We start from the raw sequence: 72,089 nt of genomic DNA on the forward strand, positions 1-72,089 counted from the left end.
CCCTTACCACCCATGTTATCCACCTTGTAGTCTAGTTATACAGATGGTGCTCAGGTAGGTGGGGAGGTACGTGTGGAAGCTTAGCTTACCTTCCTCATTCCCCTGCCTGGCGTCTGTATCAGATCCCTGTAACTGTGTAATTGAGTCCTACATGGTTGGTGTTCTGCATGTGACATGTCCATGCATGGGGGATTGGGGGAGATAGATAGATAGATAGATAGATAGATAGATAGATAGATAGATAGATAGATAGATCCAACAAAGAATTACTGCAGCACTCGAATATCACTTCGAACATGTTTATTTCGCTCAGATATTCGGGAGTGCTGTGGTAATTCTATGTTGGATATATATTGCACCTTTGGTCATGTAGGTACTTACCGCTTGGCACCAACACACTATTTTGGGGTCATCTTTAAATTATAGATAGGGGATAGATAGATTCAGTCAAGGAAAATTGAATAAAAATCTTTATTTTGACGTTACTCTGTACATAACAATGCGGATAACTTATACAGATTATGTGGTTGTAATATCAGACCCATAACAGTTAAACCAATGTTCCTGTAGATCTCCAGCTGTTGCAAAACTATAGCTCCCATCATGAACTGACCGCCACAGGCAGTGCATGCTGGGAGTTGTAGTTTTGCAATAGCTATAGAGCAGGGATGGGGAACCTTCGGCCCTCCAGCAGTTGCAAAACTACATTTCCCATCATGCCTGGACAGCCAAAGCCTTATGGGAATTGTAGTTTTGCACCAGCTGGAGGGCACAGGTTCCCCATCCCTGGTGTAGAGCCACAAGTTGGAGTAAGGTTAAAGGGGTTATCCAGTGCTACAAAAACATGGCCACTTTCTTTCAGAGACAGCACGACTCTTGTCTCCAGTTCAGGTGACGTTTGCCATTCACTTCAATGGATCTGAGCAGCAAAACTCCACCCAAGCTGGAGACAAGAGTGGGGCTGTCTCTGGAAGAAAGTGGCCATGTTTTTGTAGCACTGGATAACCCCTTTAAAGGGGTTATAAAGCGCTACAAAAACATGGCCACTCTCCCCCTACTGTTGTCTCCAGTTTGGGTGGGGGTTTGAAACTCCGTTCCATTAAAGTAAATGGAGCTTAATTGCAAACCACACCTGAACTGGAGACAACAGTAGGGGGAAAAGTGGCCATGTTTTTGTAGCGCTGGATAACCCCGGCTACCCATTATATGTGGATGGTGTGAAGGACCAGGGGACGTTATTCTGCACTGGTCACCATGTTGCTCTGTAGGATGTGTGTCACAAATGATCCCATTATTTCAGCAATATAAATGTCAGAATCTGGATATCCATATAGCTTATTTCTTGGTCATCTGGGTTCATATTTTTTTGCTAGTGTTGTATACATTGTGGATGTATCTTCAGGGTTTTACTTCTAATGAAATGTATATGTCAAGTGCAACATTGGGAGCATACACAATATACACTGTACCAACAACAGCCAACATAGATAGACAAATATTCTGAACATGGTAACATATATATTCTACAACCTTACAAATAATGCAGACCCATTAATAAATATATACAACCTCTAACCTCTTCACGGCCCAAGGCCTCCTGAGCCCTGTGCGGCCGTAATAAGCAGCCATCATGACCCCAATAATTAGAATATCTATACAAAAGTAACAATACAGGTTAATACGTGAATCCAACCTCAGGGCTAGAGCTAAACCAAAGTCTGGCATCAAAAGTATTGGAAATTGTGCTGTATGATCATGTGACTGCGTCTCGATGAAGCACAGCAATCGCCTTTACTGTAAATGTGTTTCCCAACAACCAATCAGATTGCAGCATTTATTTTTCCATCATAGGTTAAAAGCTGGAATTTGCTTGGTTGCTATGGAAAATTCTTGGCCCTGATGATCTAAACTAGGCTGGCCTTGTTGCCCATAGCAACAAATCAGGGCTGCAAACAAAGGAAAACTGCATCATTATCTGTTGCCAAGGGCAACAAGGTCAAATGACCACTGCGCCATGGTCTAGCTCTAGCCGTAGAAAATACTATACAATAAACATACAGCTTTTACATAGTAAAAATAAATAAATTAAAAACATTGATTTTTTTTTTTTACAGATTTGTATAATCTAATAGAATTTTGTGCCCAAGGAGGCCCGGGAGGCTAAATAGAGGGTAAATGAAGGGTGTATACATGGGAGGTGAATGCTAAGCCCCCTATTAGTATTAGGGGGCTATGTCCAGGCAGGAGGTGCCTATATATATATATATATATATATATATATATATATATATAGTGATGTAGACTGGAGGGTACACATATACATATAGTTATAAATCAACCTCAGTGAGTGGGTGAGCTGGTGCTTATACACAGCAGCTTATCTGAAGGAGCCGAGCTGCAGTGTAAAGCATAGAGGAGAAGACACAGCAGCAATCTCAGCCTCCCAATACAAAGCAGGGGGATTACAGAAAATAAATAGGTAGGTGTTATACAAAGGACTGGAATGGTGTATTTTTTTTTTTAGATCTGAACATTCACTACAGTATAATGCATTCAGTATGTAACTCTGATATAAGTGCTCCTATAGATTAGGTAGCCCCATTGCAACAGGTGCTGTGTCATGCATTACATGCGCCTTGCCACTTCTAGAGGGCTTTTTTTCCATCTCCTTTTTGTTGTGTTGTGTTGTCAAGGTCCACAGAAGTCTACACCGTCTGTAAGGCTGGGTTTTTGCAATCTGTTTTTGCAATTCGTTTTTTATATGTTATATGACCACCTAAAGTCCCTTTAATTTTTATACCATAATAACATATGAGAGAGTGAATGCCATGATGACTATTGTTCCGTGTATCTTGGGCTTGATGAGGTATTCGTCATTTGCTACAATATATACTATGGATAGTTGACAAGACACCGTCCGGCACATTCAGATGCTGCTTTATGGTATACACATACAATGCGGTCCTAATACGATATATGACTGCTGCAAATGACCGTCAAGTCTTATGATATGTAAAAGTGATTACTGTAGGTTGGATTGAGAGGTTTACATTCAGGTTGGTTATGTAGCTTAATAGAAAAAACACCTAATAACTGGAAGTGTCCATGCTCCACCTTTGGTTTGGGTTATCAGACCAGTCCCGATGGAGGCGTCCATGTTTTTTTTTGTTTTTTTTATGTGAAAAACTTGATAGAAACCGTCTATTAGTTTTCCCATTGGAGTGTCTTTGTTACCCGTCACATTATAGAGTTCATGTCCGTTATGGATGTTGTTCACCTATTGTTCTTTGGCGGATAATAGAGACATACAGATCTATGGGTAGAGAGAAGACCCTCACATTAAAGTCACAGCTTTATAATCGGATGGGGCCCTGTCCTCTGTGTCTCCTGTATGGCGGGGATCCGTAGGCTCTCCATGGTTATGCTCGGCTGCTGGTGCTGCAGGGGGTACTCTGTGTGCTGTCAATACTGTGGTTTGTGCTGCTGCTCTCGGACCCTCCCGGAATTGTTGGCACTGGCTGCATCTTAAAAGAGGAGCCTACATGGGAAAAATGGAAGGTGTTTTCAGGATCAGCTGTCATTACAAGTTATATTATATGTGACCATTACATAACTTGCATATGGCATTTTCATCAGTTTTCCCCACTATCTCTAATTTTCAGTTGTCTCTCAGCTAGTAGGTAAAGCCTAGATCAGGAGCTCTGGCTGTCCAGTCATGATGGGAATTGTAGTTTTGCAACAGCTGGAGGGCTGAAGGTTCCCCATCCCTGGCCTAGATGCTATGATGTCTCTTATATGCTGCACACACAAAGAAGAGGATATGCTGCTCCTCTATAGCACATACACAGAAGAGGCAGCAGCATAGAGGACATTATAGAGCAGTCCCAAGAGGTGTAAGCTGCTTTTCACTAGTGTTTCCTGACCAACATTCTACAGGTAACTCCAGCCTTATAATCCAATATTGTGTGTTATATATTGCCCAGTATCCCATCCTAGAACCAATGAGGATGTTCCTCTGGGGATGAATATGAAAAGGAAAACATGACCTCATATTCAGCAAATATGGTTGTGTTCTCCTTTACTGACAGCTAGCAGAGATATGGTAGAATGCATTACATTGGGAACAGTTACTTTTGCAGTTTGTTGGTGCAGAACTGGGCTTTGGACATGACCTAGTCATTGCACTGAAATATCATGGGTATTCACATGTGTGGATAAATAACATGGGTAGTCTCTTGTTTGGGTATATTACATGGATACACACATGTGCAATATTTTTAACATTGATACTCACGTTTAAGTTTATACAACATAGTTACACGTGTGCGGTATATAACATGGCTATACTTGTGTGCGGGTACATAAAATGGGTATATAACATGGGTACTTTGGGTACATGTGTGGGTATTTAACATGGGTACTCACACATGTGGGTATATAACATGGGTACTCACGCATGTGGGTATATAAAATAGGTGAACAAGTGTGCGGGTATATAACATGGGTACACAATGTGCGGGTATATAACATGGGTACTCACATGTGCAGGTATATAACATGGGTACTCACGTGTGTGAGTATATAACATGGGTACACAAGTGTGCGAGTATATACATGGGTACACAAGTAAGAGGGTATATAACATGGGTACTCACGTGTGCGGGTATAGATGTACCACAAAGCGGCTGTAAGCAATGCTCCAATCAGAAATGCTCCGAATGTGATTCCCAGGACAGACTCCATGCCGAGGCCTTGCCCTGGAGAGACACAACATTAAGAGGATGTAGATTTTGTTCCAGTGCAGGTGTTGTATGAGTTGTATGTATTTGGCGTCTTGCCCATGTTACACGCTGCCAGTCAGCTTATCGGGCCAGCACTATGGCGCTCTCGCTCCCCCTCCCTGTAGAGGCTGATGAGCACTCCATGTCTCTTTCTCTTTCCAATAGGCTTGTGTTTGTTTTGGCTTCTGGTGGCTTCCTTCCTGCCCTCACATCTCCCCATTCCCCATGTGCTGGGGTCAGTGCACACTGTTTCCTGAGGGCAGCCGGAGCCCTCGCGCTGACTTCTCCCTGCCGCTGACATCACCCATCCCTGGGGAGGAGGAATCCCGGCTTCTCCCTCAGGATAAAGTCAGTAATTCTGCACTTTTCTCCGTCACGGTAGTAGACAATCAAATCCTAAACGCTCCATAGCTCATGTCCATGTTCCCGTATTGCGTATAAATATAAAGGGATCGAAATGCGTCGGATTTAATACATTCATACATTTATACATGGGAAAGTTTTCTGGAGCCAAATCCTTACTCTATACAAGTTATGGATCTCGCTGACTTGGGGCGCCCTACAGCAGGTAATCACTATGTATCCATACATTATATAACACACAGTAAAAAAAAAAAATTATATAATTTGTTGATATGAAATCTACACTGATTCGTGTGTGTTTTTTTTTTGGGTGTACCTGTCTTTGTATTGCTTTCTTTTGGCCTCGGCATTGTGCTTATCAATCCTTATCCTTAGATACTGAACTTAGATACTTAAAGGCACATGTCAGGTAAACTAGATGCCCTCTATTGTGCCCAGTGTGGGGTCTGCAGGGGCGGAGCTTGACACAGTGATTGAAAGAATAAAGGGTCAGTCTGTGTGTCATGCTCCTCCTCTCCATCATCCTCTGGCTGTATCTTTTACATTGGTTCCGCCATCATATCATGTCACCCGAGCTCATCCATCCTAATAACGTAGCCTCAGATTGTCTACAACATAACATCATAGAATTGTTCACTTACTTTGTGACCTGTTGACAATGGTGACATCCAATGACTCGGACAAACAGTAGTCCTAGGATAGAAGAGAATGGATATGTTTGAGAAGGGTATAATGGGGGTTGGTTCTCCGTATACAGTAAGTACATGACTATGGAATATTCTAATGTCCACGCTGAGAGTCAGGTTGTGCCCTATGTAGCTTCTGGCTTTAGCCCATCCTCCTGTGCCACTGATGGTCTCAGGAGGATTCCCCCTGTCACAGCCTTTTAAAGCTAGCTGTTTTTCATGTGGTCAGAACATAAAGTTACCCTGTGGCTATGCAGGTCTTCATGACCACTTGTCTACTGTCAAGTTGCATTCACCAAATTCTCTTTGCAACAAACGCCCACACCACCAATTGGCCATCGATCTTATTCCAAGTCCTTACCAGCAAAGGATGCCGCCTCTAAAAGTACCTCTCACCTTTCACCAATAACATGTGGCTTCTGCCTCACACTGACACTACTTCCTCCTAGCAGCTCCTTATATAATCTCCCCCTAATATCTGCAGCAATAGAGACATCTAGTGGTAACAGCTAATATTACAGTGTACACTTATACTGTATGTATCTCAGGACTCACCAGTGAGGTATCATATCCATAACAAAATTTACAGCTGAGTTTAGCCGAACTTGTTTCCGGAAGTGCTAATCCTTGTGTAGTAAATTTCCAGGATAATTGTTCCGAAATGGCGTCCGTTCGGCTTCTGTTCAGCATTAATGTCTTGTCGCCAGCCGATAAATCACACTTGATGTTTGATTGGTATATTAGAGGAGTGTCCACCTAGCAGAAGGACAGAGGGACAAGAAGGTGTTACAGATCTCATATACATATACACACTATACAAGAGGACAAGAGACGTCCACACAATGTACCTGCACATAGATGACCTGGTCAGCATCGAATAGCTTGGTAGGCAGTGTGTAATTGGAGTTTTGGAAGACTTCCATTTTGATGGTGGGAATCAGGCAAAAAGATATTTGCTAAAAATACATAATAGTAATTTTATAGAGATATATATGTATTCTGTAGTACACAGAAGTAGAGCAGCACATGGACTCTATATAACACTCTAATATAATAAGAAATAATACACTCACTGACAAAAAAATAATGCAGATAGAAAGATTGGATAACTGCAAAAATGGGCAGCTACAGTATGTAATGATCACAGGTGCGGCCTCTTCAGATGCCCGGCCCGGCCACTAGAGGGTGTAATAGTGCCTCCTCCATTGCCCCATAAAAATACACTAAGAGGCTACTTTTGTGTAGTGTACCTCTTGGTGGTAGATCGGTAGATGTATCACTATTACATCACGTATGTATCACCATTACATCACACATGTATCACTTTTACAACACACATATATCACCATTACATCACACATGTATTACTATTACATCACGTATGTATCACTATTACATCACACATGTATCAGTATTACATCACACATATATCACCATTACATCACACATGTATCACTATTACATCACACATATCACCATTACATCACACATGTATCACTATTACATCACACATATCACCATTACATCACACATGTATCACTATTACATCACGTATGTATCACTATTACATCACACATGTATCTCTATTACATCACAAATATATCACCATTACATCACGTATGTATCGCTATGACATCACACATATATCACCATTACATCACACATGTATCACTATCACATCACGTATGTATCACCATTACATCACACATGTATCACCATTACATCACACATCTATCACTATTACATCACACACGTATCACCATTCCATCACACATAGAGGGGGTCATTTCATTCCTTCTTCTAGGTGCAGTAATTTTTTAAGTCAATAGGAGAGATTTATCAAAGGGTGTTAAATTTAGACTGGTGCAAACTACCCACAGCGACCAATCACAGCTTCTCTTTCCTTTCACCAAAGCTAGAAGCTGAGCTGTGATTGGTTGCTGGGGGCAGTTTGCACCAGTCTAAATTTTTCACCCTTTGATAAATCTCCCCCATTGAGTGTATGTTATAACATATAGTTTTACTTACTGTGTAGATGATGTCTTCTCCCCTTCTCACAAATATCTAGAAAAAGAAGCACAAAACAATTATAGAAGGAGGTTGTATATATAAGGTCGCTGGCCAAATGTGAAATCTTCACCTCTGTGGCTGACATCAGTGGCGTAGCTACCAGGGTCGCAGCGGTCGTCGCTGCGACCCGGCCCGCTATGAGGGGGGGCCCGCCAATGCACTGCTCACCCCTTAAATTACTCTTGTGACCACAAGCATTGATTTGCGTGCTCGTCAGGGCCCCCGGCTGATGCGCGGCTGCCGGGGGTGTCCCGACCTATCCCCGGCAGCGCGGCGCATCAGTGAGCTGCCTGGGGCCCTGACTTCCGGCACAGGAAGCGCACGTCAGAGACGCTTCCTGTGTCAGAAGTCACAGCCCCGGCGTACAGGGAGCTCACTGATGCGCCGCGCTGCCGGGGATAGGATGGGACACCCCCGACAGCCACGCATCAGCCGGGGACAGCGCCTGAAGAAGAAGAGGAGGATCGCCGGGGGAGCGGGTTGTCAGGTGAGTTTGTGTGTGGTTTTTTTTTTTTTAAATACTGCTTAGCATAGAGGAGAGGGGGGGGGGGCATTTATAATGGGGGAGAAGAGAAGGGGGGCATCTATAATGGGGGAGAGGGGGGGCATCTATAATGGGGGGAGAGGGGGGACATCTATAATGGGGGAAAGAGAACAGGGGGGCATCTATAATGGGGGGAGAGGGGGGCATCTATAATGGGGGGAAGAGAAGGGGAGGCATCTATAATGGGGGGAGAGGGGGGGCATCTATAATGGGGGGAAGAGAAGGGGAGGCATCTATAATGGGGGGAGAGGGGGGGCATCTATAATGGGGGGAAGAGAAGGGGAGGCATCTATAATGGGGGGAAGAGAAGGGGGGCATCTATAATGGGAGGAAGAGAACAGGGGGGCATCTATAATGGGGGGAGAGGGGGGCATCTATAAGGGGGGAAAGAGAACAGGGGGCATCTATAATGGGGGGAGAGGGGGGGCATCTATAATGGGGGAGAGGAGGGCATCTATAAGGGGGGAAAGAGAACAGGGGGGCATCTATAATGGGGGGAGAGGGGGGGCATCTATAATGGGGGGAGAGGGGGGGCATCTATAATGGGGGAGAGAGGGGCATCTATAAGGGGGGAAGAGAAGAGGGGGCATCTTCAAGGGGGGGGGAGAGGGTGGCATCTATAAGGGGGGGAGAAGAGGGGCCATCTTCAAGGGGGGGGAGAGGGGGCCATCTATAATGGGGGGAGAGGGGCATCTATAATGGGAGAGGGGGGGGCATCTATAATGGGGGGAGAGGGGGGCATCTATAATGGGGGGAGAGGGGGGCATCTATAATGGGGGGAGAGGGGGGCATCTATAATGGGGGAGAGGAGGGCATCTATAAGGGGGGAGAAGAGGGGCCATCTTCAAGGGGGGGGACAGGGGGCCATCTATAAGGGGAGGGGGTATCTATAAGGGGGGGAGAAGAGGGGGCCATCTTCAAGGGGGGGGAGTGGGGGCCATCTATAAGGGCAGGGGGGCATCCATAATGGGGGTAGACGGGGTCATCTATAAGGGGAGGGGGGCATCTATAATGGGGGGGGGAGAGGGGGCCATCTATAATGGGAGGGGGGGCATCTATGATGGGGGTAGAGGGGGTCATCTATAAGGGGAGGGGGTCATCTATAAGGGGAGGGGGAGAGGGGGCCATCTATAAGGGAAGGGGGGTGCAACATGCAGTGGGGGCCATCTATATATACTATACCTACTGTGCTGTTCTCCTCACTTATCTGTATGTTATTCAGATGTTTTATAACTGCATTGTTTACATTCATTCCTTGTTGTATTCATTACATGTATTCTTGTTGTGCTGCCATCTGCTGGCCAAGAGTTTAGACTCCCCTCCATTTTCACATTTTTTGGTTCGTCCCTTAGTAGGTGTGTCTTATAGCCCAGTCTCCACGTCACTTCCTGTAGCAGGCATTCTTCATCCTGCTTCTGACTGGAGAAGTAGTGCTTGCTTGGGTTTATCAGAGTCATAATCTTCTGACCAGAAATTACAAGTGTCAGCAAGGTATCTTCTAGGAAAGCAGCAACAGCACAATATAACTACTATACCGCATCCGTGACTAAGCTGTATGTGACGTTATTAAACTACGTTCTGCTCAACTTTCTACTCTACCTGACGCTTATTCTGGTTCCTGTCTGCCTCATATGCTGGAATACAAGGTAGGAAATCTCCAGTCAGGCCCACTAGTCAGATAAACCTTCACTCGCCGCATGTGGGGACAGAACAGTCAGAAGATTCACTTAAAAAGCCCAAAATCACAGCTAGAAATTGCCTGTAACCCAGATCAGTCAGAGGTCTCCATAGCAACAAGCACATGGTCAGCTAATCTGAGACAGCACGTCTGGACAGGCCTCAGGACAAGCACAGTGTGTGTCTGCTATATTCTACACCTGCATAAAGTCTTCCACAGAGCACCCCAAGCTGTTTCTCATATCTTACATGAACCTTTCATCCCTTAGTAGAAGGACAGTTTTGTGTGTGAAGCTCCCTCAGACCATACCCCTCCTAAGAGACTTGCTGCATACTACCTCCCGTTGGTCTGGCCACCCAGACTTGAAAACCCCACAAATCACTCAAATAACGCTGGGAATCATATCGGGGTGTCCTAAAGAAGCTGTGCTGCGATTTTCAGACCCCAATTCCAAAGTTAATTTTCTTAAAGAGACAGTACGCTTAAAATCAAAATGGCCGAAAAGCATCCCGAGCAACTCCCCAGTGATAAAACACAGCAAGGACAAGTCGATAGTGATGATTTGGAACAGCAGGAAGCAGAACTCACACTTCCAACAGACCAAGTTGTCCGACCAAGACGCTCTCTCAAACCGACACTAAAGGTAATTGAAAATTATCATACTGCTAAAAATGAGCTCTGTGATGACCTGGAGGAGAGATGGAAACGAGTTACCTCCCTCATGGCAAGTCTTCAATCCTTCAAGGGTGACGCCGAGAGTCAACAAGATGCTGTTGCACGGCTGAATACAGAGCATGAAAGATATAAGAGACTGTTTGCAAAGTATATCGCCTTCTTAAAAGCCTCTAATATCGATGAAGCCTTAATAGAGCTGATCAAGGCAGAATCATCAGAAATAGAAAGAGACGCCATGGTGCAGAATGCTAAAGACAAAGCAGAACTCCGTATCTCTCATCTACAAGAGACTAGATCGCACAGATCAAATTCATCTAAACGTTCATCACGGTCATACAGATCCTCGTGCTCAAGAAGCTCAGCCCTGAGTGACAGAATACTAGAGGCCCGCATAGATGCAGAGCAATCCAAAATAAGACGTGCCTTCAGAGAAAAGGAAGTAATGGCAGAGGCTCAGATAAAGATCCTTCAAACAGAGATGGAAGAGGAAGTTGCAATGGCCGAAGCTAAGGCTAAAAAAGAGAGTGCAGAAGCAGAGGCTCAGATAAAGATCCTTCAAACAGAGATGGAAGAGGAAATTGCATTGGCCAAAGTAAAGGTACTTGAGCAAGCAATGAGCCAAAGTCTCGATCCAGTTTGCTTGCCACAAGAAATAGACAATCCTGTCGATCGCACCAATGACTATGTGCTGAATCAGTTACCTGCAGCCCCCCCTATTTCTAGCACCATTCAAGCTGACAACACTGAAATCTCCAAGTCAGCTCTACCTGCAGCTACGGTGCCACCTATAGCACCCGCACGAACTGATGATCGTCACCCAGATGTGCCTTCTCAAGGACAACTATCACAGGAAGATGGTTACCGAGTGTTTTCTGGCCTAGTCGCGCAGCACAAGCAGCGGTCGTCAGAACTTATAGAGGCTAAACCACAGCTCAACCCTGCAGCAACATCATTCTACCCTGGAACATCTCACCCTTTCACGCCAACCAACCCATACGCCCAAGGGGTACAACGAGTTGACACGGCAACAAGAAGGGAGAAAACAGATATATCTGAGTTCGCAAGGTACATGGTTAGCAGGGAGCTGATCAACACCAGTCTCTCCAAATTTGACGACCGCGCAGAGAGCTACAGAGCCTGGAAAGCAACCTTCAAAGCTGCCATCGCCAACCTCAACCTTACCGCAGAGCAGGAGCTTGATCTCATGGTCAAATGGCTGGGCCCTGGCTCTACAAATCGCATCAAGAGCTTAAGGACTGTCTATGTGGGACAAGCTGAAGCAGGTCTTGCCGCTGCCTGGCAGAGACTTGAACGTACCTTTGGCAGTGCCGAAGCAATAGAGAAAGCCCTATTCAAGAGACTGCAGAACATCCCAAAGATTAATCTGAAGGAAGTCCACAAGCTTCAGGACTTAAGTGATCTGCTCATGGAACTGGAACTTGCTAAAAGAGATCCTCGTCTATCTGGACTATGCTATCTGGATACCGCCCATGGGGTAAACCCAATCGTCACAAAGCTGCCATACAGTTTGCAGGAGAAGTGGGCAACATCAGTCTCAAGATATAAGAGAGCACATGATGTCACCTTTCCACCATTCATCCACTTCTCCAGGTTCATCGACGAACAGGCCCAGATGAGGAATGACCCCAGTCTTGACTTCCTGGAGCTCAACACTCCAGCTGCATCATCATCAAGGTATGAAGGTGCCACACAGAAACACAGAGACTTTAAGAGCTGTGCGAGTGTTAGAAAGACTAACCTGCCACCACCTGCAGCATCCACGGGTAAACACCAAACTAACTCATCAAGAGACAAGTCCTTTAATCGTGAATGTCCCATTCATAAAAAACCTCACTCACTAAATAAATGCAGAGGCTTCAGGTCCAAACCCATACAGGAACGCAAGAAAATCCTCACTGAGCTAGGAGTATGTTTCAGATGCTGCGCCTCATTGGAGCATATGGCTAAGGACTGTAAATCTGCCATTAAGTGTGAGGAGTGTCACAGCGACAGACATGTCACGGTTATGCACCTAACCCCACTCACCAGTGATTCATCGGCTGCAGTTACCAGTATTCCCACTACAAGCCATGGCGGGGAGCCTCAGAATCGTGCTAACTCTACCACTGATGTTTCCTGTTCATGCTCGGAGGTATGTGGGGAGAGCCAAAGGGACAAATGTTGTGCCAGAATATGTCTGATCAAGGTTTACCCAGAAGGACAACCAAAAAAGGCTCTAAAAATGTATGCAATCATTGATGACCAGAGCAACCGGTCCCTAGCTGGACCTAAATTCTTTGAAGCCTTTGGGATCGAGGGACCCACAAAACCCTATACCTTAAACACCTGCTCAGGCAGCATAGAGACTTGTGGCAGAAGAGCACAGGGATTCATCGCTTCTCCCATCAATGGAGACACAGAGATACCCTTACCTGCACTGATTGAATGCGACCAAATACCTGATCACAGGGATGAGATTCCTACCCCAGAAGCTGCATTTCACCAACCACACCTAAGGCACCTGACCAGTGTTATCCCACCCTTGGATATGGACGCTGAAATTCTACTCCTGCTTGGCAGAGACAATCTAAGGGTACACAAAGTGCGTCAGCAGTGTAACGGTCCTGACTATGCCCCATACGCCCAGAGACTGGACTTAGGATGGGTAATCATTGGAAATGTATGCTTGGATCAATCAGGAATTGACTCCTTTAAGACTTACGTGCACAGGGACGGACGCACATCTTGCATCAAGCCGTGCCCTCATCACTATAAAGTCAAGGAGAAACCTCCAGACCTCATACAGCTGCCTGACGTCATTCCCTCCCCCTATGCTGACAACTTGGGGAGATCAGTGTTCGTCACAACGAAGGATGACGATAAAGTAGCCTTGTCAGTAGAGGACAGAGACTTTGTCAAGATTATGGACAGTGAATTCTCTAAGGAGGAAACCAATCACTGGGTTTCTCCACTACCGTTCAGAGCTTCCAGGGTAAGACTCCCAAACAACCGGGAACAAGCTTTGCAAAGATTTAACTCTCTTCAGCGTTCCCTAAACAGCAAGCCTGAAATGAGAGAACACGTTGTCACGTTTATGGAAAGAATATTCCGGAACAACCATGCAGAACCAGCTCCATCTTTGAAGAAGAACGAGGAGTGCTGGTACTTACCTTCATTCGGAGTATACCATCCCAGAAAACCTAATCAAATTAGGGTTGTATTTGACTCAAGCGCCAAACATCAAGGTGTGTCTCTTAATGACGTCCTTCTCACAGGTCCCAATCTGACAAATAACCTTGTCGGAGTCTTGATGAGGTTCAGAAAAGAGCCTGTTGCCATCACCGCTGATATTGAACAGATGTTCCACTGCTTCATAGTCAGAGAGGACCACAGGAACTTCCTCAGATTTCTGTGGTACAAGGACAACGACACCACCGAGGAGATGATGGAGTACTGCATGAGAGTACATGTATTTGGGAACAGCCCTTCACCTGCTGTAGCGACTTATGGCCTTCGCAGAACCGCCAAAGAGGGAGAGTCCCAGTATGGAAAGGATGCCAGAGACTTTGTAGAAAAGGACTTCTACGTAGATGATGGACTCAAATCATTACCTACTGAAGAAGAGGCAATTGATTTACTTAAAAGGACTCAAAACATGCTGTACCAAGCCAAACTACGGCTACACAAAATCACTTCAAACAGTCTGGCTGTCATGAGAGCCTTCGAGTCAGATGATCATGCTCCTGGATTCAAGGACATAAACCTGGGTCAAGACGATCCACCAGTGCAAAGAAGCTTAGGCCTGAGGTGGGATCTGTCCGCCGACTCCTTTGGCTTTCAAGTAAGTCGTGCAGACAAACCCTTTACAAAACGTGGTGTCCTGTCAGTTGTGAACAGCCTATACGATCCACTGGGATTTGTAGCGCCCATTATCATACAAGGTAAATCCCTACTGAGACAGCTTTCTGAAACCATCAAGGATTGGGATGCCCCCCTTCCTTCTGATAAAGAGCAAAAGTGGGAAGCCTGGAAGCAATCTTTGTATGCCTTGGATCAGATCCACATCCCAAGATGCTATGTCAAAGCCTCACTTACTGCCAGCAAGGGGAAAGAACTGAATATTGACACCAAGCCCATCCAAGATCAGCTGGCAGAGAAGGGTTGCACCTGGATTTTCAATCCTCCTCATAGTTCCCACATGGGAGGCGCCTGGGAAAGGATGATTGGGATCTCACGCAGCATCTTGAACTCTATGCTTATGGATGTGAATTCTTCAAGACTCACACATGAGACCCTGGTTACTCTTCTCGCTGAGGTTTCCGCCATCATCAACTCAAGACCCCTTGTTCCAGTATCAATGGATCCTGAAGCACCAGCTATACTGACTCCAGCTACTCTTCTCACCCAGAAAACTGGGAATCAACTGACGCCAAGTAGAGAGTACACTCATGGAAACATCTACCAAAGACAGTGGAAACGTGTACAACACTTAGCGGATTACTTCTGGAACAGATGGCGAAAGGAGTATCTTGTGATTCTTCAAGGAAGAAGAAAATGGCAACACCAGAAACCAAACTTGAAAAAAGGAGACCTCGTATTGATGAAGGAACAACAAACCGAAAGGATGGACTGGCCTATGGGACTAGTTACAAAAGTTCTTCCCAGCAAGGATGGCAAGATCCGGAAGGTGGAGTTGAAGATCTCCAGGAAGGGTGAGACCAAAATGTTTGCAAGGCCTATCAACGAACTGATCCTGATATTGCCTGTTGAGGATGTTCCTGGCGGATGAACAGGATTGAACTTTCTTTTAAAGAACTTTATTCCTCAGTTATGAAACAGGATTATCTCACTGTTTATATTGCATATTAACATGTTTTGTTTCAGGTTCTGCACTATATTTCATAGAAATTAGTTTATAGTGAAATCCCCCTAAGGGAATTTCAGACGGGGAGTGTGCTGTTCTCCTCACTTATCTGTATGTTATTCAGATGTTTTATAACTGCATTGTTTACATTCATTCCTTGTTGTATTCATTACATGTATTCTTGTTGTGCTGCCATCTGCTGGCCAAGAGTTTAGACTCCCCTCCATTTTCACATTTTTTGGTTTGTCCCTTAGTGGGTGTGTCTTATAGCCCAGTCTCCACGTCACTTCCTGTAGCAGGCATTCTTCATCCTGCTTCTGACTGGAGAAGTAGTGCTTGCTTGGGTTTATCAGAGTCATAATCTTCTGACCAGAAATTACAAGTGTCAGCAAGGTATCTTCTAGGAAAGCAGCAACAGCACAATATAACTACTATACTGCATCTGTGACTAAGCTGTATGTGACGTTATTAAACTACGTTCTGCTCAATTTCCTACTCTACCTGACGCTTATTCTGGTTCCTGTCTGCCTCATATGCTGGAATACAAGGTAGGAAATCTCCAGTCAGGCCCACTAGTCAGATAAACCTTCACTCGCCGCATGTGGGGACAGAACACCTACTAAATGAGGGTGTAAAGGGGACAGTACAGATGTGCAGTGTGTATAGAGATGAGGATGGTGTCAGTGTGAGGAGACTAATATGTCTGTCTGGCAGATTCTGTGGATTCGTGGCTCGGAGAAATTCTCATAACGGCCCAGGACAGATGGAGAAGAAGATGAAAAGGAAAGAACTCCGATCAGAGAAGACGTCCCCTGTGAGTCACCTGATATAACTGCACTGTAATGTATATGGTGTATACAACCTGTGTGGAGCTGCTTCCACCTGTATATGACTGTATGAGGTGATAGTGATCTGTGTACAGTGGATCTTATTCAGTAGCAGCGGTGGTGTTAGTCAGTATGTGGTGGTAATATTTGTTACTTGTTATCTGGTTCTGTGTTTTATTGGTCTCAGTATACTGGTTCTGGTCAGTAACAATATGGTGGTGATGGTTGTGGTGTGGCGTTAATATTTGCCCCTTGTATACTTGTATTATTGGCAATATTGGTCTCAGTATACAGTAAAAGTATGGCTGTAATATATATGGTGATAATATTTTCTCTTCCTATATGCTGGTGTTATTGGTAATATCTGTCTTGGAGTGTGTATATATATATATATATATATATATATATATATTTACATACACACACATACACCTACCAGTAGCATCACTTGGTCGTGAAAGGGGGGGGGGGGCCCAAGTTGACCTCTCGCACCGGGGCCCAGGAGACATTAGCTACGCCCCTGGCTGACATATAAGGAATCCAACAGTGGCACTTAACTGTGGCTCTGTCACTGGCACTCTATGGGGCTCTGCTGTCAGTTACTGAAGGGATCTGTGGCTGGAATTCTATGGGGCTCTGCTGTCAGTTACTGAAGGGATCTGTCACTGGCGCTCTATGGGGCTCTGCTGTCAGTTACTGAAGAGATCTGTCACTGGTGCTCTATGGGGCTCTGCTGTCAGTTACTGAAGGGATCTGTCACTGGCGCTCTATGGGGCTCTGCTGTCAGTTACTGAAGGGATCTGTCACTGGCGCTCTATGGGGCTCTGCTGTCAGTTACTGAAGGAATCTGTGGCTGGCGCTCTATGGGGCTCTGCTGTCAGTTACTGAAGAGATCTGTGGCTGGCGCTCTATGGGGCATTGCTGTCAGTTACTGAAGAGATCTGTCACTGGCGTCCTATGGGGCTCTGCTGTCAGTTACTGAAGGGATCTGACACTGGCGCTCTATGGGGCTCTGCTGTCAGTTACTGAAGGGATCTGTGGCTGGAATTCTATGGGGCTCTGCTGTCAGTTACTGAAGGAATCTGTCACTGGCGCTCTATGGGGCTCTGCTGTCAGTTACTGAAGAGATCTGTCACTGGTGCTCTATGGGGCTCTGCTGTCAGTTACTGAAGGGATCTGTCACTGGCGCTCTATGGGGCTCTGCTGTCAGTTACTGAAGGGATCTGTCACTGGCGCTCTATGGGGCTCCGCTGTCAGTTACTGAAGGGATCTGTCACTGGCGTTTTATGGGGCTCTGCTGTCAGTTACTGAAGGGATCTGTCACTGGCGGTCTATGGGGCTCTGCTGTCAGTTACTGAAGGGATCTGTCACTGGCGCTCTATGGGCCTCAGCTGTCAGTTACTGAAGGGATCTGTGGCTGGAATTCTATGGGACTCTGCTGTCAGTTACTGAAGGGATCTGTCACTGGAGCTCTATGGGGTTTTGCTGTCAGTTACTGAAGGGATCTGTCACTGGCGCTCTATGGGGCTCTGCTGTCAGTTACTGAAGGGATCTGTCACTGGCGCTCTATGGGGCTCTTCTGTCAGTTACTGAAGGGATCTGTCACTGGCGTTCTATGGGGCTCTGCTGTCAGTTACTGAAGGGATTTGTCACTGGCGCTCTATGGGCCTCAGCTGTCAGTTACTGAAGGGATCTGTGGCTGGAATTCTATGGGACTCTGCTGTCAGTTACTGAAGGGATCTGTCACTGGCGCTCTATGGGGCTCTGCTGTCAGTTACTGAAGGGATCTGTCACTGGCGTTCTATGGGGCTCTGCTGTCAGTTACTGAAGGGATCTGTGACTGTTATTTTATGGGATTCTATGGGCCTCTGTTGTCAGTTAATGTGGGGATCTGTGGCCGGAATTCTATGGGATTCTATGGGGCTCTGCTGTCAGTTAATGAAGGGATCTGTGACTGTTATTCTATGGGATTCTATGGGCCTCTGTTGTCAGTTAATGGCGGGATCTGTGGCTGGCATGCTATGAGGATCGCGTGGCTGGCACCCTAGGGGGGCTCTGTGGCCGGTACTGCATAGACCCTCTGTGTTCTCAGGAAGGTGGACATATCCGGAGCAGCCTATAACGTCTTAGATCACTTACGTTGTTCATTATATTATTGTGTAACACCATGCTCCCACACGCCGTCTTCGAGGTGGATAACACAATGTAGTCTTTGTCAATTGTGGCCGTGCACTGAGGGTCTTCAAAGGATATTTGTTCAGGACTTTGCAGATTACAGACCTGAGGGATACAAAAGTGACGCAATGATACATCCATAACAAACGCTTACAAAGTGCTCCATACACTGGGTTCTATAATACAACCATCACCCTACCAGCAGCTGATACCTGCCCTGTAACATATCCTCAGTAGCGTCCACATGCCGGAACTGCTTAGATGGTTCCGGAATGGAACAGTGGATGTGTGCACAAAGGTGCGATGATAGGTGGAGCCCTACAAAGCAATGTCCTTGTATAGAAGAATGCTGTAGGAGGTGCCTCCATATAACATGCAATTCCCAACAGTGGGGTGCAGATGCCCAAAATATGAGATTCTTTAGCTTATGTGTTCTGTTCCAAACGGTTACTAGAGTTTTAGTGATGGGAAACCTCCCTTAGCCATTGCATTGCCTGTATAGAAACACAGTATTAGGCTATGTTCACATGCTGTACAAATAAATATTGTTTAACACTACCTACGGCCAGAATTAATGGAACGGACGTTGTTTGTACAGCGTGTGAACATAGCCTAAGCCTATGAAAAGAACTGAAGTTCTTTTATGAATGTATTGAGCAATGGCCGTTGTTTCTTACGGCTGTCGAAATAATGATCATGTCAATTATTTCCACCTGCTGTCCATAGACTTCAATGCAGTTTTCATTTAAAACAACGGCCATTGTTTTGAGTGCTAAATAACGGCTATCGTTTATACGCTGTGTGAACATAGGCTTAGGCCATGTTCACACAACGTAAATTGTGTATTAAGTGCGGCTGTTGTTGCAACAACGGCTGTGATTAATACACAACTTACGTTGCATAGAAGTCTGGGGGAATCCCGGCCAGAGTGTATACACATAGTTCATGCTCCGGCCGGGATCCCTAGCGGACTGGCATGTCAGTTTTGTGTGGCCACTATTCATTGAATAGCGGCCACTCAAGCGTGACAGGTCCGGACGCACTTTCGATTGTCTGGTATGGTAAATTGGGATGCAATTTTGTTGTCCTGGAACATCCTTAAGGCCCTATTCCACGGGTCGTTTAGAGGAGCAATATCGTTCGTATTCGGCCGATATCGACCGCTACGAACGATATTCGTCCCGTGGAATAGAGTGCAACGATCAGCCGACATCGTTCATGTCGGCTGATCGTTGCAGTCGCTTGTTTTTCAACATGTTGAAAAACAAGCGACTGATATAGCAGCGATCTGCTGCCGTCGCTCCGTTGAATAGGAGCATCGGCAGCAGGCGCTGCTGTATCCTATGGGCTGCCCAGACGATCAGCGATCCCCCGGGCAGCCCCCCCAGCAGCTCCCCGCCGCCCCTCCCGCACTCACCCGCTCGCTGACGCCGCGTTGAATAGCGGCGGCAGCGAGCGGGGAACGAGGAGCAAACGAGCGCTAATAGCGCTCGTTTGCTCCTCCAAACGACTCGTGGAATAGGGGCATTACCGTCATGACTTCCTTTCTCATTGAGACGATCAGCTGATCTTCATTGCACAGTTTGTGGATGGTAGATTCCAGCATTTTCTTGCACTCGTCCTCTGGTTGCAGAGTTGTTACTGGTTTTATATCCTCTTCAACTATAAAGTAAATGAAAGTAAATGACTCATGAAGCAGCATTGTATTCTATAGGATTATTATTATTATTATATTGGATAAATTACATTCCTTGCGTCCATTAATATGTGGTCCCTGTACCTAACCAACAATGATGTCACTTGCTGCTGTATCCCATGTTATATAGATATATAGCAGAGTGGATTGGGACCCCCATGGTGCTGAGGACCAGTTGTGATCCCTAATGAAACCACTACCCATTAGACCATATAGCAGACTTTAAAGGGGAACTCCGGATAAGAAAAACTTGTTTTCTTTTAAAAGTACATTAAAGGTTATATAGATGTGTCTATACAATGTATTACTGTATCTGTACAGTTCTGCCACACTGGTAGCTGATAGAAATCCAGCAAGTGAAAAAAAATGGCCCCTGTGCCAAATCACATTGTCTCCTGCTGCTATCCCCCACTAGGAGACAAATCTTCCATGCCTTTGTTTCAAATTGTGTGTGTTTGCTGATGATGTATACAGGGGGCAGGGCGTGATCTCACAGGAGGCTTGGCTGGATCCCCCAATCCCCTGACTGATTCACCATCTCTGACCAGCCAGAAGCAGCTGCTGCACTAATTTTACTGATTGTAGTGGGTGGGGGCTGTGATGATCACATGAGGGAAAGCATTGCATTCTGGGAAATGCCAAACCAGGAAGAACATAAACACAAAACAGAGCAACCCCCCAACAAATGGATTTTTGGTGGTTTCAAAACTGGGATAGACAGGTAAGTAATGCGTTATGCTTCTGCAGAAGTTTCATTTTTTTTTTTTACCTTTTTTAACCTTTTTAACCTCTACCTTTTTTAACCTCTTCACACACACCGCACTGCAGCAGATTTTCTGCTGCGGATCCGCAGCAAATTTGATCTAAATAACTGAACACAGCATCAAATCTGCACCATCAAATCTGCCGCAGATCTGCTGCGGATCCTGTACGTGTAAACGCACCCTAAAGGGGAAGATTAAAAAATCTCAAGTCTCTCAGTACTTATCAGCTGCTGTATGTCCTGCAGGAACTGATGTATTCTTTCCTGTCTAGAGAGCAGAACAGGTTTTCTATGGGGATTTGCTGCTCCTCTGGACAGTTCCTGACGTGGACAGAGGTGGCAGCAGAGAGCACTGTATCAGACTGGAAAGTATACACCACTTCCTGCAGGGCATGCAGCAGCTGATAAGTACTGAAAAACTTCTTTAAAAGTAGTAAATAAAAAATCTCTGTTCTTTTAACAGAAGTAAATTACTACCCCTTACTCTTTAACCTCTCCTTAGGCTGACACAATTGCAGGAATTGATCGCTGTGCTGGCCTCATGTTAAGGATGCATTGTCATGTGTAATAAATGGTAAAATCCAAAGTCTTGTCCTTACCACAAGACATGGGAAGAGTCACAGACTCGGCATCATGGACGTGTATATATGATATACTCTTCAGACCGCCACCGATTTTAGATCTTGCCAGGCTGATCAGTTCATCTTTGGTTTCTGGTAGAATGTCGGCCTTTGTCTCAAAGGGACCGAGTGTAACAATACCGGAGGACTAGAGGAAAGAGGGAGACGTTACAGATAAAGTGTTAGACGTATTTATTCTCGTCATGTTGGATCCAATAATCGATGTGATTGTCAAGTTGGTAGGAAAAAGCTAGAATAAGGGCCCTATTACACGGGACGATAATCGTGTGAAAAATCGTTATATAGCTTAAATTTAATAATCGTTCTGTGTAATTGCAGGCAACGATTAAAAAATCAATCATCGTTAGTCGTTAATCGTTAAAAATCGCTCCGTGTTATAGTAGCCTTAAGGCCCCATTCCACGGAACGATTATCGGCCGATAATTGTCCCAGGGAATAGAAGGCAACGATCAGCCGACATCGTTCATGTCGGCTGATCGTTGCAGTCGTTTGTTTTTCAAAATGTTGAAAAACAAACGACTCATACAGCAACGATCTGCTGCCGTCGCTCCTTGGAATAGGAGCGGCGGCAGCAGACGCTGCTATATGCTATGGGCTGCCTGGATGATCTAGCGATCACCCGGGCAGCCCCCCCGCACTTCCCCCCGAGCCTTACCGGATTTACCCGCTCAGTCTCTGGAGTGACAGGCCGCTCAGCCAATCACTGGATGAGACATGACAGCACCGTGGCCAGTGATTGGCTCAGCAGCCTGTCACTTCAAAGACCAGTGTGGGAGCTTCAACGGCTGCGGTGGCGGAGAGTGGGCAAAAGCGAGAAGAACACCAGGGAACGTGGACTGGTATGTATATAGTTTATTATATTTTCTGCACAGTCATCAGCCATCGGCCGTGCATTACTATTGCATGAGCGATGTGCAGTCAGCGGACGATGATTTATAGGCAGGAACATAGGAGACAATCATTGGCTGATTGTTGTCTTTATGACAAGGAGCGATAATCTGCAGAATTGGCCTGATTTAGAGTTCCTTCACACCTACCGTATCGCAGTAGAAAATCCGCAGCAGATCCGCAGCGGATTTAACTAAATGAATGAACACAGCACTAAATCCGCACTTACAAATCTGCTGCGGATCCGCAGCGGATTTGACAGTGCGTATTTAATGCTGTGTTCATTCATTTATTTAAATCCGCAGCGGATTTTCTGCTGCGATGCGGTAGGTGTGAAGGCACCCTTAGCCAGAATTGGCCTGTAATAGGGCCCTATGGTGTTCTCCCCCGGATGCAATAAAGACGACGACTACCCCTTTAAAGGCGGCATCTACAGCTTACCATTATTCCCATGACTTCCAAGCCATGAACTTGCCAGTTGTAGCCCTCCTCGCTCTTCAGGTATAACATGGGCGGATTGGTACAGGGACCATTGGGGATGACCACATTTACATTTATTACCTTGTGACTGGAAAGCAACAAAAAGGCTATTTATTATATGTTATTGCCCCAAAATGAAGCAACTACACGTAAGTCATTATGCTATACTGGTGCCCTATGCTATACTGGTGTCCTATGCTATACTGGTTTCCAACGCTATACTGGTGCCCTATGCTTTACTGGTGCCCTATGCTTTACTGGTGCCTTATGCTATACTGGTGCCCTATGCTATACCGGTGCAGTATGCTACTAGTGTCCTATGCTATACTGGTGTCCTATGCTATACTGGTTTCCAACGCTATACTGGTGCCCTATGCTTTACTGGTGCCCTATGCTTTACTGGTGCCCTATGCTATACTGGTGCCCTATGCTATACCGGTGCAGTATGCTACTAGTGTCCTATGCTATACTGGTGTCCTATGCTATACTGGTGCCCTAAGCTATACTGGTGCACTAAGCTATACTGGTGCCCTATGCTATACTGGTGCACTATGCTATACTGGTGCCCTAAGCTATACTGGTGACATAAGCTATACTGGTGCCCTATGCTATACTGGTGTCCTATGCTATACTGGTGCCCTAAGCTATACTGGTGCACTAAGCTATACTGGTGCCCTATGCTATACTGGTGCACTATGCTATACTGGTGCCCTAAGCTATACTGGTGACATAAGCTATACTGGTGCCCTATGCTATACTGGTGCACTAAATTACACTGGTGCCATATGCTATACTGGTGCACTAAACTACACTGTTGCCCTATGCTATACTGGTGCCATATGCTATACTGATGCCCTATGTTATACTAAACAGGTGTCAAACCTGCAAGGCTTCAGATGCTCCAAACTACAATTCTCATCAAGGCAAAGCTTTAGCTTCAGCTGTCCAAGCATGATGGGAATTGTAGTTTTGCAACGGCTGGAGGACCGCAGTATGACCCCCCTGCTATACTATGGATCTCTATGCTAACAGTATAAAGAAAGCCTATGTGTAATACCTCATTTCTCCTGTGGAGGCACTGCAGTGGGATCTCATACTTGCTGCTTTATGACCCCTCCCCCCCCCCCCCATATTGCTGACAGTCCCTACATTGGGACACCTTGTGATCTTTTCTTTTCTTTTTTAAATAAACTTGCGGACCACCCCTTTAATTCGGGAGACATTCTGCGCAGCTCTACCTTATGTAACCAGAAGTCTTTGCGGTGTACCTTGGATGAGGGGGTTGGTGGGTGACATGTATGATGTAAGCATTCCGTACAGGTTGGGTGTTCGGCACAGCAAGCGTCTTTACTTCCTCGGCAGGATATACCGCTTGGAGAATGTTACTGGCATGGAAGTTATCCTGCAGCACACACGTCTCTGGTCCAGTTTTATCTATAAGAATTTTAAAAAAAAGGATTTGTAATAATTTTAACCAATTCAAGAAGAAAAGAAAAATCCTACAGGATGTGCATGCGTTCCCTACAGCGCCACTACAGGAAGGAGGAAGCATTACAGGGAAATCAATGAGCCCTCCTTGTATCATAGAGATGTGCTGAGTCCTCCAGAATGACGGACTCTCTTAGCAGCTGATCTACGCTGTGCTCAAAAGAGGGGGTTCTTAATTGGGAAACTTTTGGGACTTTTTTATGCTTTCAAATAAAAAAGAGGTCCAAAAGTTGCCCCCATTGTATTGGCAGATCTCTGCCAGTGCTTCTATGGAAATGAAATGGCTGAAGAGTGGAGAAGCAATTACTTTTTTAAACCATCAAAAACTATCCAAGTTTGTGAGTTAGCAACAGGTTTGGCATCCTAGAAAGTTCTACAAAGTCCTCTATGTGATGCTTTTCTCAACAATTAGTGTACCACAAACCAAACAGACTGGGGGAGATTTATCAAACATGCCATAAAGTGAAACTGGCTCAGTTACCCCTAGCAACCAATCAGATTCCACCTTTCATTCCTCACAGACTCTTTGGAAAATGAAAGGTGGAATCTGATTGGTTGCTAGGGGCAACTGAGCCAGTTTCACTTTACACCATGTTTGATAAATCTCCCCCACTGTGTCTAAAAGTGACAAAAAACCCAACATGCGCTGCCTTTTTACAACCTAAGGCCCCGTTCACACACTGTTCACATGCTTTGTATTCTACAATTATTAACATTGAAGTCTATGGAAACAACAGCTGTGGGTTCACACAATGTATAAAATATTACAATAATAATTACTTTGCGGACATTATGGCGCAAACAGCGGCCGTTATTTTAAATTCGCACGTAGTAATGGATCTTTTAATTAAAGACACCCAAAACAGACATTTTTGACTTTGAGGTTGAATAATGTTACAACGGCCGTTCCTGCAACGGCAGCAGTTGGAACAGGCTAAACCACGACTGTTCTTTTGTACTCAAAAAACGCCAATAAAAACGATAGCGTCTAGATGTAAGCTGGAGGTTAATGGAAGTTTATAATGTCTTTTGCACACATGGGGGGAGATTTATAAATATAATCAGATTCTACCTTTCATTTTCCAAAGACTCTGTGAGGAAAGAAAAATGGAATCTGATTGGTTTCTAGGGGCAACTGAGCCAGTCCTACTTTCTACCAATTTGATAAATCTCCCTCATGGTGTTTTTTTTGGGGTGGCGTTTTTCTCTCCTCTGTCATTTTTGAGGCTCTTTGGGAGGTTTTCAAAACGCAGCATGCTGACGGATGTGGCGTTTTTTGGAAAACGGGCGTTTTTTCTACCATAGACTTCAATGGGATGGTTCTGGTTGTCTCAAAAACACCATTGCTGTCTGTATGGCATTTTTTTTGCCACCTTTTGTGGTCCAACAACTAGATTATGTGATGGCAGAGGGATAAAAGTTCTGCACTCAAAAAGGTCTAAACCCCAAAAAAGATCAGTCAAAAAAATTCATTGGAAATTTTTCCGCCGAGGTCATGTGATCCTTGTTCCTTCTCCTGGACCAAACCCACGTTCTACGTGTTCATATAGCATTTCCATGTATATCACCTACATATAGTTTACTGCTTGTCAGTACCAGGTGTGTGTTGTAATAGTAATAATATTACTTCTCACCCTTCTTCAGATCCAGAAATATTTTCTTTGGATTTTTCAGTTCGGCAAAAAAGGTCACTTCCAGGTAATTCGCCTTTGCCCACTCAAGAAGCTCCTCGCTATTTCCTGGCAGATTTTCCTGAGAAACATTCCATTTTGCCACCACCTCTGGCATAGGAATATTAAAGAGTGCGGAGTGCTGACATAAAGGAATAGAGATACAGTTAATTGATTTGTTTTATAATAAAAGAACTATAAAGAACACTATCTAATGATAAAGAGATGCAATATAACTATACAGTATAGAGCAGCTATAGGCGTCGCTCTCTCCTATTTCCCATATTCCCATAAAATCCATTGTGGTATCCCACCACAGGTGTTTTTATCTCTCTTGTGCACCTCTCAAAAAGCTTCCTCTTTCAGGTTTAAAAGTGGTGATGAAGTAGTCTGAAGTTTCACCACTAGCTGTCAGTATTTTACTGTATATGTCTATGTGTTGCACAGCTGTAGTCAGTACTGGGTTAATGCTTAAGGTGTACCATGTGTTATTATTGACCAATAGGAGGTGCTCTCTACTTCTAACCTATCTTTTTTCTCCTTTCTTATGCACACACTCCCCACCACTCACAGGTAGGCATGAGGAGGCCCCGGTAGGAGGAGTTACATGGTGGTGGAAGTGCAGTTCAGTTTTTACCAGATTCTCAGAGAGGGAAGATGCAAAAAAAGTTGTTCCTGCAGTAGCTAAGCCAGGGCCTGGCTGATGCCAGCTCCCCTGTCAGAGACAAGCAAAGGGTAGTCTAGTCTAGACACCCAAGTGTATAGATGCAGCTAGAGACAACTAGTTCTTTCAGTACTTCTACTATATCCACTATGCAGTGCTAAGCACTTTAAAGGGAGAGGAGCCAAGGAACACCCTAACCCACACCGAGAACACATCTACAAAGAGCAGGGAAGTATCCTGAATGCAAGGGGAACTAGCCTGGATAGGACAAAGTTACTGCAAAGAAGGTCTATGTATCCTATATCTCAGAGCAGGTAACTGGGACACCCCCAGACACTTATCTATGCCCAGATAGCCACAGCTGGCGCTTGCAGTACCCTGACAGGATGGGTAGCTCGACACTGTAGGGCAGAAGGTGGCCAGACCAAAGTCTAAACACAACTACAAGTAAACTTCTCACTATAAAGTATATCTTCAAGCTCCGGCAGAGAACACAGCTACATGGAGTTGGGGCTCCTCTGACAAACTGCTCTCCTCTACTCTTCAAGAACCGCTACAACTACCTCTCTTCCTTACTCTTCTTCTCAAGCACCTCCTTAAGCACAACAAGTTCAAGCGGTAACAGTCTGTGTCAAACATTTTTATATACTGCAAAAGTGTATTGCATTGTTGAAGAACTTGACAGTATTTTTTTTACAGCACTGGGACTCTGTCAGATTTTATATGCACCAGCACCCAATACACACAAAGCACACACCATTATTTTTCCCCTTTCTGTGGGTGGCATTACCGATAGTCCAGGTGGGTCAGTTGCCACTTAGGACTACCATGACAAGCGCCCAAGGGATCCACACAAACCCAGCAGGTTACCGACCATTTGGGAAACACAGCCAGTGACACAAACAAGCAGGTACCAACATCACACCTGTATGGTGGACAAGCACTGGCGTCACGGCAGTAACATCTTTGGCTGAGCTGTCACAACCACCTGTCATAACATCACCCAGTGGACCACCACACTATTCTATATTAAATTGCTCTAATACACACATGCAGAAAGATGCAGTTTATTCTTTCTAGTCTTTACAACATTATTGATGAGGCTTATACTTACAGTCAGAATGACTGGATGGGTAACGGCACTGCCGGAGAGAACTAAGACGACTGTAGTGTTTGTATTCAGAATAATCACAGGAGGCTTCTCTGGAGTCTCCTCATCCGGACTGTCTCTGGAGATCTCCAGGTTCAGGAGCATAAAAGACTGAAAAGGCTGAAAAAAGAAAATGTAATGCACATAGAATATTTTTGCATCAAATGGTCACTGTTGCTTCAATCAACTTTCCCTCATGTGATAATCAATATGTTTCTTAACATACAGTATTTGTAAATCATTTAATTTACCAAAATGCTGGAAATTCTTGGCCACTAGTTTTCTGCTTTGTCTGTAATCTGCTGTCCACTGCTTGTTGTCAGGGAAAATCTGTCCTTAGTAACTGCTAAATCAGGACAGATTACAGGAAAAAATGTGCTATGTGCAGTAACGAGAGAAGGAGACTGACAAAGCCTTGACTGTGTACCACAATTTGTGAGCCTGTCTGCTTGCTGAAGATCTAAACTAGTCCTCAAAGGTAAATCAAGGCTCTCCTTTCATCTTTCACTACCCATAAAGCTTAGGGCAGTTGTCACTTGTGCTCATACTAGTGTACCTACTGTTGTATGTCCATAGTGCTGCAGTGTCATCTCCCGTGCCCCCTTCCTCTAGCCTTTCAGTAGCAACAGCATTGGTTCAGTGCTTACTGTAACCCTACCTTGCTGTCATTCTGCTGTTTCCTTTCTGCTTACATAGCACCTTGCAAACCTAGTGCATCAGTAACTTCTTCTCTCCCGCCTATCATCCATATGTGTAAATCATCTCTCAGCACAGTGCCAGCCTATTCAGTCCACGGCCTAGCAGAGAGGAGTATGTACTGTGACTAGTCAGAGAGGTCAGGGAAAGAAAGTCCTATATGTTCACTGCTGAAAAACTGCCCAGCTCTGGTCCTGTCCCCTGACATGGAGGGAAATAGCTGTGCATGGAGGGGAGAGCACTAACATCACCTTGTCACCACTCTGTAGGGTCAATCTAACAAGACAATACAGGAATTTGTTTCAAACTTTTCAAATGACAGGTACAGTTTACATTTTAAAGGAGAAATCCAAGCAAATGTAAAACAGGGAGGGCAGAGGGTAGTGCAAACATATTAGTAAAGCGATAGCTACTTGTCCTGCTCTCTCCCCCCCCTCCCCCCTTCTGAGATGGCTGATGGCTGAAGTCCCCGACTGGCTTTATCTGCAACATTGTAGCTTTTTTGTAATGCTGCTGGGAGGGATAATCTGAGGTCAAGTTGCTAATAAACTCACTGTGATTAATTCTCCTAGCATTACAAAGAAGATACAAAGTTGCAGATAAAGCCTGCCAGGGATTTGTTTACATCAGCTGTCTCAGAAGGGAGGGGAGAGGATGGGGAGACAGAGAGAAAGGATCACACACAGATTTTTGTGTTTTCAGCAGAAAGAAGCAGCTCAGAACTGGGGGAAGGAGACTGAATAGATAATAACGAGTATGGAAAGAATTGTTAGTCTCGCCATAGGCAGCAACATATGAAACGTTATCTTTGAGTGTAATACTCCTTTAAGTATCACTTCCTTATTATGTTTCTAAAGTTTTCTATTGGAAAACTCTCAAGTCTTCCAGTACTTATCAGCTGATGTATGCCCTGCATGAAGTGGTGTATTCTTTCTGACACAGTGCTCTCTGCTGCCACCTCTGTCCATGTCAGGAACTGTCCAGAGCAGTAGCAAATCCCCATAGAAAACCTCTCCTGCTCTGGACAGTTCCTGACATGGACAGAGGTGGCAGCAGAGAGCCCTGTGTCAGACTGTAAATAATACCACTTCTTGCAGGGCACACAGCAGCTAATAAGTACTGGAAGACTGGAGATTTTTTTTTTAAATAGAAGTAAATTACAAATCTCTGGCACTTTATGACACCAGTTGAGTTGAATTTCCGCTGGAGTATCCCTTTAAATCTATAAAATTGGACTTACTAGTAAAGTCCCTGTCACACATCCTCCTGTCCATCTGTAGTTGTGTCAGATGCTTCCTGTGTCCTTCCCCCCATGTTCCTGGCGCTCCATCTGCTGTGACTGATACAGTATACTTATGACAGTCTTTCTATAAAGCTGGGATGGGGAAACTTTGGGAATTGTGGAATGATGCCAGGCATGATGGGAGTTGTAGTTTTGCATCAGCAGGAGGGCTGAAGGTTCCCTATCCCTGCCATAAAGAAATGGCAACATTCTTTGCGTTCTAAATTTGGATCAGTAAAAGCTCCGGGGGGTCGGGGTGTTGCGAGCCTCATAAGGATGAGGATTTATACGTTTGTGCCTATACCCTCCCCCGTTTCGGGCCTCTCCCAAGTTGCAGCCAAAACATTTGTTTCCACTTAACATTACAAAATAGGAAAGTGATCGGCTCGGTACACAAGTCGGGTGAAAGTCCAAAGAAATCTTACTTCTCCCGGACTGCAGAGACCCCATGGGGCTTTCCCACCATATACAAAGGAGGGAGTTTTGTCGCTGGAATGACCCAGAGATTTGCATCCCGTAACGCCACAGTGTCGCCCAGAGTGATGCCGCCTGGTGATTCGACTCATTTTCTAATTTTATCCAGTGAATTTTCAGACATTGTTTCCCCTGAACTGAATTAGGACTGAAGCTTAAGCTGCATTTCCAGTAATTCTTCTCCCAGCCAAGAATGGCCTCTCACCCCCACCCAATACTGGATACCCTTTGCACTATATACTGTGTAGGCCTCATGTAAACACAAAGGGAAACTGAGAGGAATAAAGGCCTTGAAAATCTCCAGAGCAACAAAGAACGCTGTATCTAAGCCATATAGTGACCATAAATACAACTGCAGTGCCTAAATATAGTGTCCAAATAGTATCCCAATGCGGTGTCCACATAATACCACTATGTAGTGTCCAATATTGTCACATACTGCTATAATAATGTAGAGATAGTCCCATAATGCATTGTACAGATAGGACCGTCATAGATAGTACAGACAGTCCCATAATGCATTGTACAGATAGGACCATCATAGATAGTACAGACAGTCCCGTAATGCATTGTACAGATAGGACCATCATAGATAGTACAGATAGTCCCATAATGCATTGTACAGATAGGACCATCATAGATAGTACAGAAAGGACCATCATAGATAGTACAGACAGTCCCATAAAGCATTGTACAGATAGGACCATCATAGATAGTACAGATAGGACCATCATAGATAGTACAGATAGTCCCATAATGCATTGTACAGATAGGACCATCATAGATAGTACAGACAGTCCCATAATGCATTGTACAGATAGGACTATCATAAATAGTACAGATAGGACCATAATGCATTGTACAGATAGGACCATCAAAGATAGTACAGACAGTCCCATAATGCATTGTAAAGATAGGACTATCATAAATAGTACAGATAGGACCATTATGCATTGTACAGATAGGACCATCTGTGTGAAGCCCATATACTTTTGGAGGGACAGTCCCTACTTTTGTGCCAAGTCCCTCTGTCCCTCTTTGTCCCTTACATGTCCCTCTTTTTGTCCTAGGAGTTAGACTTGCATTAATAAACTTTTTATTTTTCTCTAGAAAGCGTCTTGCTACTGTGGCAAATGTTGGATGCTAAAATGTGTTATATACAGATGAATCATGTGACATTATGGCCCCTTTCCATTGTGCGGTCCATGTCACCTATATGACAGTGGGTCCCTGCCAATGTGGACAGTTACTGAAACGCGTTAGAAATCCTGTCCGCAGTTGTGGGTGCGTAATTACAGACAGGGTTACTGATGTGTGAGTGGGACCTAAGGATGCATCACACATACAGAATCTGCTGCAGATTTACAGACATCAATGTAACTTATGTGGCGGCTTTACATGGAACGATTTATCGTTCGAATTTGCACAATAACGATCGAATTCGAACAATAATCGTACGTGTAAAGGCAGCGAACGATCAAGCGACGAGCGACAAATCATTCATTTTGATCTTTGAACAAGTTCTCAAATCGGCGTTGATCGTTCACAAAAAATTCGCAGATCGTTCCGTGTAAACAGTCTTTCAACGATTTCCCCTATGTGTGAGATAGGCTTAAGCGATCGCAAAACGATCGCATAACATTTTTTCCGTACGATGTATCGTTCCGTCTAAACGCTGATCGTTATAAAAAAAACATTGGTCATCCAAAATCGTTAATCGTGTGATCGGGCGAATTATTGCTCCGTGTAAAACCACCATAATTGTAAGCATCAATCTGGAGGCATCCTTAAAGGGGTACTCCAGCAGGGGGTCACTTTTTGCTGAGGTGGCTGAGGAAAAAGACGTCCACTCACCTTCCCGTTGACGTGACGTCTCAGGTCCGCTCAGCCAGTCAGTGAAGGAGGCGGGATCCGTTTCAAGTTAGCTCAGATCCCGCCTCCTTCACTGACTGGCTGAGCGGACCTGAGACGTCACGTCTCGGGCCCGCGTCAGACCCTAGGAAGCGACCAGGAACCAGGCACCAGAGCGCTGCGATGCGGGACCCGCCGCTGGAACCGTGGAGGTGAGTGGACGTCTTTTCCCCCAGTCACCTCAGCGAAAAAGTGCCCACCTGCTGGAGTACCCCTTTAAATGAAAAAATGTAAAAAAATTTCCTAAAGTGAACCACAGGTGTCCCTCTTTGGCCGTCCAATAGGTTGGGAGGTATGCAGTATATACCAGTCACAGACACCCCATACCAGTATATACCAGCCAGAGACACTCCATAACAGTATATACCAGTCACAGACACTCCATAACAGTATATACCAGTCACAGACATCCCATAACAGTGTATACCAGCCACAGATACCCCATAACAGTGTATACCAGACGCAGATACCCCATAACAGTATATACCAGCCACAGACACCCCATAACAGTATATACCAGCCACAGACACCCCATAACAGTATATACCAGTCACAGACACTCCATAACAGTATATACCAGCCACAGACACCCCATAACAGTATATACCAGCCACAGACACCCCATAACAGTATACACCAGCCACAGACACTCCATAACAGTATATACCAGCCAGAGACACTCCATAACAGTATATACCAGTCACAGACACTCCATAACAGTATATACCAGCCACAGATACCCCATAACAGTGTATACCAGACGCAGATACCCCATAACAGTATATACCAGTCACAGACACCCCATAACAGTGTATACCAGCCACAGACACCCCATAACAGTATATACCAGCCACAGACACCCCATAACAGTATATACCAGTCACAGACACTCCATAACAGTATATACCAGCCACAGACACCCCATAACAGTATATAGCAGCCACAGACACCTTATAACAGTATACACCAGCCACAGATACCCCATAACAGTGTAAACCAGTCACAGACACCCCATAACAGTATATACCTACCAGTCACAGACACCCCATAACAGTATATACCAGCCACAGACACCCCATAACAGTGTATACCAGTCACAGACACCCCATACCAGTGTATACCAGCCAGAGACACCCCATCATAGTGTATACCAGCCACAGACACACCACAACAGTATATACCAGCCACAGATACCCCATAACAGTATATACCAGCCACAGATACCCCATAACAGTATATACCAGCCACAGACACAGTGTAATGCAGACATTTCCTTTTTCTGTATATACTCACCATCTCTTCAGTAAAATAAACATTTAGCACATAAACTTCTTGGCTTGAGAACTTTCCTACGCAGCCCTTTGTGGTAAGGGAATGCGTGGCCACAACTTCTGAGGCCTTACTGCCGCTGTCATCCATCTGGGCATCGTACATGGGCACCGGAACTGGAAGAAAACCAGATATAGACTATGTAAGAGATTAAACTACTAGATGTAACCAAAAGCAGACACTAAACTCATCATTCACTGGAAAGACTAGAGTGACTCTTCACTGAAGGATCAGGTTATGATGCTCAAACAAGTCTATGTTGATAAGAGGGGGGAAAGAGTTAGGGCCCTATTACACTGGCCGATTATCGTGCGAAAAATCGTTATATCGTTCAAATTTAAACGATAATCGCTCTGTGCAATTGCAGGCAACAATCGAAAAATCGTTCATATGTTGTTGATCGTTGATTTAGATCTGAACCTAAAATTATTTTTAATCTTTCGCTGTAATTCCACATCCATTCGCAAAAAGTTCCGCATTTTTTTCACTAATCTTTCAGTGTAATTGCACATTGTCCATTGTTTTACTGGGATCAGAAGGAGTAAACGATCATAGTAACGATTGCAATAACGATCATAGTAACGATCCTAACTAACGACCAATTGTTCAGTGTAATATGGTGAACAATTTCAGGTTAACGATAAACAATCTCGTTTGCGGTCATTTATCGTTAGTCGTTAAAATTCGCTCTGTGTAATAGGACCCTTACTTGCAATGTGAGTCTGAGGCATAGAGAAATGCTGCTCTCCAAAGTTCTGAATTTACACTACTTAGTACTGCTCTACAATGTCCTCCATGTTTCTGAGGGTATGCTATAGAGATATAGGGCAGCAGGACCCACTGCAGTGTATAGAAAACATCAGAGAGGTTGCGCTGTGAAGTGGCAAATGCTATATACAAGTTATGAAATGGCTAGAACTAGTGCTACTCCTCATGTGCACATACAAACAGCTTATCCTGGATTGGTCGGTTAAAAGACTAGTGAACATTTATGAATATGGTAGTATCTTTAGTAGTTTCAGAATGTGGTAACTATCTTTGGGACCCATCAGATGACATTGGTGGGTGCCAGTAAGCTGGGACTGCCACCGACTAGGGATGGTCCGAACCTGCCGAGGTTCGGGTTTGTACGAACCCGAACTCTCGGCAATGATTCCCCCTGTTTGCCCGCTCCGTGGAGAGGGTGGATACAGCGGGAGGACCGTCTGGAAAACTGGGATACAGCCATAGCCATAGGCTGTATCCCAGTTTTCCAGGCGGTCCTCCCGCTGTATCCACCCGCTGCACGGAGCGGCCAGACAGCGGGAATCTGGTTCCAAGCGTTCGGGTTCATACGAACCTGAACCTCAGCAGGTTCGGATCATCCTTACCACCGACCACTTAAATCAGTTATTGGGAAGCTTTGCCCCTCCGGCTATTGCAAAACTGCAATTCCCATCATGCCTCAACAGCTAAAGCTTTGGCTTTGGTTGTCCAGCAATTATTGGAATTGTTTGTTTTATGACAGTTGAAGGACTGAAGGTCTCCCATCTCTGCTTTAAATAAAGATGACCCCATCAAAGTCAATGGAATTTCCAATTTAGGGAAACAAAGTGAAAATTGCAGAGCGCTGTCAGCCTTCTATTCTAACCATGACTTGGGTTCTCAGTTCCAACGCCATTGGCACAGCTCTCAATCTCGTGTCACAAAATTATTCCACCTGGAATGTCTATTTTCATTGGGTATATACAACAAATTATAGTAGAACAGCACCGGCTGGAACAGTAGAGCAATAGTAGAGTGCATGCCTCACCAAATGGGATCAGTGTGTAAATGCCATAATATAATAAAACATACAATACCCTTCAATCATGTTCCTGGGCAATGGCGCTCAAGTGAGTCAAACGCTGAACTGTGGGTTGTCCCTGCATGTGTCATACTATACGGCCATAGCCCATCATACAGATCGGCCGGCGAATGCGCAGGATATAGCCCAAAAGTGGCGGGCGCCATCTTTAAGATAGGAAAGGACTGGAGTAAGTGCCAATACTAAGAATCCGTGTCGGGACAGATGTAATATATGACTAACCCACAAATGCCGAAATCCTGGGGATACAATCCCTAATCGGCATGATGATGAAGGTCATGGGGATAGTTAATCCCTACTTGAATGTTTAGTATAAAGGGCAAGATTCGGGTTGACACGTAGTACAGTGTCATGCCATAGAGAACATTGGGCATTATATCGCACAGGTCAAGGCGGACTAAGCCGCATGAAAACTAGAGCGACATATTGTCGTTACCCTGTACACATCACTGTACAACCTCATGGATTCTGCGGTGTATCTACCAACAGGAGCATTGCACTAGTGAGGACAGCGGCAATGAGTTCACCGACTGACAGGCAAGTCCTATTGTGTCACTCGACAGCAGGTGGGACCATGTTAGGGAGCCGGAGTTCCCCCTCTGCGTCACCACGTGTTCTTCAGTCAGACGCAAAGTAAAAATAGCATCCTGCCCTCTGGATGTGTGGGCAACTTCCTGCTAACTGGGGTGAGGATGGACACACGGAAGCCCCATACAGGATTAATAGGAGGTCTAATTAATGACGAGGCTTGCATCCAGACCCTGGAGGGGGTCACAGACCAGAGTCGTCACTATTGTGCACCGCTTCCTGCCGGCACAAAAAAACAACCCTTATCTGGATGCACCAGACTGGCTCCTTACACAACCTCCCTGCCCACTGCCATTGGGTATTATTGGAAGACTTGCAGCACGAGGCTACACTGACTCAGCATGCCATGCCTCCATTCTCGTAAATTGTATTTAGAGTTTCCCTCTAAATCTTCCTTTTACTTTCCTGACACGGCGGTCATTGTCAAAGTGGAGGGTGAAAGCTAGAAAGGCTGCAAGGTGGCACGGCTGGTCCTCCCTGCGTCACCCTCAGGCCAGCTGGCACCACATTATGTCATTATCAGATATAGCCTTGCAGGCGGGTGCCTGGACAGAGGCGCTCGCTGGATCAGATAGGGAAGAAAATGCAAAAAAAGGGAAGTTCTCTGGAAGCAAAAATAAATACAGTCACCCCTCCCCCCGCCATGACGCGTCTCAGTGTCTCCCCAGAGCCAAGAACCAATCAGCAAAACAACTCCAAGAATGGAGATCTCGCCCGGGTTCAGTCTGAGGTATCGCAACACGACTCGAGGAAAGCAATAGAAGGGTACAAGTGAAACCGTGTGACTCAATGTCACGTTATATATAATAGTGGAAATCGTGAGCCTTAAAGGGAACGATGAGGTCCAACTTGTAGCACGTCCACTAACGCTAACATGGAGGACTGTACTCATGTCTGAGAGTTCATTGACATGTTTCTGTTGTACTGATATTCATGAGTTTGCCTCCCCCGTCTCTTTGCTGGTAGCAGCCATCTTTTTTTCACTACCTGTGCTTCTGTATTCTGTGCACTGTGTATAGGCAAGCTATTATCCCTTTCACCCATTTGCCATTTCTTTTTTGCCAGTGGTGGGAGGGGGTGTATAGACTTGTCTGCAGCAGGTAGTGAGCATGCTCAGCCATTGCTCTACACTATAAAGCAATGGCTGAGCATACTCACTACCTGCTGCAAACAAGTGTATGGGAGATATAAAAGAGGCCAATGGTGCTTACTTGCTGTGGTGGTGGGATCACTAGAATAAAAGATAGCTGTCCCCATACTGTATTTGCCAGAAGAAGCTATAGGGAGTAATGGCTGAGCATGCTCACTACCTGCTTCAGACAAGTCTAAGGGCCCTATTCCACCGGACGATTATCGTTCAGATTATTGTTAAATCATTCGAATCTAAACAATAATCGTTCGGTTTAAATGCAGTTAACGATTAACGAGCGAACAAGAAATCGGTGATCGCTTTATAACACCTGGACCTATTTTTATCGTTGCTCGTTTGCAAAACGTTCGCAAATAGTTCGCATTGAATAAGACGTTGTTTGGTCGTTTGCAGTAGATGCGAACGCAATAGCGAAGAAATAGCGGGAAAAAAACTATCACAAATACGATCATAAGTAACGATTATCGTTCCATGGAAATGAGTGAACGTTTTCAGGTCTTTCGCAATAGCGGTCGCTTGAGATCGTTAATCGTTAATGATTATGCGAACGTTAATTGTCCGGTGGAATAGGGCCCTAAGGGATATATGGAAAGTACCAATTGTCTTGGCTTGTATGATTAGTGGTGGTCCAACTTCTGGGATCCATGATGATCACTAGAAGCAGCAGTACATGGCAGGCTTAGGGCCCTATTCCACCGGACGATTATCGTTCAGATTATCGTTAAATCGTTCGAATCTAAACGATAATCGTTCGGTTGAAATGCAGTAACGATTAACGACCGAACGAGAAATCGTTGATCGCTTTATAAGACCTGGACCTATTTTTATCGTTGCTCGTTCGCAAAACGTTCGCAAATCATTCGCATTGAATAAGACATCGTTCGGTCGTTCGCAATAGATACGAACGCAATAGCGAAGAAATGCGGAAGAAGAAACGATCGCAATTACGATCATAAGTAACGATTATCGTTCCATGGAAATGAGTGAACGTTTTCAGGTCTTTCGCAATAGCGGTCGTTTGAGATCGTTAATCGTTAACGATTATGATAACGATAATCGTCCGGTGGAATAGGGCCCTTAGGGTACTTTGCATTTTTCTCAAGACAGCCATATACATAAGATAGCTGTCGGACAATAGCTGTCTCCTAATTCGCATTGACAGAGGAAAGCTCAGCCAAGTGTTACTGTGTTCACAATGGAAAAAGTGGGGGTAAATTGCTTCCAGACGCATCTGACAGCAGCTTATCTCCCCAAGAACTAAAGGATCGGGTAATCAAAATTTCACATGCCTGATCCTTCTTTCCCCAATATAATTTGTCAGGGAAGAGTCTTAAGGCTTGTGGGGCCTTAATAATAATAATAATAATAATAATAATAATAATTTTAGTTGTATAGCGCCTTATTGACATAATGGGGGAGATTTATCAAACATGGTGTAAAGTGAAACTGGCTCAGTTGCCCCTAGCAACCAATCAGATTCCACCTTTCATTCCTCACAGACTCTTTAAAAAATGAAAGGTGGAATCTGATTGGTTGTTAGGGGCAACCGAGCCAGTTTCACTTTACACCATGTTTGATAAATCTCCCCCAATGTATATATTAAGCTTAAAGGGGATATCCGCATTTAGAAAACGTCCAAAAACAGCGCCTCCCTTGTCCTTGGCAGCTCGGTTTCATTAAAGTGAATGGAGTAGAGATGTTACCCCACACTTAATCTGAGGACAGGTATGACGCTGTTTTTGGAGGAAAGGAGCTACATTTTTCTAAACCTGGATAATTACTTTAAGAATAACCTCAAAGGAGGTCTTAAGGTGCCTATTGACTGAGGTGCCTGACTGTAGTCAAAAACAATATACATGACAGGGGTCGGCTTGTTGCTATTGTTCTGAAGGAAAGCTAGTCCTTGCGGTTGCCTGGTCTCAGGAGACAGAACATTTTATGACATCCTGCTCCTCTATAGATAGCCCAAAGGCTCCTATAAACAGCAAACGGCCTTCTGGTCATACGTCAATGGCGGAAAACCAGAACGGTTTCGGTCTTACAGCCAGTGCCTAGCAGATGTGAATTTGCGCCGCAGTGTGTCCCAATTTCTCCCTTTATATGTAATTTATACAAACCACACACACTTTATACAATGTACATTTGGGGAGAAAACTAGCAAATTTTGGCATGGTGAAAATCCTGTTGATAATTCTCTGTCTTTCTGATGTAAAGGACTCAGGAACTGTGAGCGCTGACCGTCTCCTCCAGAGCTGCGAGCGCAAACTCCCAATCCTCAGAGCTGAGCAAGAAACAGGATGGAAGAGCACTTCAACCCCCAATAAATGTTAACAGGATGGAGCCAGGCAGACGGACAGACGCGGCGCTTGGAACAAGTTTCTCGGGGCTGTAAACTCCTCTTGTGGCGGCTTCCTATAGGACACAGGCTTTATACTAGATTATATTAATATATCTTATAGGTAGTTTTATGCTTACATGGGCCCCAATGCAAAATCTACCCCAGGACCTCCTAGCATTTATCATTTATACAGGTGCAGGTGGTTTGGCCACCCTCTATAGCATGGGTCTCCAAACTGCGGCCCTCCAGCTGTTGCGAAACCACAACTCCCATCATGCCTGAACAGCTAAAGCTTTGGATTTGGCTGTCTAGGCATGATGGGAAATGTAGTTTTGCAACAGCTGGAGGGCCGCAGTTTGGAGACCCATGCTCTATAGCTATACTCCATAGTAAGTAAAAGAGTAGTCTTTACAGTGACCCACTATGTAACTTTCTATTGTGCTGGGTTGTAGTGAAGTGAATGGGACGGCTTTCCTTCCTCACATCTGCTGGAGAGCTCACAGACCATACATTGACATGATCTGATTAATTACAGCAGAATTAAAGCTGCGTTGGCTCCAGCATGTCGCTCCCTCCTCCATATCCTCTATCAGTCACATAGCCGCAGCGTACGGCGCTCCTGTCTAATGATGTCAGATTCCCTTCTTATAACACAGATGGAATTGGTTTGTCCTTAGACATGCGGACTATTTCCATGCTATTGCATTTGATTGAGTTGCAATTCTGCACACAGCCTGTGGACATAGGTGGCGCTGTTTCTGGAAGAATGCAGATACGATTTTTTATGCGTTTGAGATTCTGTTGGTGTAGTGATGGGTTAAACCCGATTGTTGTCCATCTGAGAATGAATGCAACTTATTACTACACATTTAAGGAACCTCATTAAGCCTACAGCTTCCCTGATCCCTACCCCTATACCCATGCACGCCCAGCACTGATCCCATTCCATACATGTGAATGCTCAGACCCTATTCCCCTTCATACCCATGTACGCCCAGCACTGATCCCCCACATACACATGCATGCTCAGACCCTATTCCCCTTCATACACATGGATGCTCATCCCCGATCCACCTCCATACACATGCACGTTCAGCCCTGATCCCCCACATACACATGCACGTTCAGCCCTGATCCCCCACATACACATGCACGTTCAGCCCTGATCCCCCACATACACATGCACGTTCAGCCCTGATCCCCCACATACACATGCACGTTCAGCCCTGATCCCCCACATACACATGCACGTTCAGCCCTGATCCCCCATATACACATGCATGTTCAGCCCTGATCCCCCACATACACATGCACGTTCAGCCCTGATCCCCCACATACACATGCATGTTCAGACTTGATCCTCCACATACATGTACATGCTCAGTCCTGATCCTCCACATACATGTACATGCTCAGTCCTGATCCCCCACATACACATGCATGCTCACACTTGATCCCCCATATATGTGCCTGCTCAGCCCCAACCCCCTCCATACATGTGCCTTCTCAGCCGCGATCCCCCCATACACATGCATGCTCAGCTTTGAATTAGTATACGTGAGAAAGCCCCCCTCTTTGCTGACCTGAGTTCTGAGCTTCTATGACTTATGATCTGAATTGCTGGAGAATCACATGGCCTAAATCATATGCTGCCAGATCTCTAAGTGTAAGAAGTTGTGCAACCATCTTATTCCTCATGCACATCTATTATAAAACTCATGTGACTGCAGTTTCCACTATAGCCGCTGTCCGCTGCAAATGTGCCATGACTTACATAGGGGACTAATAGTAAACGTAGGAGACAGCACTTCTTGTGAAAAAACATGATTTTTTTTTTTTATTCAAATCAGACGCAATGTTTCGGCTGGTACTTCAGCCTTTCTCAGGCCGAAACGTTGCGTCTGACGTGAATAAAAAAATCACGTTTTTTCACAAGAAGTGTTGTCTCCTACGTTTCCTATTGGATTGAAGCCGAACGGAAGGGTCCTGTGCGGTGAGACGTGCACCCCATCTAAACATTCTTGATTTTTTCCAGTGCTGTCCCAGTTTGATTTTTTTTTACATAGGGGACTGTCAGAGGTGTCTTGCAGTGCCCCCTTCCCCCTTCTCTTTCAAAGCTGAGAATACATGACTATGGGGGATCAGAAGAACTTTCTTATCTTTCTTATGTGTATGGCGGCTTTAGTTGTACAATTATCTGGACATTAAGTGCTGACCAGTTTGCCCCAGTTAACAGATGATTAATCCAACCACCATTATTAATCCCATTTCCTATGGACATTTTAATGCTCGTCTCGAGGACCTCCTCTTCTATTTGAGAAGACCACCCATGACCTTGACCAAACATTACCCAAGCAGAATGTTTACGAGGGCATATCTACAGGTGACTGGGTGCCAAGGAAGAACCTAGCTATGACTGGGCCCTCTGCTTTGGAAGACCACCCCTCTTGAAGACCACATGAATTTTAGGTGGTCCTTCTACTATATATGAAGCTATAGTCAATGACTGTGTCACATGTTGGTAAATGGCTCCTGGTTTCTCATCTTGGTAACACTGGTAAAAAGGAAGGAGGCCTGGAGGAGACACGCTGCTATTTATAGGAGTCACTAAAGTAAAAATGGAAAAAGTCACATACTGTATAACACTATACAATGTTTTCACGTCAACAGGAAATAGGGGCCCATTTTGGACAAGCTGTTTATTATTTGCGGTTGCATCCTGTGTTTCTGTAACGCTTGGCTGCAAAGTGTGACAGCGATATCTACACCATGGAGAACGCCAGAAGACCACACAGGCTGTAGACAATGCTGGCCCTGCTGGAAGGATAGGAAGACGGTGCTTTAGCCAAAGTCCTCACCTCACCAAGACACTTTCCATTGCCCACCACAGCCAGCTACATACAGTATACAATAGTATAGATGTGGTGAAGATCTGGTGAAGAAATGCCGCAAAGGCCCACCTACAGTCCATGTAATGGTAGGAATCATCTAATGGGGGGCCTTAGCCCTTTTTTCCAGATATCCCAGATATGCAATAATGGAATTTCCTGTGGACAAGTTGTAAGATGCCCCTTTAAGCCATCAACATGTGATGGGGATAGGGGTAGGTTCAGTCCAGCTGAGAAAGTGGGAGAAAAAGACCAAAGATGGAGGAGGATGCTGGGTAAGTTGGTGGAAGACTCATAAGTGAAACATGGACAAAAACCTGAAGAGCAAGGTAAAAGTACTCCTAGAAAAATGTGATGCACGTGTCAGGGAAAGCCATTCAAGGTCAGTAGGTAAGTATGCCGACCATCCCTCATGTCCAAGGAAAGATTTATGGAAGTAAGGCAAAATTTCACAAATACAGACCACACAGTGAACATTTTAAAGCGATCAGTGCCGTATCATGTAATGCACTTGTGGAGTTTGATCTTTAAGTCAGTAAATCTTTCCTTGAATTAAAGCTATGTGTGAGTGGCTGTCCACATGAAGATTGTTGGTCATGAACTCAGGCCTTCTCCATCCATGGACATGGTGGAAATGATCAGGCCAAAAATCTGCTTCTACAGATTTCCTTCTCTATGCACCCAGAACATCTATTGATTTACACTTGTCCATCCATGGCCATGTAAGATTCCCATAACCATCGTGGAGAGTTGAGTGGACCTGTTCTCGAGGGCCACATTAGGGTATACAACTTTATGCCACAAATAACTAAACAATGTATTGTTGAATGGCATTATAGCTCCAGTGGGTCCACAGACCCAGGCACAAACTCAAAAAAGAAGAAGATTGCACTTCAGTATAAGGTTGAACAATATTGTACTTTGAGCCTTGAAAAACATCTCATTGTGAGATTGAAACGTTGCACATGACGCGTAGATAAACATACAACCTTATGCCACCTTCTTCATTGAGTTGGTGCCCCAAATAACTTGATTTATAACAGGCCAGAAAATCTGTTTAATATTTTAAGGATGTAACGCCCTTCAATCCTCGAGATTTGGCTATCATATCTATCCAGGCCAATATCTTCTCTTTTTTTTCTTGGAGATACATGACACCATGGTCTTACGACACCACTAGCATCGACTCTGGCGCAATGAAAGGATCAGGAATGTTGAAATTCCACAGACCTGACCCTTTCTTCCCCTTTCCCATATCCTCAATACATTAGATTCTTTTTCCAGAAATTTCCAGAATTCCATCTAATGCATATGGCCAGCTTTAGTTGCATTGGGGCATAGAACCTTAAACATTGTGGTTGTTAATGGTTCTCTACTGCAAGACCACCACTTGTTGGGGACCACCATTGTGAGATATGGTTGATAGAGATGAGAGCAACTGGAGCATGCTCGAGTCCGATCGTTTGGCATTTGAATACCGGTGGCTAGAAAAGTTGGATGCCGCCCTAGGGAGTCCTGAAAAACATGGATACAGCCATCGGTAATCAAATGCCGAACGATGGGAGCCGAGTGCTCCAGTTGCGCTCATCTCTAATGGACACATTGGAAAACATCATTGCAAATTTGTTGGGTTGTCCCATGCAGGAGATTAGGATTCAATGGGATCATCCAGAATGGTTAAGTGTTCTACATCTGGTTGTAAAACTACCAGGACATGCTGGGAGTAGTAGTCCTGCAGCACAGGTTATAGTCCACCCAACATCACCTGGAGACTGAATCTAACCATTGGGCTCTTGAACTACAAGTTATCTTGACTTCTTCACAAGAGAATGTACAGAACTGAGGAACCAGATATATGTTAAAGTTCAACCAACAAACTTCATCCCAAAGGTCAGTGAACTGCAATGTTCTTAGCTTTAAGCATTTTGTTCCTGTTTTTACTTCTTATGTTCTTAATTTAAAGTATTTGGTTCCTGTTTTGCCTTTACAGGCAACAAAAAAAAAACTAAAAATTCCTCCCAAGCTAACAACCATCTGTTTGCATGCATAGCATGGTCCTCCTGGGTATTTCTTTGACTTGATGGTAATCGTCCTTCCAAAACCCTGGGACTGTTTAACTCAACAACATATTTCTCACAAGATCTTATGAACTACAAGTCCCGGGAGATAGTTAAGTACAAATTGAATCCATATTACAAGGAAGAGGTCCTAGGACAGGGATGGGGAACCTTCCACCCTCTGGCTGTTGCGAAACTACAATTCCCATCATGCATGGACAGCCAAAGCTTTAGCTGCTGGAGGCAGTGGTGGACTGGCCCACCGGAGGACTGGAGAATCCTCCGGTAGGCCCCCAACTTTAAAAACTGCACAAGTAGTGTCTCACTGGTTCTTCATTGGTGGGCCCCAGGTTAATTTCCTCTGGTAAGCCCCTGATACCTCAGTCCGACACTGGTTGGAGGGTCGGAGGTTCCCCATCCCTGATCTAGGAGAGGGTCCAGCAATGAACTACAATAGTGTCTCCATCCCAACAGAATGAAAAAACATGACTCAAGCTTTAGCTTCGACTGTCCATGCATGATGGGAATTGTAGTTTTGCAACAGCTGGAAGGTCAAAGGTTCCCCATGCCTGGTCTAGGAGAAGGTCCAGAAGGGAACTACAGTATGTTACTGTCTCCATCCCAACAGAATGGAAAAAATGACTGAATGGAAAATATAACCACCATATAATGCTGGGAGTAGTAGTACCGGGATAGTAGCCCTATCACATCTGGACAACAGTCACTTACATTTCATTGACTCATTTCCACCTCAAGTTCTAGTGCAGATGTTGTAGCCATAATACTCCTACCGGACCAACCCAACGTCTATAGACAAAGCATAAGGTTATTGTGGCTTTAAGGAGTAGGATGAGGAGAGTTGGGATGAATAAGGCCATTATTAGACTGTAGGCTCTGTGGGTCAGAATGTGCATTGACACCGCAGCTATAGATAGATAGGTATATGTATGGGTGATGGCTTTATATGAATTGGTTTCCATTTTCGAGATAGAGAAGCAAAGCCTAGGCATTCTCTGTACAGCGCTGTGGAATATGTCACCGCTATATAAAAGAATAAACTATAATAATAGATATCACTTCCGTCAGTGATACAGACTTACCTGAATGTCCCACTCGGAGACAGAGAACAAGAAGAATTATCCGTAGGACCTTCATCTTCCTCGGTCGTCCTCTCTTAGCCCGTGTCCAGGAGTGCCGGCTCAGACCAAGCTCCGAGCGAGCGGCAAAGTAAGACGAGGGCAGGACGGGCAGACACGGAGCTGGGGGCAGTCAGACGGTGACAGAAATCCAGATTTTGTTCCTCTCGAGAAGACGGGCTGTTTATAAGCAGAAGGAGAGAGAGATAAAGGCTGAGAGAGGGGAAGTGGGTGAAGTCAGAAAAGATGGAGGAGATGTGGAGTGGACAGCTGTCCAGATTGCTGTGCTCCGCTCTGACAGGCAGCACCGTCTGATGAGCTCTGTCCAGGAAACACGCCGGGACTAGGGAGGTCTTATGCAGCTGGATAGCACTGAGGAGGAAATGCCTTTTACACAAGTAAAGAAATTCTCCAAGGAGCCCGAATACCAGAAAAACAGACCCCCCTCCTCCGAACACACGTCCAGAAGGCAGGGTGTATGGGAGTTAAGGCTAGGCCCCCCATGGTGGATGAACGTGAAGTTTTTGTCACTACTTTTGAAGTGTCGCTCTGTTATTCATGTAGGCTGACATGACAATGGGACCTTTACAATAGACCCAGATGTATCTAATGATAGGTAGCAGAAATCCAGGCCTCCAAAGTCCCCGTACCGTCTGGGTAATAGTCCGTCTGGTATGCGGATGATGATGTTATCGCCATTTGATTAATGTTATATTTGCCTGGAATTTGTCACTGTTTTGGCTCAGTGGATGGAGCGTTACCTCCCTGTTTATGGGTAGAAATGCTACCAAAGACGATTGGTAAGAAACCCGACGTATAGTTTTGCATTGCTCACAAAATAAGAGCGTCATATGGCTTACAGAGGACTGGGAACATGTTCATGGGAGGATGGACAAAAGTCTTACAAACCGATTGTAATGGTGCATCATCTATAGTGTATGGGCACCCCTAGTGGGGTTATGAAGTGCTATGAGCCACAGCATAGTGATCAAGGTGACCTCTAAGGGACCAGCTGACCGACTAGTGTCTATGGCGGACCCCAACTCTCCCCAACAGATGATGGGAGAAGGATCAGGCATGTTGGCTTTCAACTACCTGATACTTTGGTTCTTGGAGAGATACGCCACTGTAAGTGCTTGTAAGAGTTGGTGCTTTGTAGAGAAAAGGGAGAGGAAAGGAGTTTCCAGAGGAGCCCTACCCAAATAGTAAGTGATACTCATATTCACGGATGCCAGTTGTGGCCCTGAACCGCCTATGCCGCCTACTTGCGAGATACCCGTCCTAGGTGGGTAATACGAGTCCCAGTTGTCAGTTATCTGGGTGTAGCAGGTTGCTGAGACTTTCCATTCATCCTGCGCAGTAGGGTACATAGACCTTTTTTTCCTGGTAGCTTTGTCCTACTGGGGTCAGTTCCTCTTGTTTCAGGAGACTGCCCTGCACTTTTGGCTGCTTAGACCTTCAACTACTAACTTTCGGAACTTCCTCCCACCAGGAACTAATTCATTCTTCAAGGGTATTTTCATACCCTCTTGTGAGTGGTGGGGCTGAGTGTGTGGGAGAGAGAGGAAAGATGGGATAGGTTTAGAGAAAAGCGCACCTGTGACTGGTCAGTACACAAATACAAAGTACAGAACAGTTAACCCTTAGCTTCAGCTGTGCATAGGAGACACAAGAACAGTGGTGGCACCTAGTGGGGAAAACAGAATACTACATCTCCTACTTGATAACCTGAAAGAGTGACTTACTCAGGTGCTCTAGACAGCACCAGTGGTTCAGTTGACCTTACTATCATGTGTATATGCAACTTTATGGACATATTAGAATACCAGATCTTGTATGTAAATGATCACCACTCTGTAAAGCTTTACAGGGTGCGATTGTTGGATTGTACACTCGCCGTTTTCCTGGCTTTGGCTGCACATTTCATATTACACAGGTAGCTGGGCGGCTAAATGCCATGATTTTTCTGCTGGTCGGAATGGCCTGGTCAATAGACCTAGATTGCATAGGGAAATGTGAGTCTGTTCGTCCTATAATCACCCCCTGTTATAGGGCCTTTATTTATTGGGAGCTATGGCCAAACCTGTCAAAAATGGGAGCCAAGGGCTGGAAAGGTGCTGGCAACTTGTTGGGTTGGAGGTCTGGCTGGACCGGGTGAATTGACCTGTATAAGAATGGTCAAGTGGAGTTGGTGTAGGAGAAGGAGTAGATGGATTGTTGACCTATGTTGAGTGACAGAAATTTCCGACAAGCTCTGTAGATCATGAATTCCCACCAATGACATATTCTGCCAATGACAATGTCAACATGGGTGTTAGATAGACTTGCCCTTTAAGAAGAACAATGGTATCTAATTGCTGGATGATTCCCATTGCATTGTGCTGTTTAATTTTATCACCTTTTAGCTTGGAGCTTTAAAGAGGATTTCCTTTATAGAAGGAAGAGAAGATATAATGACAGTGTATATCAGGCAGCGTGGTTCCATCAATATTTATGTGCGTCTGCTCATCGCGTAAAGCTGGTAAAATAATTTCCTGAGCAGATAGCAGGGATTCCATGTATTGTGTGATTATCCAGCTTAGTTATTCAAGTATGCCTCCAAGTGAGGACTGCTCAACATTGTGAGCTTAAAGGGAACCTTTCACCATGAAAATGCTATCTAATCTACCAGCATCATGATATAGAGCAGGAGAAGCTGATGACATTGATATATATCTTAATGGGGAACGATTCAGTATAACTTCTAATTTATTGATTGAGATCTCTGCTTTTTTTATTCTCAAGAGTCCAGTGGGCGGTGTCACTAAGTGATAGGATCCCTCATACAGAATCTTCTCCCACAAATATATATATATCAATCTATTCAGCTCTTCCTGCTCTATAACATGAGACTGATAGATCATACAGCATTTTCATGGTGACAGGTTCCCTTTAAATATGTTTACTGTAACTGCCAAGCTGAATGTGCCTCATCTGAGTAAAGTGTTCCATGTCAGGGTACACCAGTGAGGTCCTTGTAACAGATGCTTGCACTGGGGTCCAGGAACTACAAGTTATACCTATGGTTCAAGAGATCTGGATTGGATCCTATATGGTTAAAGTTATCTAGATAATGAAAAGCGTGTGGAGCGGCGAGTTTCAGGGGGATTTTGTCCATACTGGAACAATATAACTGAAATGATTCATGTAAAGTGATGTTCAGCCTGAAAGGAAGCCGTGTATGGGGATTATATGAATAATCCAGGGAAGCAGCATTCCCACTAAGTAGGGTCACTTCCCAGGAGGCCACAGTTACATGCAGAGCTTGGGGGCCGATTCCACTTATCCTCAAATCCAATGTTTGATATCCGATGTGAAGCAATTCATGTTGTAGAGTTTTCTTCTCATTGGTAGTCTTACCTGGACATCATCATCATTGAATGAAGCTACCCTGGTGGTCTCTACAATTCCTGATGGTCAGATGTAGTGCAATGTCTACGCATCTCAGGTTTAAGTCTGCTTGTTTGACAACAAACAGTAATAAAAAGATTCTTACAAAATTTTTCCTTATAAAACATTTTTAATGGAAAAAAGTGTAAGAAAAAATATCCCCCAAACCTCCATAATTTCTATTAGTGTAGCCATAACAACTTGAGTTATAAAATGATCACAATACTTCAGAATAATGAACACCATAAAGACCAAAACTAAAATAAAATTGCTAGAATTGCTGTTTTTTTGCTCGCCCCACCCCAATTAAAAAGACATATGTACCGACCAATAAAACTACAAGTTATCCTGCAAAGAACAAGCCTTCATTCAGCTCCTTTGATAGACTAATAAAAATGTTAAATCCATCAAAAAGCAACACCTGTAAACACCTGTGTAAATTTAAAAATGATTGCATTCCGTCCCCTTTTCACTGAAAGAGTTCATAATAGGTAGTAAGTTACAGGTATCCCAAAAGGATGCTGATAAAAAAAAAACAAACAAAAAAAAAAACATCCCACAAAAAGGTAAGGTCGGAAACAGTGGCGCAGATACCGTGGAGGCAGACCAGGCAACTGCTACGGGGCCGGTGCGTCAGGGCCACCCTGCTGGTACTAGCTTTGGCACTGACAGCAGGGCAATAGTTGCATTAATATTTATTAAGAGAATGGGCCCTTTGCAAGGCAGTTAGGCCCGCTCTATTACTGAGCTAAAATCAGGGGGCCTGTCCCTTCCCCTGCACTCACTGTGCAGGCCCCCTCCTCTCCTGACCCCCTTTCCTACAGTGCCCCCCTCCTGTATACAGCTCTGCAGTCGGTGAGGAGGGGGAGGGGCTGCAGGTTCCATATTCAGGCTGGAAGAAGAGGAAGAGGAGACTTCACAAGAAGACATCCCTGGAGTTTCCTGTTTAGCAAAAATAGTAAATGTGTGAGTGTGCATCAGGACCAGTGTCAGCACAGGGCTTACCCGGGCAAGTGCTGGGGCCCACAGCACCTCTAGAAGCCCAGAGAGGGTTAGAGGGGGGCCCGATGTTCTAATGTTCTGCCCCCTCACCGTAGTGCAGGGTAAGGGGCTGAATATCAGAACACACAGGTGATAGAGCAGGACCTGCACAGGGAGAGAAAAAGGGTGAAGGACCTGATCACATGACCTGATGCTCCTCAAATTTACAGTGGAGAGTGGCCTGAGCTGTAACTGCTCTGTGTCAGTGTCTGAGTGTGTCAGTGTCAGTCAGTGTTGGTGTCAGTCAGTCAGTGTCTGTCATTAATGTGTGTTTGTGTATGTTGGTGGCATCTAAAGTGATTGTGCATAGTATGTGGATGATAGGTACATAGTGGGTGGATGAGGAGCCTGCTGAGGCTCTGCCGCGCGGGGGCCCATAAAAACCTGGAGCCGGCCCTGGTGTGCACATTTGTGTAATGTCTGTATGCGTTTGTGCATCTGTGTCGTCATGTGTCTGTTTGTGTGAATGTTAGTACTATTGATGTCATCTTTATGTGTTTGTGTAATTTTTGTGTTTTTGCATATTTGTGAATCCATGTAATGTGCCTGTGTGTATATATGTGTTCGCACATCTATTGTGTATTTATGTCATGTGTCCAGTATGTTAGTATGTTTAGATGTATGTGTATTGTGTGTGCATATTTGTGTGCCTCCGTGATATGCCTATTTGTGTGTATGAGGACTTGTATACACTAGTGAATTATACCATAATATGTGCAGTCTGGGTGTCTGACCAGGATTCCCAGGGGGGCCCAAAGGCACCCAAACTACCATATTCTGCTCCAGCCCACACTGGGACTCCAGGGGCTCCTGATCTCCCATCAGTTGTCCCATTCCAGTTTCCTGCCCTGACAGTCTATCTTGTGGCCAAAGGCAGTCTTGCACCTCCAGCCAAAAAGAGACACCCCCCCTCTTCCCCCAATACACATACTCACTTAGCCCACTGCATTCCCTGGGGGTTTGTTCTCCCAGCTTCCTGGCGCATGAGGTGCTCGGAGTACGAAGGAAGGCGGGGGACTGTGTTGGGCCAGGTAAGTATGTGTATGGGGGAGAGGGTGGCATCAAGGGTTTTTGCTATGGGGCCCCATGAATCCTAGAAATGAGAAAATAAATAGCTTATTAATTCCTGATTAGAGGTGGGTGGTGGCGGCTGCACAAAGCCAGAATCAGACAGACTGCAGAGAGAATAGAGGAGTTTAGAGTGACTATTTCATCTCACCCCAGGGCTTGTTTCACAGTTTAGTCTCTATAACGTCCTTCATACTGCTGCTTATTCTGAGGGTGCTCTAGAGATATAGAGGGGTGGGATATCTTCTTCTTTGTGTGTGTGTGTACTGTATAGGAGATATTATATAGGCCAAAGCATTACTGTCACTTTAAAATACAGTACTTCTGACGTGTCAAAAATGATTAAAATGATTAAGAATTTATCATATACTGTACAGTCTGGAGTCTGTAACAAGCTCTCACAGCAGTTCCTGGACCACTTGTACAGCGGTATTGCAGCTTCCAGCCACAAGGGGGAGCTCACCACAGCACACTCATACAGCACAGCGGGGACAGTGGACGGTATGGTGGCCGGGAATGGGATAACGGCATGTGTGCAGCTCTACATCTGGCGGTAGGGGACAACGGGGATGGCGGGCCTCTTGATGCCTTGCCTACACATTTACAAGTGACCGCCAGGGTAGTGAATATTGGGGTTGATATCAGGTGACGGTCTTCATGTCCTGCATGCAGCTGCTCTGCAAAGGACAGTGAAGGTAGGGGACAATGGCGGTGGGCTAAAAACAGCTGTATGCCCTGGTGTTCTTTTCGGCGGCCATGCTTCCAAATAAAAATTTTGCTAGGTATTACTTTTGGGGGAGGCCTTATATTTAGCAATTCAGCAAAACCTCTACTAGGTCTTATTTTCAGGGGATGTCTTGTTTTCGGGGAAACAGGGTATATACAAGTTACATAATGACCCCATACACCTATGATCTCAGCAGGACCAGCTGGCTATCATTGTCCATAAGGCGTAATAAAGTACATTGGTAAGGGATTGTCTAGATGGGCCAATCCATATAATCTACCGTGTTGTTATAACGCACTCCAGCAAGTAAAATAACAAATTCAGCTCTGCTACAGATATAGTAGTGCTAGACTAGTTTTCCCGTTCCGTTTGTTCAGTCTGTCTAATAATCCACACAATAAAATTAATAGAATAAAATAAAAATCTGATGATAAAAAGAAACCCAAACAAATTCTCTCCGCTTTCTGTCGCCTTTCTTATTGGAACAAGAGGAAAAAGACTGATTTCACATATGAGATGCAGCGGGGGGTCGGAGGAGGAGGGGGGGATTCACACGTCTGCCGCATGAAAGTTCCCATTTCTAGAAACCTAAATTTACACTTTAAGTAAACATTAGAAAGCAGTTCCCTAAACAATATGGCACATAGCAAACAATAGCAGGTGACACGCAAGGCGAACAGTACAAAGGAGGGTCCGAGAGTCCAGAACCGAGCCAGAGATGGAGAGATGGCCGCACACTTACAAATCCATGACCTCACTGCACAGCGGACCAGGGACCCCACCACTCGCCCGGGCCCTCCAATCTGGGTGGCCTCGAGTGGTTTGGGAGACGTTGCTGGTCTGAACATGCTCCATGCAGGAAACAGAGAGACAGATATTTTTGGGATATAATTGTGCAAGTAACTTACAATAGGAATAAATGGCAGGGGGCATTTCCCGTCTGTCACCCAACATATGACTGGCGACAGCTAAGGGTCAGGAAGTGCCCTGTCTGCGTCCCTTATAACTGCGTCCTATCCAAATAAGTCAAGAGACACGAGGGAGGGGGGGGGCACATGGCTGCTGCTGTATGTATACAAGAAAACATGGACGACGGGGAAATACGTCATATACAGACACGAGACAGCTGACTAATCGCCAGCGGGCAGACAGGATTGTGGGCCATCCAGTAATATACACTATATATATATATATATATATATATATATATATATATATATACGATGATAGATTTCTATACAGGAATCAGCAATGTCAGCACTCCTCCTTCCTTCCTTATGGAGACATCTTGGGGGGGGGATATAAGACTGACACACACTATGGATATAGTCCATCCTGGCATCTTTGCATTTCAATATCTCTGCTTGCTGTCAGGAGCCCGTCCTACCCATAACCCATCAGCTGGAGGGGATAAAGCTGTGGTTACATTGACTTGTTGTTCGCCTCTAAAACCACATTGTTTTCTCCTGACAATGACATCCCCCCTGACAATCCTCTCCATTCATCACGGACCGTTTTGGGGGCTTCTCCTACTTGTCTCCGCAGAGTTTCTCTCAATATAAAGGGGGTTTCCAGACACAGTATCCTGATGAGCTATAACTGCAGGATAACTGATCAGTCACTGACAGGCAGCAGCGGCACTACACAGCGAATGGCGCCGGATGCCGTTTGACTCCATTTACTATGTGCCGATGTTTAACTCTACATGGTAATAATGCCCTCCTGTGCCCCCATATAGTAATAATACTCCCCTGTGCAGTATACATGATGCAGTACACACACAATAATCCAATGTAATCCGAAAAAACTCTTAAACAAAAGGAAATTTTCCCATATCGTATCATTGAAATGCAGACAATTGGTTCCACACCCTAAAAATAATGATGTTTTAATATTCTAAATAACATGTAGAACAGATCAAACAAACAATGAGAAACAGCTGAATATGTGATATTATAAGATACTGTACAGTATAGCAACCAGCATGTGGAGTATACTGTATAGTAAGTGCATAAAACAGCAGCAGTTTGTAGATGGATGGAACTGCAGATCCCCATAATGCAGTTCAACAGGCTAGAATAGAGAAGCAGGAGGAGCTGTGCAGGAGGACAGTGACAATGCTCATTCTATACAGCAGTGTGTATAGCTGAGTGTAAGTGCAGGTACATTATAGCAGCAGTGTGTATAGCTGAGTGTGGGTGCAGGCACATTAAAGAAGCAGTGTGTATAGCTGAGTGTAAGTGCAGGCACATAGCAGCAGTGTGTATAGCTGAGTGTAAGTGCAGGCACATTATAGCAGCAGTGTGTATAGCTGAGTGTAAGTGCAGGCACATTATAGCAGCAGTGTGTATAGCTGAGTGTGGGTGCAGGCACATTATAGCAGCAGTGTGTATAGCTGAGTGTGGGTGCAGGCACATTAAAGAAGCAGTGTGTATAGCTGAGTGTGGGTGCAGGCACATTATAGCAGCAGTGTGTATAGCTGAGTGTAAGTGCAGGCACATTATAGCAGCAGTGTGTATAGCTGAGTGTAAGTGCAGGCACATTATAGCAGCAGTGTGTATAGCTGAGTGTAAGTGCAGGCACATTATAGCAGCAGTGTGTATAGCTGAGTGTAAGTGCAGGCACATTATAGCAGCAGTGTGTATAGCTGAGTGTGGGTGCAGGCACATTATAGCAGCAGTGTGTATAGCTGAGTGTAAGTGCAGGCACATTATAACAGGAATGGAGAGGATGGGAAACACAAGGGCTGACAGAGACTGCAGGGAGCATGAAGGAATGAGCAGGGCAGATGTGCGCACAGTATAGCAGGACTCTGTCCGAGGAGAGAGGGATCACAGCTATAAAGAGATTACCTTCACAGTCCTGTCCCCTGATGCAAGCCCCAGCCTGAAGTGGATCTGCTATGATTTGAAAGGCGAGGGAGACTTCCTGGGTCAGAGTACAGGGCTGTAGACCCCGCTGTGCAGACCATGCCTCTGCCCCGCTCCCCCTCCCACCCAGTACAGGAAGCTCTTAAACCAAAACAATACTCTCAATCCAAGTTACTCTTAAACTGCGACACCACTGAATAGATAAACTTTGGGGGTGGGGGGTGGTGATGACCTGTGACTTATTTAGTTCTAAGTGTAGCCTTTATGTATTTGAAGTCTGATTGGTCAGCACACTCGCTCAGTCCTCTGTCTTCCTCGCTCTCATATATCATGTATACATGTGTATCCAGTGATGGACTTATCCATGATCGGCCTCCATTGTTTTTGACTTCTACCATGATGCAGAGCACCTGTGTGAAACACCATGGAGCTTTTATCTCTTTAATCATGTTTTTTTTTTAAACCTTGGAAACAGCTGGTACGCTTTAATAAACCTTAAGTGTGTGTCTTATATTTGGGAAGGACATGGGAGATCAGAGCCCACATAACAAATGTGTGTAGCTGCACATGGATTGTGCGACCACCCAGCCCATAAATGCTTATAAGACAGCACCCCCGGTGGCCAAACTAAGGAATGACCCAGCTATTCTACTTCCATTGATGATTGCTGCTCCTTATTTAATAGGAATCTCCATCCACATCCTCAGCCAATAACATAAATCCATCCCCAACCTCGCCACAAAGTGAAGATTTTCCTTTTTCTGATCTGTCGGCTTATAATAGACAAATGACTTCCAGCCTTTGTTCATCATATTACAGAGCGTTTTCCTTGAAAAGAAATATAATTCCAATAAAGCCATTGTGTTTCTTTACTATATTTCCATTGAATTTGAATGGTCTGTAAGCCTGCGCTCTCTGTTCTGTGTCAGTAGGCTCTGGCAATGTATTCATGAACCAGGAGGCTCAGGATGAGCAATGTTACAATATTTTGGTGGATGAACACATATAAATCAAAGGCCATCTGTTTTCTAGCTATTCACTAACATAGATCAGGATACTGGCTTCTATAGGGGGAGATAGAGGGGACCCTGTGACAGTACGGGGTATAACCCACTGACATAGGAATAACCTGCATCCTCAGCTTTTAGTGAAAATCCCACCTGCATACATAACTGGATTATACTGGGATATTAGCCGGGCTCTGTACACTCGTGAAGCTGACCAGATAAAGGTAATTTTATATAGTGTCGTGTCCAATATCGGGTTTGATCATGACATAGAACAGGCGGAGAAATCCCATGATGTCTCCTGGACTGGTGCTTATAATGCATCTGAATTGCTCTGTGTGAACACTTTATCAAATGCAAGCCCCAACAGTGCTGGTGCATGCTGGGACATGTGGTGCACATCAGAAGGGCGGAATTAGTGATGGGACTAGTTAGGGGCGGACACAGACTGCAAAACATTTGCCTGGGCCCCCCCATAAGCAAACCATGCCACCACATTCCTGGCTGCCCCCCAGCCCCACACACAATACCCCACCTGACCCCCCAGTGGTCCTCTAGGTCATCAGGATCACCAATGTATGACCACCATGTGACGCTACTGGTGCACCTGTCCCAAGGCAGGCATCTCAGTGTTAGGGGGCCACAGGTGGCAGGACATCTGATCAGGTGGCAGGTACATGGACAGTACATATCACCTATGCGGCCGGCCAGTGGAGGGGCCTGCTAGGCTGAGTCTGAAGGGCCCCTGTGCAGCTGAACTGGCTACACAAATGATATGTCTGCCACTGTGACTAGTCCAAGTCCAGTTCCCTTGGATTGAGTTGTATCCTAGAGCCTGAAAATCCAGGGGCCTAACACCCCGCATTCGGTCCCCTACTGGCTACTGTGATAACTCGCTCAGCCAATCGCTGACTGTAACAGTGACACGCCTCACTCACTGATTGGCTGAGCAGGCCATCACTGTCACGTGGGAAGAGGAGTAGTAGGCTGGGGACCAGATAACATGACAGTGGGAGCTGCAGGAGACCCAGGTAGGTGATTAGGCAGGGAACATTGTGGCCGCACTGAAGTGGTGGTGAATTTAGGAGACCAGTAAGGAGTTAGAACAAATCCTGAATAACCCCTTTTAATTTTACAGCCTGCACGTACGTACAGGGTTGATTTAGAATCCCATAACATACTGATTTTATTGAAATGGCTATGGTGAGCAGCCATATCAATCCCCCTCAGCCCTGTGTTTTAATACAATGTTCCTGGTAATAATATATTAGGGGCTAATACGAAAAACATGACTAAAGCTTAAAGGGGTTTTAGGACTTTTATTGATGTGATGCCCTCATGATAGGTCATTAATATGTGAAACATGGTGGACCAACAGCTGGTACACTTGCCAATCTTGTTTAGCAGGAGCAAACAGCGCCGTACACAGTGTAGTGGCCGTGCTGGGTTACTGCAGCTCAGGGGTAGTTGATCTGTAATAACGCTGCCCGACCACTACACAATGTACAGCGCTGTCTAACAGCTGATCAGGGAGTACTGGGTGTCAATTCCCAACCAATCAGATACTGATGACCTGTCTATAACAAAGTTATAGAAACCCCTTTAACCCAATAGCAATCAGCACTTCTTACAAGCAATTAGTTTATGCTGAATAAGCTTTGACGTGAAGTCTTGTAGTCTGCAGTTCCGCATATATTATTAGAGTGTTTGGTTTGATCTATTGGATACTTGTTATACAGAATCCCACGCAGTACGTCACAGTCTTTGTATTAAACTAAACGCATATTGAGAAATCGTCTAGCCCATAAATGTCCATGATCTGTGTATTACTGACGCATAGTGTACATCAGGCCATTGGGTCCGGTAGAAATGACTGTATCCATTTGTATTTTATAGAAATATATAGGATCTGTACACAAACACAGTGACCACCATTCCTGACCTGTTCTCTTCTCTTCGGACAAGGCAAATTTTTTGCTTTATTACCCCAGTTCTTGAACATGGCCGCTATGGGGCAAATATATTTAGTCGTAATATGTGCATCAATCTGTAGGACTCCAACCTAAATATTAAAGGGTTAAAATTCTTTCAAATCAAACGGTGTCAGAAAGTTTTACAGCTTTGTAACTTATTTCTATTTAAAAATCCCCAATCATCCAGTACTTATCAGCTGCTCTATGTCCCACAGGAAGTGGTGTATTCTTTCCAGTCTGACACAGTGCTCTCTGCTGCCACCTCTGTCCATGTCTGGAACTGTCCAGAGCAGTAGCAAATCCCCATAGAAAACCTCTCCTGCTCTGGACAGTTCCTGACAAGCACAGAGGTGGCAGCAGAGAGCACTGTGTCAGACTGGAAAGAATACACAATTTCCTGAAGGACATACAGCAGCTGATAAATACTAAAAGACTTGTGATTTTGAAATAGAAGTGATTTACAAATCTGTATAACCTTCTGACATTTTTTACACTAGTTGATTGGAATTTTTTTTAAACCTCCGTAGTACCCCTTGCATACGCTTGTATACATTTGCATTGATTTGAATACAACAAGAGCTGTAGTCTATACACACAGTATACACTACGTCCATTGTTGAATTGCAACCACAGAAAATTATAAGCCCGTCTATTTTTCTTCGGTGAACAGCGGCTGTAGAAAATACTTGTGCTCAAAATGTAAAGTACGGCTGCTGGCCATACTTTACAATGTGTTCAATGGTGGATTGTGGGCTCACCCAAAGGTGCCTAAAATACAAAGGGGAAAAAGGTAATGTTCCTGCCGCCGATATAGAAGTGAACTACGGCCGCTGTATTACATAGTGTGAACATAGCCTTAAAGGGATTATCCAGCGCTACAAAAACATGGCCACTTTTTCCCCTACTGTTGTCTCCAGTTCAGGTGCAGTTTGCAATAAAGCTCCATTTACTTCAATGGAACTGAGTTTTAAAACCCCACCCAAACTGGAGACAACAGTAGGGGGAAAGTGGCCATGTTTTTGTAGCGCTGGATAACCCCTTTAATATGTCCAGAGTACCCCTTTAACAAGCATTAAAAAGTGATATTTGCTCCCAGAGAGACCAAAAGAAATGTCTCCTAGGATGCCTTTGCCCTTCATGGTACGTATCGGGGAGGGTGAAACAGAGGACAAGGCTAGGAGTCTTGGATTAAAAAATTTTGGAGGTCGAAGGATTGAGCCAAATTCATTGAGAGGCGCAAAAACAACAATCTATGACCTGGAGCTGTTAATAGGTTAAGTAGCTTTTCCTGCTTTGGCATTCCATTGATATTATGCTATAGTGGCTTGCTATCACTTTCTGCTGAAATAATATGTGACAAATGCCTCATTTGGGGTTGGACACCTCCCAGAAGACAATGTGGTATCCGGTCTGCCGCTCTTCCTCTCTCCAGCAGCCCCTCCGTATCGGGGGCAAAGGTGACCTTACAGCTTTCTACAAGGAGATAGAAGGCTTCCAAGAGGAAACGGCCTGAACGCTAACTCCAGCTTAACCCCTTGCTGAGTCTCCTGTGATGGTGTCACTGTGACCCAGGCCACGCGAGTCACCCTGAGCCATGGAGGTGACGCATTTTTCAAACAACCTTTTCCTGTTCTGGATAGGAATGTCTCCTGCCGGAGAGAGAGTGTGGAAAACTGGGGGGGGGGGGAGAAAAAAACATGAAAAACAGGAGCCAAGGCAAGGGACCTCGAATGTTTCCTTGAAGTCGTTTACTGCTCAGGAAAACAGGAAGAGAGTGAGGATATCAACATTCTGCGGACAGACAGAAGGGGATCGGGGGTTGAGGAACGCACCTTCCTACGGGAAGAAGGCCGAATTCTTTCAAGTCTCTGGACAGGGATTGTGTGACGTGGGAGGCCGGAGCGACATTAACCTGCTCGAATGTTCAAACGCTCCGTGCTAAGTTTGTTCTGTTTGTTTAGGTAGGATCTGGATTATTTTTTGGGGGGGTCGGAGAATAAGGCAGAAGAATGTCGTATACACAGAAGAATAAGGCATTTTTTGTTTTGTTTTTTTGTTTGTTCGGCTTCGCTGTTTATTTAAGGGCGTCAAGGGCTGCGCTGACTTGTTTGAAGACGTCGTCTACTGATCCTTCTGCGTTCATCTGTCGGGAAGATAAACCATGCGTTACTATGTTTCTTCCAAAGGATTGTCACATCTGCATGAATAAGCTGCAATACTGTTCAGAGCCCATAGCCCAGTGAAGCAAGATTTTTAAAAATATTACTTTATTAAAGGGAAAATAAAATTATTTATATATATATATATATATATATATATATATATATATATATATATCTTATATTTATAATTATATTTCTAATAATAATTTCCCCCCCTTTAATAAAGTTTAAAAAATAATATATATTTTTTATATTTTTACATTGAGTGGGAGCAGTAAGGGGCAACATGGACCCTTTGCTGCCACCAATGGTTGTGTAAGGAACTGCAGGGCTACACAAGCCCTGGTGTAAAGTGAAACTGGCTCAGTTGCCCCTAGCAACCAATCAGATTCCACCTTTCATTTTCCAAAGCGTCTGTGAGGAATGAAAGGTGGCATCTGATTGGTTGCTAGGGGCAACTGAGCAAGTTTCATTTTACACCATGTTTGATAAATCTCCCCCATTATGTTAAAGGAATACGTCTGTGCACAGTGTAACAAAGGGGGAAGTGATTGACCATTTTCCTGCTCACTCTGCTACAAGGTGGCACAGTCACCTTCTCCAAACATAATATATATATATACACACATTTTATTAATAAAGTTATAATACCAGGTTATATAACTTTATTAAAGAAATGTAGAAAAAAAAAAATCTCACTGGAATACCCTTTAGGGTGCGCTCACACCTACAGGATCCGCAGCAGATCTGCAGCAGATCCGCAGCAGATTTGAAGGTGCAGATTTGATGCTGTGTTTAGTTAATTAAATGAAATCTGCTGCGGATCCACAGCAGAAAATCAGCTGCGGATCTGGTAAGTGTGAACGTACCCTTAAGGTTGCGCCATATACTAGCTATGTAATAAAACTGTGGGACACTCTGACATCCTTCGGATGAATGGATAGGCCATAAGGCTAAAATGCTGTGTGAATAGAGCCTTTAAGGAAAGTCAGCCAAAGCCATTGGGGTGTCCCAATGTGTCAGGGGTATTCAGGTGATAAGCCATTGCAAACATGTCTGACAGCTGCGTATTCTTCTTTGCCTATTGAAATCATATGCACACTCAGCCAAGCTGAACATGCATGTGTGTGTTGGAGTTGGAGAGAACAGCTGTCCAGGTTGTTTGGGCTTCATGATGGGGACTGGTCGGGATGACGTACCTTCCTCACAATGCCTCTGCTTTCATACATAGCAATGACGGGTTCTGTGGCTTTGTAGTAAGTCTCCAGTCTCTTCTTGATAGTTTCTTCGTTGTCATCAGCACGGCCGCTGGTCTCGCCACGTTTCAGTAACCGTTTGACCATAGTTTCGGAGCCGGCATCGATGTACAGCAGCAGTGAGGGGGGAGCAATCTGCAGAGGCAACAGGAAAGGGATTATAACTGGGATTAGCAGAACATGAATGGAATTATGTCCTGGAGGGCGATGGTCTGGATTATGGTGCTGTAAAATCATGGCTGGGAATGGGATTATATTGTATACAATGACCTAATAATGGGATTATGAGATGGTGAAGGGTTATAAATGAATGGCCTTTTGTTAGTGATACAACCATACAGCCATATAGGCCAGAGCCGCCATGATAATCACCTGCAAGCCACCCTATTAACCCAACATATATCTAATGTGTGGGACTTTCGAAAAGACATCCTGATTTCAGCAAGATTTTGCCAACTATGCTATGATTGGCTGCAGCCTACTTCCCCCTTCCCATTGAAGACACATGCATGCTCATCTGAGCTGTGCATGTATGTGTATGGGGAATCCCCATAGCACCTTAAAGAGACCCTGTCATGTAGAACATGAAATCTAATCTGCCAGCAGCATGTTATAAAGCAAGAGAAGCTGGGCACATAGATATATAGTTCTGATATACAGTAGTTTGCAACTAATTGATTAAAATCCCTCCTCCTTTTGACCTTAGGAGTCCAGGGGGCAGTCCTAATGAGTGATTGACAGCCATGTCTGTATGCATGCTAATACAGGGAAGGTTTCAGTCATGCGAAGAGACCGCCCACCAGACTCCAAAGCATGGAATAAGCAGGGATTTTAATCAATGACGTTGTATGTTATATTGAATATTTTCCAATAAATTGTATAACAATCTCCTCAGCTCCTCCTGCTCCATAATATGAGGTGACAGGTGACATTCTCTGTGCGCAAGAGAGATATATGGTGGCCTCCGACTCCCACCTGATGGTTCATGCTGGGGGGACAGAAAGATCAGGCTTGTTGGACTTTGTTCTTGGAGAAATAAGCCACCTCTAGAGCTGCTTTCTCCCCTCTCCCCATTTAGAATGCATGTAGATGTGTATGGGGGGTGCTCAGACAATAGATATCTATATGGCCAGTTTATGTTTCTTCTATAGGAGGGAGAGGTCTAAGTGTTAGGGGGTCCCAGAAGGTCCCTTTTGCCAGTGGTTACATCACTGTGTAGGTTACAGTACTACAATACATGGGGTGGGGGGCACTGGTATAGATTTGGTGCTGGGCCCAAAAGCTACATCTCTGACATTAGATTTTATATATAATGAATATTACAACGTCTTGAGACTGGAGACGCCTAAACAGGGAGTAGTTGGCTCACTCCGAGTGTCTACAAGGAAGTATAGTGTAAGACAGCACGCTCCTCACCTTCTTCTCAAACTCTTCTCCCTGCTTGACCTCACGAGGGTACCCGTCTATGAGGAATCCTTTGGAGACATCAGCCTTGGCGATCATAGCATCTCTCAGCATGTCCAGAACTGTGTCCTGGGGAAGGAAGAGACACTTGACTATATGAAGATCTATGATGGCTGCCCTGATTGCGATTTCTCAGAGTAATGAGTATAATACACGTAGCCCCTAATAATACTATGAAAACAGCGTAAACAGGATGTGATAGCTCTAACACAGCGCTGACCCGCTCCGGGTCACACACCGTGTTGTTTATAACGTTCCCAATTTCCTCTATTTCCTCAGAATAATTATGATTTTTTCCTCCTTTTCCTCCATTAAAGTTTAGCATCAATGACAGCGATGGGGGGGAACAAAACATTCACTGGCCATCCATGACCCAGACCTGCATATAAGGTAAGACTAGGTGGCAATGAACTATGTGTATATAGAAAAATTAGGATACAGCGCCACCTAATGGAAGAGAGGGCCATGACAACTAGTGACGATGGGCAGATATATTATCGTATCCTTAGACTCATGCTATATGACAAAGTTGGTACATCTGACCCTTTTGCCCCTGAGTAGAGTCCATTCAGGACTGAAATGCGTTGGTCTTACCAAAGGCACTAGCTCTCCTCTCTCCATGATGGCAGACAGGGTCTTCCCTCTCTCTGTTCCTGAGGACACTTCAGCCCTCAGGAGGTCTCCAGTGGACAGATGGGTGTAGCCATATTTTTGGACGATCCTCTCACACTGGGTCCCCTTGCCGGAACCTGGTCCTCCTGAGGTCAGCGTCAATATAAACTTGTTATAACCACGACAGAGAAAATGACATTGGAAACTGGTGGCTAGAGATGAGCGAACTTCGAATACGTTTAGATTCGTCCCAAACTGATCGTTGACTACCGATGGCTGAAGAAGTTGGATACAGAGGGGGACATTTGTTATTAAGACCGGGGTATTTGTACAGTGGTCTTAAATTAGGGCCCGCCCCCAAATACCCTGTCTGATTCACTAAAAGGCCCACGTCTCTTAGCGAATCCGGCAGGAATTGCGCAAAAATATACACCTGCTCTTGAACAGGTGTAATTTTTTGCCTGGTTTACACCTGATAAATGAGGTGCAGGAGGAGATCACACTTTCTCCCCGCTATGCCGTGCCACCTCTGCCCACCCATCAGACGAGCAGGGAGGATACGGTTAGCAAATCTGCCCCTTTTCCATGGTATTTTCATAAATGTCCCCCAGAGTGTTCAGGTACGGAAGATCCCTAGCGTGCTCGAGGGTTGCTCATGTCTACTGATGACCTGATATAAACGTTCTGGCGTATATCACCAATACACCCGATACTCACCGACCACGAAGATGATCTTACTGTTCTTCAATTTATCTGAAGAAAGAGAAATATAATAAATTAATTGTGCAATAATCCCATTTCTAATCTGACCCATGTGGCGATCCATATAATCCTATGGGGTCTTACTGTATGCCATCTGTCACATATCATATCATGACATATCCATTATATGGACGCCATTATAGTCTATGGGTGACAGTTAAGGGTAAATGGGTGCCCAACGGTATTTGTCCCCCATAGGCTGTAATGGCGTCTGTTAGATACGGCATGATAGGGTGACATGTCGGTTAAACGGATCCCGTGATAGTCAATGTCGAGCGTCCACCGCAACTGCCTATGGTTGTATTGTTATAAATGGGATTATATAAAAACTTATGTCGCAGAAAAACACAAAAACATCCCTATACAAAGCCGGCCCAAAGTTCATTAGCGATTGATACGGTCCAACCAAAATCTAAGTGTTATCATCATACAAATATGGCCGCCTGGGAGTCATAACTGTCATCCAGGCTTGTAACACTACGCTCATGGCCGCCTTAAGTCTATGATATGAAGGACACAGATGGATATGACTAATCTCTGGATTGTTACCTGTCTCCGGAGACGTTTTGGACCCCCGACAACGCGTGCAGCCGGCTCCCATTTTGTGTTCGGTCTGTGACTACTAGCGGTAACCTGGGATTCCCTCTCACACCTGCACACTAGTGACCTGGCTGTGTCATGGCAGACTCTCACAAGTTTTTAGTTAGTGAAGTAGGAGGGAAGCTTGATGTTAGTTCTCTGCTGTTCTGGCAACCACCTCTCCTCCTCCTCCCTGAGGCCGGGCCTTGTGGTCAGTGGCAGCGTGCCTGTTGTCATGGAGACACATCACACGCAGGACTGTGGACAGTTACCGGCGCCAACAGTAAACATTGACAGCAAGCAGTGATGCTGCCAGTGGTCATGTGACTACTCCCCCCAATATCTCATTATACCTCCAGGGATCCTGCCAGCAGTCATGTGACTACTCCCCCCATCATCTCATTATATCTCCAGTGATCCTGCCAGCAGTCATGTGACTACTCTCCCCATCATTTCATTATATCTCCAGCTGTGTGACTGTGACTACTCTCCCCATCATCTCATTATATCTCCAGCTGTGTGACTGTGACTACTATCCCCATCATCTCATTATATCTCCAGTGATCCTGCCAGCAGTCGTGTAACTACTCTCCCCATCATTTCATTATATCTCCAGCTGTGTGACTGTGACTACTCCCCCCATCTTTTCATTATATCTCCGGTGATCCTGCCAGCAGCCGTGTAACTACTCTCCCCATCATTTCATTATATCTCCAGCTGTGTGACTGTGACTACTCCCCCCATCTTTTCATTATACCGCCAGTGATCCTGCCAGCAGTCATGTTACTACTCTCCCCATCATGTCATATCTCCAGTGATCCTGTCAGCAGTCATGTGACTACTCTCCCCATCATCTCATTATATATTCATTGATCCTGCCAGCAGCTATGTGACTAGACACAAGAGTTGTCATCCAGCTTTTCTAGGAATCAGAATGGTATTTCTATACAGGAATGGGAATAAATAACTAGGCTGGTTCAGGAGCCTGGGAAAGCTGGGTGATGACCGTTGTGTCTGCCTGTCTTGGCTGCCATGTTAGTTTTTAGAAAAACTATTTATGATGGCAGAAAAGTCATCTCTGGAGAAAATTGCATCGGATATTAAAGGGTTGTTCACCCCAAAAAATTCTGTCAAATTAACTGGTGCCAGAAAGTGCCATTTGTTTTTTACTTCTATTAAAAAAATCTCCAGTTTCCAGTACTTATCAGCTGCTGTATGTCCTGTAGGAAGTGGTGTATTTTCTCCAGTCTGACACAGCACAGGACACAGGAAATCTGTACTTATGATCAGCCACCACTCTGTTCCAGTGGGAGACATGGGACCCCTGTTTTTGTGATCATTGGGGGTCCCAACAATGAGACACTCATCATCTATCCACTGGAGCTGATTCAGGATCACTGATATATAGATGCAACCTCCAGAAACTGGATGGATGTTCTCGGCAGCACATAGGCCACGCTGTTAGTCTGGAATAACACATGTTGCTGAAACATCTACTTACACTGCTATAAATAGTGGTCGGGGAGAGGAGTGGGCGGGGGTCGGTTGCTGCTGCTAACATTCGCCTGACTTCAAAGTATAGCATTCTGACCGGGAGACCTCTGTGTGCAGGAATATCAGACCCTCTCTGACTATTTCTCTTAAAGGGCATCTCCATAAAAACGTATTCATGGGGAGAAGGATCATTAAAAATATTCTATGACTTATTATAAGGGGGTTGTTTAGTTTTGACACTGAATTTGCAGAGTTCACTTACGTCACAGAGCCATGACAGGAAAAATTACAAGGCTTAAATTGATAAGGTACTCCAGAGAAAAAGGATAACTTAATAAGTTACATAGATTTGTAAATTACTTTTATTTAAAAATCCCAAGTATTCCAGTTCTTATCAGCTGCTGTATGCCCAGCAGGAAGTGGTGTATTCTTTCCAGTCTGATCCAGTACTCTCTGCTGCCACCTCTGTCCATGTCAGGAACTGTAATAGCAATAAAAAATCCCCATAGAAAACCTTTACTACTCTGGACAGTTCCTGACATGGACAGAGGTGGCAGCAGAGAGCCCTGTGTCAGATAGGAAAGAATACACCCCTTCCTACTGGACATACAACATCTGATAAGTATGGGAACTAGACTAGATTTTTAAATAGAATTTGCAAATCTGTATAACTTTCCGGTATTGGTTAATTATTTTTTTTTCTCTGGAGTACCCCTTTAAGAAATACTATGAGATAGTTGAATGTTTAGCCGACAGCTTATTAACATGACTGTTCTGCTTGGCCAAATGGATAATCAATACAGAGAGATAAGTGTCTGTAATCCACCCCTCATGATGTGGGACAGGCTACTATCCAACCTCACGGAGTACTGACTGCCATTGGTGATGCCTCTGCTGTCTAATTGCAGTAAAAAAAAAATATAAAAAAAAATCTGCCATTTGAAAATTTCACCTTTGCTTCCCATGTTCTTCCTCTTCACATTTATATTGGTCGGAGAACATAAAGCGGTATCGTTGTCAATGGGAACAAGCCAAAGGCTGACAATGGCACAGACAGATAGTCAGAGAAGTGGCGCAGGGGCGATAGTGACGGGCTTACCTGCCATTTCTGTAGGATCGGGGCTCACAGGAACCTCTATCTGGAAGAGAAAGGGGAAATAAACCTTATTACACTCATGTCTCCTGTATACAGCCTCTAGCTTCTATATACAGTAGTGTCCTGACCTGTGGCTCTCCAGCTACTGCAAAAACTCCCATCATGCCCTGACTGCCTTCAGCTACTAAATACAGTAGTATTATCAACCTCAGACTAACTATTGTACGACTACAACCCCCATCATCTAAATAGTTGGCAGTAACTGCCAGGACATGATGAGAGTTGTAGTTCTGCCACAGGTTGGAGAGCACTAATATAAGAGAACAGCCATAGAATAGCGTAGGCTTTGTTTGCCATTCAGGATCTGTGGAAAGCTGGACGACAAGCCTTATAGGGGCTGACCTGTACAGACCCTCCTGCCAGTGCTGTAGACTCTACGTTACCTTTGTACTGTATCGGGAATAATGGATTTCCTCCCCAGCGCTCAGGGCTACAGGCGGCGAGTCTCTGGAGGCCACAACTACACCTGTCATCAGTTCCCCAAGGTTTCTGTCCTTTAAATTAACCCTTGCAGTATTATGTGTATACAGGACAGTGAGGGATGACAAATTACTATATGTCACTTTAGTTCTAGCATGTGGAATGTAATTATTATTTACAGCCGGAGTGATCCTGCACAATGATGCCCTATTCACACAGATAATCAACGTTTTCTAAACGAGAGCTTCTATTGACTTTAATGGGATATCTTCCCATTCTGCCTTCCTCTGGATCAACACAGTAGGGTTTCCCTAGGTTGAACCTGATGGGCTCTTGTCTTCTTTCAACCTTATTATCCATGTCACTATGTTATTAATACTGGTACACGGCAACCTAGGCAACTTCTCCAGGCCCCATCCCCAAGTTGGGACAATGAGGAATCCAGAACAGCAGGACTATGGCCTGAAAAACCTGCTGGATAGGTGGTCTGTGCTGCAATGTGGTAGCTGCCAATGTTGGCAAGAGCGCTGGGCCAAGACAAAAACTTAATACAGGAGCACTGGAGGAGGGAGCGACCTCTTGTGGTCGGAGGCAGAATGCAGACAGTTTGGTGAGGCAGTGTGGTATTTAGTATCTGGTGCTGTAGGGGGTATTATGTATGCTGCATTGTGGTATTTGGTGCTATATGGGGTATTATGTGTGCTGCACTGCGGTATTTGGTGCTGTAGGGGGTATTATGTGTTCTGCACTGTGGTATTTGGTGCTGTAGGGGGTATTATGTGTGCTGCACTGTGGTATTTGGTGCAGAACTGTGGTGTTTGGTGCTGTAGGGGGTTTTATGTGTGCTGCACTGTAGTATTTGGTGCTGTATGGGTGCAATATGTGCTGCACTGTGGTATTTGGTGCTGTAGGGGGTACAATGCGTGCTGCACTGTGGTATTTGGTGTTGTAGGGGGTACAATGTATGCTGCACTGTGGTATTCGGTGTTGTAGGGGGTATTATGTGTGCCGCACTGTGGTATTTGGTGCTGTAGGGGGTACTATGTGTGCTGCACTGTGGTATTTGGTGCTGTAGGGGGTACTATGTGTGCCGCACTGTGGTATTTGGTGCTGTAGGGGGTACTATGTGTGCCGCACTGTGGTATTTGGTGCTGTAGGGGGTACTATGTGTGCTGCACTGTGGTATTTGGTGCTGTAGGGGGTACTATGTGTGCCGCACTGTAGTATTTGGTGCTGTACAGGGTATTATGTGTGCCGCACTGTGGTATTTGGTGCTGCTGGGGGTATTATGTATGCTGCACTGTAGTATTTGGTTCTGTAGGGGGTATTATGTATGCTGCACTGTAGTATTTGGTGCTGTAGGGGGTACTATGTATGCTGCACTGTGGTATTTGGTGCTGTGGGGGTACTATGTATGCTGCACTGTGGTATTTGGTGTTGTTGGGGTATTATGTGTGTTGCACTGTGGTATTTGGTGCTGTAGGGGTATTATGTGTGCTGCACTGTGGTATTTGGTGTTGTTGGGGTATTATGTGTGCTGCACTGTGGTATTTGGTGTTGTTGGGGTATTATGTGTGCTGCACTGTGGTATTTGGTGTTGTTGGGGTATTATGTGTATTGCACTGTGGTATTTGGTGTTGTTGGGGTATTGTGTGTTGCACTGTGGTATTTGGTGCTGTAGGGGTATTATGTGTGCCGCACTGTGGTATTTGGTGTTGTTGGGGTACTATGTGTGCCGCACTGTGGTATTTGGTGTTGTTGGGGTATTATGTGTGTTGCACTGTATTATAAAGGTTCAAGTGGAAAAAAAATTTCAGAAGCCCTGGTATATACTACGTCATGTGGGGCCTCACTAATTCTGCCCAGTCCACCCTAACTGGCCTGGGCATCACTTAATGGGCATGTTTATTTAAAAAAAAATCTTCAATGGATCTTCGTATTCTGGGATGGAGATGGTTGTTATAGACACTGTAGGACCCCCTCCCCTCTATATATGGCTGTAGAGAATGAATGAGGCTGGTGAACATACTGTATATATATATAATGGATAAAAACACATCTAATGCACATATAGCTATACATTAGCCTGTGCTATGCTTTGCCAGTAAGGATTGTCATAGCAGCTTGTCTACAACCCTGAACAATGACATGTCTGTGTTTTGCAGCGTTTCCCCCGCCTCTTTACAGTCGCTGCAGGCACCAAATACTCGCTCATATAGGACTAAGCAGTAAATCTACAATACAAGGCCAATCCGTACAATAATAATAGTCAACATAATAATCTGCTAATAGTCATAAAGCAATAAAATACCACGGTTTGCAGCACATAGGCATACGTATAGGCTTACACAGAAGACGCTGATGACCTTTCTCAATGACGCGCTGCAGGTTGTCTCCTCAGCCCACAGGTAAGCGGTGTGAGGGTAGTAGGCCGGCAGAGATCGGCATGTCAGCCCTCTATGGTACAGGAGATAAACAAGAGGCAGAGGAGCTGCAGAGGAGGCTGACGGCAAGGAGCAGGATGACGCAGGATGTGATGGAGACAGAGGAGTTAACTATTGGGCAACCAGACTGAGATCCTTAAACTCTTCAACTGCTGGCGTCCTCCATCTGTATCCTATAGGCAGGTACAGTACTACAGTACACACCTTCATATAGGAGGAGCCTCTACACCACGGATAGGGAACCTGCGGCCCTCCAGCTGTTGCAAAACTACAATTCCCATCATGCCTGGACGGCTAAAGCAGTGCCACACCTGACCTTGTGTGTGGTATTACAACTTGGCTCCATTCACTTCAATGGAACGTAACTGCAATACCACACAAAAACTGAAGACAGGGGTGGCGCTGTTTTGTGGAGGGGAAAAGGAACTATGGTTTTCTAATCCCTGAAAATCACTTTAAGAATGTGAAACATCTTATCCTTTAAATTCAATTTTTAGCTGTTCCTTCCCCCTTTACTTGTTCATCCTGATCTTTCTGGTTCCTGACTAGAATATGAGAATTACAACAAATCTGCTATTCATGTAGGGAAGCATGTTATGGGGTTGTGTAAGTCGTAGGACCTCTTTGAAGAAGTACCAGTGGGGTGATCCTATGGGCTCTTCCATGGTATTCACTGTCACTCAATAGTGGAAGTTGTCACTCAGGGACTAGGTCCCTCTCTAAGCTTAATATGTCTTAATAGGGTAAAAGGACACAGAGAGAGTAGGTGTCTAAAGCAGACAATCCCTTTAAATGGGCCGTAAAACATTAGAAATAATATTTTTCCGTAAACAGCGCCCCTCTTGTTAGAGGCTTTGTCTGGTATTGCAGTTCACCTCAACATAATAAAATGGATAGGGCTGCAATACCAGGCATCTCATGAATTAGGGTAACACTGTTTCTGAAAGGAAAGGCAAATTTTTTTCTAATCCTGAACAACCCCCTTAAGTAAGAGAGTAACTGTTCAGTTTCCCTGCAGCGCCACCACAGGTAAAACTGAGCATTACATGGCCTCCATTCACATAAATGGGTTCTCTGTGTAATGCAGAACAGGACAGGTCCTCTAGAGAGGGAGACACTCTTTATCTTTACCACTCTCTATTTAAGCTAAGAGATAAGAAGTCCCTGAACCAAGACCCAGCTATATCAGCAGCTGTATGTCCTGCAGGAAGGGGTGTATTCTTTTCCAGTCTGACACAGTGCTCTCTGCTGCCACCTCTGTCCATGTCAGGAACTGTCCAGAGCAGCAGCAAATCCCCATAGAAAACCTCTCCTGCTCTGGACAGTTCCTGATGTGGACAGAGGTGGCAGCAGAGAGCACTGTGTTTAAGCATAAAGAATTATCCACTTCCTGCAGGGCGTATAGCTGCTGACAAGAACAACTTCTGTTTTTTTTTTCCTTTTTAAACAAAAGGAATTTACAAACTTGTATAACTGAGAATCCCCCTCCGTAACCACCAGTTGATTTAATTTTTTCCCCTCCTCCGGAGTATCCCTTTAAGGTTCCCATGCACATATCCTCCAACCATCTACTGTTAAAGGGGGTCACCAATCCCTACTTAGATAGACCCTCAGATTTAAGAAGACTCTGGAATTTCTGGCGGAGCAGAATACAACTGTCTAATGTGTATGGGGACCTATCAGTATTTCCTGTAATATAAAAAGACACAAATACTGGGAAATACAATCAAAAGGTGTTTCAAATTCAGGCCCTTTTCCATATATTATACATACAGAATGTGTAAGGTATATATGTATACACTTATCCCTATGACAAACCTTCCCACT

General features: G+C 44.8%; 2 protein-coding genes across 7 annotated transcripts in view; both read right to left on the reverse strand.

Moving 5' to 3' along the window:
• Positions 1-452: 452 nt before the first annotated feature.
• Positions 453-46,160, reverse strand: ENG (endoglin). The gene is made up of 15 exons (XM_069986553.1): positions 45,763-46,160; positions 33,760-33,911; positions 28,068-28,223; positions 26,254-26,431; positions 24,400-24,565; positions 23,093-23,219; positions 21,722-21,890; positions 20,195-20,325; positions 18,628-18,768; positions 7,859-7,894; positions 6,679-6,786; positions 6,386-6,586; positions 5,786-5,837; positions 4,656-4,757; positions 453-3,538 (listed from the first exon to the last, which is right to left on the reverse strand). Exons 1-15 carry the CDS (start codon positions 45,815-45,817, stop codon positions 3,420-3,422), a joined length of 1,893 nt encoding a protein of 630 aa, XP_069842654.1. The 5' UTR covers positions 45,818-46,160; the 3' UTR covers positions 453-3,419.
• Positions 46,161-59,646: 13,486 nt separating this feature from the next.
• Positions 59,647-72,089, reverse strand: part of AK1 (adenylate kinase 1) — a 47,902-nt gene continuing 35,459 nt past the window's right edge. For 4 of the 6 annotated variants that reach the window (XM_069986115.1, XM_069986114.1, XM_069986117.1 and 1 more), the window contains 6 exons: positions 67,342-67,381; positions 64,125-64,160; positions 63,390-63,553; positions 62,748-62,864; positions 61,275-61,466; positions 59,647-60,056 (listed from right to left, as the gene is read on the reverse strand). In XM_069986115.1, the coding sequence (XP_069842216.1) occupies positions 59,988-60,056; positions 61,275-61,466; positions 62,748-62,864; positions 63,390-63,553; positions 64,125-64,160; positions 67,342-67,381 (618 nt within the window). In that variant the 3' untranslated portion in view covers positions 59,647-59,987. Of the gene's footprint in view, positions 60,057-61,274; positions 61,467-62,747; positions 62,865-63,389; positions 63,554-64,124; positions 64,161-64,718; positions 65,014-67,341; positions 67,382-70,166; positions 70,212-72,089 lie in introns of those variants that run through there. The other 2 variants (XM_069986118.1, XM_069986116.1) reach the window with 2 other exon arrangements.

The sequence above is a fragment of the Dendropsophus ebraccatus genome, chromosome 10 (genome assembly GCF_027789765.1).
Source record: "Dendropsophus ebraccatus isolate aDenEbr1 chromosome 10, aDenEbr1.pat, whole genome shotgun sequence".
In the NCBI taxonomy this organism is placed as follows: Eukaryota; Metazoa; Chordata; class Amphibia; order Anura; family Hylidae; genus Dendropsophus; species Dendropsophus ebraccatus.

Bases quoted from the DNA above. Each gene is read 5' to 3' on its own strand.
- ENG (XM_069986553.1), bottom strand. From the start codon at position 45,817: ATGAAGGTCCTACGGATAATTCTTCTTGTTCTCTGTCTCCGAGTGGGA. The intron at 6,787-7,858 runs GTAAGTAAAACT...ATGTATTTTTAG, and splicing joins GAGAAGACATCATCTACACA to CAAATATCTTTTTGCCTGAT. The intron at 6,587-6,678 runs GTACATTGTGTG...TCCTTCTGCTAG, and splicing joins ACCAGGTCATCTATGTGCAG to GTGGACACTCCTCTAATATA.